General features: G+C 49.3%; 5 protein-coding genes and 1 pseudogene across 11 annotated transcripts in view; 2 read left to right on the top strand and 4 right to left on the bottom strand.

Annotated features, from left to right (window-relative positions):
- Window positions 1-1,080, top strand: part of LOC136456903 (tubby-like F-box protein 3) — a 3,555-nt gene extending 2,475 nt beyond the window's left edge. For all 3 annotated transcript variants that reach the window (XM_066456904.1, XM_066456903.1, XM_066456905.1), the window contains one exon: window positions 1-1,080. This exon is cut by the window's left edge and continues 13 nt beyond it. In XM_066456904.1, the coding sequence (XP_066313001.1) occupies window positions 1-837 (837 nt within the window). In that variant the 3' untranslated portion in view covers window positions 838-1,080.
- A 2,035-nt stretch (window positions 1,081-3,115) lies between these two features.
- On the bottom strand, window positions 3,116-3,764 carry LOC136461198 (uncharacterized; annotated as a pseudogene).
- A 691-nt stretch (window positions 3,765-4,455) lies between these two features.
- On the bottom strand, window positions 4,456-8,003 carry LOC136459522 (omega-hydroxypalmitate O-feruloyl transferase-like). Its single transcript, XM_066459371.1, is given in 4 exon segments — window positions 4,456-5,551; window positions 7,325-7,435; window positions 7,437-7,820; window positions 7,923-8,003. Coding segments are annotated over 4 exon segments (1,365 nt in total). The 5' UTR covers window positions 7,926-8,003; the 3' UTR covers window positions 4,456-4,684.
- An 18,684-nt stretch (window positions 8,004-26,687) lies between these two features.
- Window positions 26,688-30,506, bottom strand: LOC136456905 (uncharacterized). The gene is made up of 2 exons (XM_066456908.1): window positions 30,128-30,506; window positions 26,688-27,732 (listed from the first exon to the last, which is right to left on the bottom strand). Exon 2 carries the CDS (start codon window positions 27,730-27,732, stop codon window positions 26,878-26,880), a length of 855 nt encoding a protein of 284 aa, XP_066313005.1. The 5' UTR covers window positions 30,128-30,506; the 3' UTR covers window positions 26,688-26,877.
- Window positions 30,507-30,868: 362 nt separating this feature from the next.
- On the top strand, window positions 30,869-35,182 carry LOC136456904 (uncharacterized). Of its 4 annotated transcripts, none has more exons than XM_066456906.1 (13): window positions 30,888-31,351; window positions 31,429-31,494; window positions 31,880-31,945; window positions 32,032-32,107; window positions 32,521-32,595; window positions 32,955-33,052; window positions 33,212-33,285; window positions 33,632-33,722; window positions 33,793-33,950; window positions 34,196-34,238; window positions 34,392-34,457; window positions 34,641-34,718; window positions 34,902-35,182. In XM_066456906.1, the coding sequence occupies exons 1-13, from the start codon at window positions 31,037-31,039 to the stop codon at window positions 34,974-34,976; spliced, it is 1,281 nt and encodes a 426-aa protein (XP_066313003.1). In that variant the 5' UTR covers window positions 30,888-31,036; the 3' UTR covers window positions 34,977-35,182. The 4 variants fall into 4 exon arrangements, 2 of the variants coding, with proteins under 2 accessions (XP_066313003.1, XP_066313004.1); XM_066456907.1 differs by having other exon boundaries at window positions 31,075-31,286; XR_010759603.1 differs by lacking the exons at window positions 33,793-33,950; window positions 34,902-35,182 and having other exon boundaries at window positions 30,869-31,351; window positions 34,641-34,712.
- Window positions 35,183-35,741: 559 nt separating this feature from the next.
- On the bottom strand, window positions 35,742-39,184 carry LOC136456906 (bZIP transcription factor 12-like). 2 transcript variants are annotated; one of them, XM_066456909.1, is made up of 4 exons: window positions 38,109-39,171; window positions 37,936-38,007; window positions 37,337-37,366; window positions 35,742-35,991 (listed from the first exon to the last, which is right to left on the bottom strand). In XM_066456909.1, exons 1-4 carry the CDS (start codon window positions 38,727-38,729, stop codon window positions 35,911-35,913), a joined length of 804 nt encoding a protein of 267 aa, XP_066313006.1. In that variant the 5' UTR covers window positions 38,730-39,171; the 3' UTR covers window positions 35,742-35,910. The 2 variants fall into 2 exon arrangements, with proteins under 2 accessions (XP_066313006.1, XP_066313007.1); XM_066456910.1 differs by lacking the exons at window positions 35,742-35,991; window positions 37,337-37,366 and adding an exon at window positions 37,402-37,473 and having other exon boundaries at window positions 38,109-39,184.
- Between the last annotated feature and the right edge of the window lie 31,159 nt (window positions 39,185-70,343).

The raw sequence follows: 70,343 nt of genomic DNA on the forward strand, positions 1-70,343 counted from the left end.
GGCACAAGGTTTTTAATTTATGATACACAACCCCCCTATAATGGAGCTGTAGTTCCTCCTGCCGGAAGGACCAGCAGGAGGTTCAACTCCACAAAAGTCTCTCCAAAGTTGCCTTCCGTTAGTTGCAACATCGCGCAGGTGTCATATGAGCTCAATGTTCTTGGCACAAGAGGTCCTAGGCGGATGCGTTGCGTCATGCACTCCATACCCGCCTCATCAGTGGAGCCAGGTGGCATAGTGCCTGGACAGCCAGAGCAGATTGTACCTCGAGCTCTGGAGGATTCATTCCGCAGCACGGCTTCCTTCTCGCAGTCGTTCCGTAGCACCACCTCATTGTCCAAGTCCATCATGGACTCATCCATGGATTTCAACAGCGCTCGCTTCTCTGACATTGCTGTCAGCAGTGCTCGCTTCACGGGCATTCCTGGTAGCAGTGCGCTCTTCACGGGCATTCCTGGCAGCAGTGCTCGTTTCTCCGACATTGCTGGCGGCAGATTGGACAACGAAGAGGAGAGTCAAACCAAGGAGAGGCCATTGGTGCTTCGTAATAAGCCGCCTAGGTGGCATGAACAGCTGCAGTGCTGGTGCCTCAACTTCCGTGGCCGTGTGACAATTGCCTCGGTGAAGAACTTCCAGCTGATTGCCGCGACAACCCCACCACCTGCAGGTGCTCCAACCCCCTCGCAGCCTGCTCCATCAGATCCTGACAAGGTGATTCTTCAGTTTGGAAAAGTGGCAAGGGATATGTTCACAATGGACTATCGGTACCCTCTCTCGGCTTTCCAGGCATTCGCCATTTGTCTGAGCAGCTTTGATACAAAATTGGCCTGTGAATAAATGGAGAACAAAGGTAAAAGACAGCAGGTTGCCGGCATTAGTGTACCTCTTTCCATTTGACTCTCGTGTTAGCTTGGTTGTAATTGTGCTTGCTGTAGCCATGAAGTGGTCATATATGGTGGACGCATGTGTTGTTGGCCCCTCTCTTAAAGTGATTACAAGTTGCATTTGGACCACATGCTACCCGATCTGTAATATACTTGCAGTGGCATTGCCGCGTGATAAAGTTCCTATTGGTGATTAGACTCGTATGATTTAAGAAAAGGGCAGCAAATAAAGCTTGGTACGGTGTGCATTATTTGCTCGTCTCTGGATTGGTTACTGTTTAAAGTTCACTGCATCTTGTCTTTCGTCCTTGTGTGCTGCAGCGGCAGCCGTCGTGCCTTGAGAAGTGAGCGAGAGGGCTTTACGGCTTTGTCTCGCCTCAAAAGGGATCGCCAAGTGCCAAACCCCATCCATCCATCCTTTATCAGTGGTTATGAGCACGCCTATGCATAATCATCATTGTTTGCATTACCTACAATGCATATCCCTCAGCGGTGCGCGACGGGGGAGCAGTAGCTGTGTGTGACACGGGAGCACGAGCATCATCTCACATGAACCTGCCTGCCTGCCTGCCTTTTCGGCCCGAATAAAGCCGGGTTCTCTCGGTGTGGCCCTGTCTTTTGTTTGGAGTTGTTTCGGGGGGAAGACGCTGGAACAGCTGAGCTAGCTGAAGCATGGCAAGAAAAAAGAAGAGACCGAAAGCGAAAGGTCACCTGGACCCATGAGCGCGACACCGGCGAGCGGAATATTTGCTCCGACCTGGAACGCACCACAGAAACGCGAGATCCGCGTTGCGCAGCGCGCGCGCACAAACATAATTGTGAATCGCTGCCTAATCTACGAGCAGCTAGCTAGCTAGCTACACCTCTCGCTCGTAGTGCTGGGTGCTCCACGCCTCCACCACGGGTGAGATGGACGGCGTCAGCCATGGCGTCGTCTCGCGCCGCACGAGCCGCCACCATCGTCTACATCGCAACGACGACAGCGTGCGCGCGCGGCACGAGCTGATGTCCCGTTCCACTCTCGTTCGATGTGCGCTAGGTAGCTGGTGTGGCAGGCACGGCGAGCGAGCGGTCGGTCTTCCACTCGTCGGCAACGTGTGCCGTCGCGGTCGGGCGCGACCCGTTCACGGATGATGCATCAATGCGTGATATATCTGGCGCCTGGGTTGCGCATTGCGTGCGGTCTAGTGCGGACGTGGAGCTGTGGTTTTCAGCCGTGCTCGCTTCGCTGGCGTGGCGCGTGAGACGTGGACAGTGCAGTAGGATATTTCGTGTATGTTCAGGTTCAGATAAGCATCATAAGCATCGATGGGATGGGAGTCTCACCAAACAGGCCGCTACGTGTTGTTTGTTGCCCTGCTAGGTGTTAGCTAAAGCCGGCAAGGTACATGGCTATACCTTGGAATAGTGAGTGTCGGAGGGAGATCGGCAGCGGAATTTTGGCTGTAACAAGTGGACAGAGCCTAATGGATTGCGGCGGTGTCGTCCCGTCCCGACTCGTTTACAGAAGCGATTGGAAGAGTTTGAGACGTTCTTGTACTGAACACAAACTGCATGCAACCATGACCATCGAGTCATGTGCGGATGGTCCAGATTGACCAGTGAAACTATAACCCGAACGTGGCCTTTGCGTACAACGAACGTTTTAACTGTACCCTTCACCTGTTTTCGTTTTCAGACTGAATTCTTGCATCGTGCTGGATGTCTCCAGGGTCTACTTACCAAATACAGTAGTACCTCCCATAAATAAAAAAAAGGGTACAGTACTACTATGTTGCTTATTGGGCCACATCTGAAATGGCCATGGCGTGATGTGTTCACGCCCAGCGTGGGCTATTTTGCCAGGACTTTTGGGCTGCTGGCGGTAGAGACGCACTTTCATTTTTTTGCTTAGTATGTGCACGAGATGTATGCACAGAAGTCATGTGTAAAAGAGAACATGTCCTTGGCTAGCTAGAACAATTGATTCTTAAGCTAACTCTAAGCATTTTTCTCATATTTTAATAGAAGAGAGGAAAAAAAACTAACACATTATCAAGAGCCAAACTCTTGCACAAATTTTAAGGTTACATGAGAGTGTCATGTGAACTATCCATGTTAAAAGCTACGTGCATGTTAAAAGCTACGTGCTAAAAGTGAGTACTATTGAAAAAGTTGTCTTAGAGCTAGTAAGAGCATCTCCAAGAGTGCCCAAAAAAACATACTCCTAAAAATTGGTTTTCCAAACTTCCCTAAACATATTGGGAGACAAAAAATATATATTGCAACTCCAACAGTTTCCCAAAATTAGATTCCAAAACTTCATCTTCTCCTCCAGAACACCCCTGCCTCCTCGTCGCCACCTCAGGCCAGCCGCCGCAGTCAGACACCGTGCTCACGCTCAACGACGAGTAGTCTCTGTTCATGTTAGCCGCGCTGGCGGACCGAACGATGTCGTGGAAGAGGCCCGGTCCGATCATGCCGCCGCCGCCGCGGCGCTGCTGCGAGGCCACCAGCGTGCCGTGCGCCGCGCAGAGCCCGCTCTGGCCGCGCGCGAACTTCTCGCAGCCGTCGCCGAAGTTGCACCGCTTCCCGCCGCCGTGGGCCTTGCAGTACTCGGTGCTCCCTTGCGGCCTTGCGCGCTCTTGCCGCACCCGTCCACCCTGCACCGCTTGCCACCACCGTGCTTCACGCAGCGGTCCGTGCGCCCGCGCGCGCTCTTGCTGCACCCCCGGGCACCGCGCACCGCTTCCCGCCGCTGTGCGCGCCGCCGTGGACTCTCTTGGAGCACATGGCGCCGCCCTCGTACATGCACCGCTTCCCGCCGCCGTGCGCCTTTGCGGCAGTCACTGATCGACTGAACACCCTGTGCGTAGACACTGATCGATCAAGCACGCGCATCCTCCGGGCATGATGCCGCCATGGCAACAAACGCGCTAGGCATACAGGCATTGATAGGACGTGCACATGCACATGTATGGAGCCCGGCCAGATGGGCCGGGGTGCACGCATCACGTGGCCGTGCCAGCCACCGTGAGAGATGCACAGCCGGACCCTTCCCTCGGCGCTCCTGATGCAGCCCTCTACGGAGCACCTGTTCCTGCCGTCGTGCTTGATGCACCGCCCAGACTTGCCCCGCGCGGCTTTAGGGCAGTCCGGGTAGCCGCACCGTCGGCCGCCGCCATGGGCGATGCAGTGATCTGTCTTCCCATCCACACGGTGCAGCCGCGTCAAGAGCTTGCGAGTCGCGACCCCGTGGAGGATCCGCGCGATTGGGAGGAGCGAGCCTGCGCGCAATTTACCGAGTCCTAAAAGATCAGGAGGTAGTATTGGAAACTGTTGGAAACATGTTTTTTCAATTTTGATAAAAATCGAAGGATTGGGAGAGTGTTTTGAGAAATCTTGGAGATGCTCACTAGCTTTAACTATTGCGGCATCTCCAATAATTTAGTACTAAATTTACTCTTAGTTTAGTACAAATATACTCTTAATTTTAATAATTTAGTACTAAATTTTCTCAAAATTTAGTGCTAAATTTACTCTCCAATAATATAAAAAGGAAAAGGGAACATGTCGTCAACTACAATAAAAGGAACAACCATTATTATTTTCCATTAAGCGTGAACCATCTTAGAACCGTTGCAACCGAGATAGCAAATTATCATATAGCCATTAAACTTAAAACACCAACATAGAACGAATATTAACACGGTCTTACTATAAACCCTAGCAGTTCAAGAATGAAAGCACCCTACGCATCATATATGTATGTATAGCAACCCATCCATGTCCGTCATTGCTTCTCATCACCGACAAATCAATCATATCTCGTCCATGAGCTCTTGGAAGGCGTCCATCGCGGTGGCTGGCAGGCCGAGCAGCACGTTGATGCTCTTCCTCTCTTTGCCGTGCGCGAGGAAGAGGATGACCTCCTTCTCGGGCAGCGTGACTGGGCCCGACATGACGGGCTCGCCCCACCCGAAGTCGGCGCCGTGGAACTCGAGCCGCGACCACGTGGTGATGAGCAGCGTGGACGCCAGCGACGGCCGGGCCCGCGTCGCCTCGAAGTAGTCCACCGCCGACCGCATGTACTCGTCGGTCACCATCCGCACGGCCTCCTGCACCAGTCCGGCCGCGCGCGACACGGGCGCGGACAGCAGCTCGCCGGCCGTGGCCAGGGCGTTGGTCAGCACGATGCCGTTGCCGAAGTAGCCATGCGGGAGCGGCGGCGAGAACCGGCGCCGCCCGTCCACGGCGAACAGCAGCTTGGTGTGCTGCTCGGGTGCCAGCCCGAGCGCCTTGGTGCGCGCGCGCCACACGAGGCCCGACAGCGCCTCGAAGGTGGTGCAGCGGCCCAGGGCGCCGTTGGCAAGCGCCAGCGCGCGGACGCGCTCCAGCCGGTCCGGGTCGAAGCAGAAGGAGCGGTACAACAGCTCCTGCGCGCCGTAGAGCGCCGCCGTGTCGGAGACGTCGGGGATCTCGGCGAACTCGTGGTGCGGGAAGGTGTGCACGGGCGGGTCGCGCGCCTTCAGGACGCTGCGGTCCAGGAACGGCGGCACGGTTAGCTCAGCGACGCCGCGGGCCGTCTCGGCCCACGAGTTGACAAACTCCATGGCGCCGATGCCGTCGAACATGCAGTGGTTCATGGCCAGGCCAAGCGCGAAGCCCCCACACTTGAACCTCGTCACCTGCACATCAATTAACCCATGGTAAAAAAAAAATTGCTTCTATGAGTAATTCCACATCGCTGGTTACCGACAAATCTGAGGATAAAATTGGAAAGGAAAAGATGTCTTCTGACTTTGAATAGCTCTATGCTTGATTTGAACCAAGTAATTTAGTGGTTTGTCACTTGAGTTGGTGAAGAACTTGTCACGTGTGAATTTTCTTTTCATCTTGGGACCCCACATGTCGGAAAATCACAATTGTTGTGTTCATTCATGGGTATAGAAGACAAAAGATGGAAGGTGGTGTAATTTGGTTTGATTTATAGGTAGAGGTTGGTGATCTAACGACACTACCAGAAAAACAATTACAAGTCATCGCAGGCAACCAGCCGAGTGCTTGAGTTGTCTCGGTCTAACTGGAAAAACTAGACAGAGTATATGTGTCGACTATAACCACCCCCACCTTCAAATCGACAGATTTTTTTTTTTTTTTGAACAAACACTAAGACAGAGAGAAAGGTTGCAGTTGCTGGATCAGGTGAACACTAGTGCTATTTCACTATAGTCAAGACTCAAGAGAACACTGTGGGGCCAGTAACAGGCCGCTAACCATGCTTGATGTTTCTGGGGTTTTACCAATGCGAGTGACGGTTGACTACCAAACAAATTTACATAACCGAACCAAATTATGGACCAAATTTAATCTGTTTTAAAAAAATGAATGAAAAACCTAACAGAGTTTTCATTTGAAGCAAACAAAGAGATACTAAGCATGCTTCTAGCCGTTCCAATTTATCGTTTTTTTCTAGTGACCACCCGGTTATTTTATTTATGGAAACCAACAGTACTAAGCATGCTTCTAGCCGTTCCAATTTCTCGCAAGACGATGATGCCCTATCACTAGTTTGGAGCGCAGTAATTCCACGAAACAAATCGAGGAGCTTGCCCGTGTTCCAAACGAGGCCAGTTCCCAAGGTGGACCAGTAAATTTTCCATTTCTGTTCTTCAATTTCCTATGCTAGCTAGGCCATGTTTAGATCCCACCAAAATCCAAAATTTTTTCAAGATTCCCCGTCACATCAAATCTTGCGGCACATGCATGGAGCATTAAATGTAGGTAAACAGAATAACTAATTGCACAGTTTATCCGTAATTGGCGAGACGAATCTTTTAAGTCTAAATAGTCCATAATTGAATAATTTTTATCAAATACAAATGAAAGTGCTACAATAGTCAAAAGCCAAAAAATTTCACATCTAAGCGGGGCCTAAGACCAAAGCGGCATCTCATTGAATCCATCTTTCAACTCCCCCGTCAACTTCCAACCAATAACTCTACAGTTCCTTTGCTGCTGCTGCACGCGGCGGCAGTAAAAGTAGGACGGGTGCATGCATTCATGCGTGCACGAGCGAGCTTTTCACCAAAACGGGGGATGGGCGCAGCCTGCGCCTGTACGCCACTCCGCTCAGTGCTGGACACGTGGCACAGAAAACAATCAAACGCTCAACAGCTTGGCTTAGGTTGTAAAAAATCTCCACGCATGTCTCAGCACCGGTAGCGGTCAGTTGCTCTAGCTCTGATCCTAAAAATTAGGAGTGTTTGATCCCTTCCTCTGCCACGTGTTCAGCATCGAGTGGAGGGGGGCACAGGCGATGGGGTGTGCCCAGCGCTCCCCAAAACGGTGCACGGAGCCAGGCCGACATTAACGGCACGGTTCGTTGGTGGCAAACCGGGCCGGTCACCTCGGCCGCCGGACACCCAACCGGAAACGTGCAAGAGAAGCAGTTAATGTACCTGCGCGGTCATGGGGGGCATCTCGAGGATGTGCTTGGCGCCGGGGACGGAGTAGACGAGCTGGCCGAGCGCGGCGGGGTCGGGCTTGGTGAGGTCGCCGACGGCGGCGAGGGTCGCAGGCGGCGTCGGCCTCCACGAACACGACGCCCTCGCTGGTCAGCTCCACGGTCAGCTTCATCTCCGGGCTGATGCCCAGCCGCCCCGCCAGCGGGTGGTAGTGCACCAGCACGCGCGCCAGCGCGTCGCGGAGCGCGGCCGCCACGTCGACGTCCTTGCCGCCGCCGCCGCCGGGCGACGGCGGCGAGGGCTTGTAGCAGTACACCGTCTGCACGATCACCGCGATGTTCTGGTCCAGGTTGGACAGGTAGTACTGCTCGCCCGTCGGCGTCGCCTCCGCCGGCGGCACCAGCGTCGGCTCGCCGCGCTTCACGCCCAGCTGCGGCGCCTTCTCGCCCGCCGCCAACGCCACGCTGCCGTTCTCCTTCATCTCAACAACCTGCATCACGCAAAGAAAATGGTGACAGGAATGGTGTCATAGATATGCCTGTTATCGACATATGCTTGGTTAGCAGTTAAACTGATGTGGCACGTCACTCACCATGGTTGACGATGCGGGTCTGAGAGAGACTGAGAGAGTGTATGATGCTTTTGTGTTGAGTAAAGAGAGAGTGGGGTTTGTGACTTGAGTAGAGAGGCCTGGGGGCAGTGTTTATATAGCAGTGGAGCCGAGTAGTCAAGGTCGCAGAGGCTGATGCAAAACAGTTGGGGTTGGAGGGGTTGCATAGCTACCAATGTTGCTCTGTCTGGGAATTTTTTTTAACAGATGGATCTGCAGAGAGGGAGTGTCCACCGCCCATTCGGGTGCTTTGTGACGACCGGACACGCCCGGTTGTTCAACAGCCTCCAAACAACCGAAGAAGCAGATAACGAAAAGATCGCGTGTGTGTCTTGTGTGTACCTGGCACACGAAACCCAGACACCAATCAGTATATATGCGTTGACATAATTGATATGGATGATGTAATTCGAATCAGTACGTACATTACTATTAAGAGTACGCAGCCGTATTTACGAATTTTAAAAGGTACTTGGACTGCTAGGGTAGTAAGGTTTGGGTGTGTAAGAATTTCATATCCTCCACTTTTAGTGCTTGTGTCGTACTGCTACGACAATTGTGTACCGGATTATTGCTTTTGTTGTATTATTATTAATAACAAGTGGAAATGCACGTGCGACACACACGTGCCTATGAAAAATTCATATATAAATAAAAAATAGCAATATTAGACTTAGATCTTATAATAAATACATGGACTAATAAAAGTTATCAAACCATAAATTTATTAATAGCCTAATGTATATCAAATCGTGGTACGACGAACGGTCAATTTCACATAAAATTTTCAAGATGTGTTACCTATAATTGTGAACAATTTTTTATTTATTAATATAATGCAAACTATTGATACAACACAACATTAAGCATTTTTCTCTCCTACATAGCCTTGCATGTTCAACAAAGTCCAAATTATCATTTCTTCGAATAGCCGCTGGTCTTGCATAAATCAAAGACTAAAAAAATATATAAACCACTGGTCAAAAACATATAGATTACAGGTAGTATTGTTGCTTTTGCTAAATCACAATCTTTACTTGGTAGCCTCATGAACGATAACTCACATATGAAGAAACCACGTGGTTGCAGAGATTCAATGAAATCAGATCCGCATAATTAATATCCTGAACCTGTTAGCATATAGTTACAAATAATAGAAGCAATGACGAGCCCTACGTCATCCTCCTGGTGATAGCCATTAATGCAGAAATTAAACAAGAGAAGAAAGGAAGCAACAGACCTAATATTATGTCATGATGGTGGTGCTTTGCTGGGGATCAAAACTCGGTCAGCTGCCTCTTGCCCCTTGTTTAACCGGCAATCTGATGTCCCATTCCATCCATAATGTAGCAAGCATATGATGGCGGCTCGTCTGCAAACCATTGCAAATTAGCTAGCATTTATTTAATATAGAAATCAATCAAACATTATTTTTTTGAAATCATACCATGCGTCAAAAACATATAGATTGCCGATGGTATAGTTGCTTTTGCCAAATCACAATATTCACTGGGTAGCCTCATAAACGACAACTCACATCTGATGCAACCACCTGGTTGCAGAGATTCAACGAAATCAGCTCCGAATAATCAATATGCCCAATCAATTAGAATTTAGTTACAAATAATTGAAGCAATGGTGAGCCCTACGTCATGGTCCTTGTCGACAGAATATCGTCGGCAGTCCTCCGAGGGGTATCCCACGAAGATAGATTGATCGGCAGAGGAGCGTGAGATCAAGAACAAGAAGGCAACAAAGACACATAAGTTAGACAGGTTCAGGCCGTCACTATGACGAAATACCCTACTCCTGTGGTATGTTGGTTTGTATTAGCTATCGTCTGATATTGCGTGTCTTTGGAGGGGGTCCCTGTCCGCCTTATATAGTCCGGGGAGCAGGGTTACAAGTCGGTTAGATCTGAAAGACAACCGGAAAGTAATAACTGATTACAAGAATCTTGGGATCATACATATCATCTTTGGGGTATCTTCTAGATGTCTTGCGGAAGGCGCCGACCAGAGTCGTGCCCCGCAAGGCTTCGTCTTGTGGGCTGGGCCGCCCCTGAAGGCGTAGCCCATGTGGTCTACCGTGGGTATCCGGGGTCATACACCCCACAGCTAGTCCCCGAGCGCCTTGTACCCGTTGTGCGACGTCGTCTTGAGCTTGTCCGAGCAGGTGCGAACAAAGCCGAGCAGTCGAACTCATGGTCCGACCACCATGATGAGTTACCGAGCAGTTGTGAGCGGTTGCCAAGCAGCGGTACTATTTCCGAGCAGCGCGAACCGTAGGCGAGCAGCATAACCCAAGCATGGCTTGCCATAAGGGTTTAAGGAGCTCAAGTTCATAATCAAAAATTTCTTCGTAGTGGGTGAAGTGTGCCCACGTAGAGTCCGTCCATGAGAAAAGGAGATAATCTTCCTCAGCTTCGAGAGGCGTGGAGTCTTCTAGAATAAAGCAAGCACATTCACCGCGAGGTGAAGTGTGCCCACTTAGTCCCCGAGACTGACAGTAGATGACGTAGTCATATGGTGCCAGGGTCCAAAGTAGAAGAATAGCAAAAGACCAGCCGAGCAGACAGTCAGTCCTCGAGCGTAGCCCTAAAATGAGAGAGAGCACATTCATCGCAAGGTGAAGTGTGCCCACTTAGTCCCCGAGCCTGACAGTAGGTGATGCAGTCACGTGGTGCCAGGGTCAGAAACATAAAAATATTAAAAAGACCGACCGAGCAGGTAGCCAGTCCCCGAGTCGTGTACGGAGATATCTAAAAAACTCCACCATGGAGAAAAAACCAGAGTAATGGCTGTACAGTAACCGTTACTAAGCCTCAATAAATGGCGGAGAAGGCGGCAACTATTCGGCGAGTAATAACAAACAACGGCAATAAATGAGCTACATGGGTTGTAGTTACGCGAATTCAGAGGGGCGTAAATTGCGGGCACGGTTTCCCAAAAACCCTCGAATGCGAGAGGGTGGGGAAAGTGCTTTATAACTACGCCACCGCATCCCGCGTTCATACCTTTGCCACTCTGCCATTCCGTCTTCATCCCCAATCCTCGCGTTGCCAGATTCGCTTCCACATTTGCTTCCGCCGCCAAACCCCAATCACATCGGAGAGATGACGCCAAAAAAGGAGTTGCCAAATCAAAGAAAACAAGCCCCAAGAAGGCGAGCGCCGGCGCCCGACAGGACGAAGAGTGGGTGTCGTCGCGAACGGGAGAGGCAGAGCTTAACAGATTGGTGGAGGCTGGCGTTCTTTCTGACCGTGCCACCATCGGATGGCGGCCAGCCCTTGGTGAGTCCTTCCCAACACCTCATACCGATAAAGTGGTGGTATTCGAGGATTATTTCTGGCGCGGGTTGGGATTTCCTGTTCATCCGTTCCTGAGGGATCTGTTGGAGCTTTGGGTAGTTAGTCTGTGCAACCTCCATCCCAATACCATTCTGCACATTTCAATCTTCATCCATTTTTGTGAGGCATATCTCAGAATCCTCCCCCATTTCAACCTCTTTTGTTACCTGCTCTGGTTGAAAAAGAGAGGCGGCAGTGGTTCCAAAGTGGTCGGCGGGGTGTACCTTCAGCTGCACGATGGGATGGCTGGTGAGTACCTTACTGTGCTGCTGAACACTTCATTGAAGGGGTGGAACGCCAGGTGGTTCTACATAAAATAGAGCCACCCAGCCATCCGCTACGATGCCGACCACATCCCGGAGAGTCGGAGGAGCTGGTTGGAGACGCCGAACAACGCTGACATGGAGTAAGTGAGGGAGCTTCTTGCCTTAATAAAGGGCGTGAGAACCAATAGCGGATTGGTAGCGGCAAGCTTCATAGTATGCCGTGTGCAGCCCTATAAAGAGAGAGCGCATCCGGCCTTCGAGTTCAAGGGGGAAACCGATGGAACCCGAGAGAGGCTGGAGATGCTATCGAGAAATGTTTGTGAAGAGCGGGCTACAGAGCTATTCGCTCTGTTTTCCTCTTTCAACATGTCAGGGTATACGAGGCCCTTCAACTACAAAAATCTGCCTCCTTAGGTAAATATCTCAGTTGTGTATTCTTGATGCATTTTATCCTTCTTCATTGCCGAGCAGCAGACTGATTTACCTATGCGAAGATCCATTCACAGGATAGGGTGGTGTATTTTTCAAGTGTGTCGAAGGGCAATTGGCCACCAACTATGGATGCACGACCACCAACTCAACCGGAAGGAAGTGCCATCGGTGTCTCGTCGAACTCCAGAGGCACGAATGTTGGTCGGACGGAGAGTTCTCCCCCGGTGGCAGAGAAAGTCTGAGGGAAGAGGGCAGCGGCAGATGAGCCGGCCTAGAAGAGGAGGAAGACGGTGGGTTCGGCTTCCATCAAACTGGGCGGCATCTCGCTTGGCGATGATCAGACCAGTCGAACGTGAAGGACCGCTGTGTTCGACTGGTCAGATGACAACGAAGTTCCGACGGATCCTCCACAGAGCACGAAAAAGCCTCCGCGCAGCACTCCCACGAGGAATCAATCAAGGGGAGGCGAAGAAGTCCCTGAGCCACAGACAACGGATGTCCCCGAGCAGCAGGCAAGGGAAGTTCTCGCACAGCAGACGACGAGAGTCCCTGTGGGGCAAACAACTAGAGTCCCTGAGCAACAAGCGAAGGGAAAACCAGAGCAGTAGGCGGAGAGGGCCCCAGGGCATCAGGCAGAACAAAGGTCGACTGTGGAGGAGCCAAGACCTCCTCCATAGAGTACAGGAGTCGATCCCACAGCTGCGCCTGGGGGCTCGAGCAGGCACCGTCGGTTCAAGAAATTGAACCGGCAGACCAAACCATAAGTATCCTTACCTTGGAGTTAATTTGCTGTAGGTTCTTAACTTTTGTGATGACTGACAAGCTGACTTGATGCTGAGCAAGGCGTACGACGGATCTAGTCCCGCCCATCCATACTGACGAGTAGCCAAAGGCTAGCTCCAGGATGGAGGGAATGCTGGTGGACCCCATCCTGGAGTCCCCGGGTGCTCGTCAGCACGCAGTGGATCCAATTACCGCCGTTGGCGGACTTGGCGGCGATGAATAGCTGCCGTCGATGACGAACGAGTCAGCGACTGTACCCTCAATGACGAGAGGTGCCGCTGCGTCCTCTGGAGTAGAAACTGTAGCTACTAGCAACATGTCAGAATCTGGAGCGGAGAATCTTGCAGTGCCAAAGGGGCAGACAGCGCTCCCCGAGTCGTTGGAAGGCATAGTCGGACCCGCTATCCGGCCACCGAGCCCCCAGGTGGTGTCTCCGGCTACAGCAGAGGAGGACGAGGTGGAGGAGATCGAGCGTAAGGAACCTCAACCCCAAGCTATCCGAATCCTCTAAAAGCATGGCGATGACATAGTAATTGTCGAAGAGGACACCACCAGGGAGTTTAGGAGACTGGAAACCGCCCTTACCGAGGTGACAAAGCAAATCAAGGTTAGTACTGCGTCTGAAATGCTCCTCTTTGACTTTTGTAATCGGATTTTGACATTGTCATTATGCATTTGCAGGAGATAACGCGAACTGTCGAGCAGCGCCGCTAGTTGATAAAGAGGATGGAGCCCCTCGCCGAGGAAAACGAAAAACTCAAAGAGGCGGTGAACGTCTCGGAGAGAAACATCCAGAGGGCTCGGCATGAATGAGACCTTGCAGAGTCCAACGCGCGGGACCTGGAATACCAGAAGGGGGTCCTATCCGAGCGGCTGGCGGCTTTGTTCGAGCAGCTGCGGAGCCAGTCTGAGCAGCTGCAGAGCTAGTCCAAGCAGCTGGCTGCTGTCTCTGGACAACTGAGGAGTGTCTCCGAGCAGTTGGAACAGAAATCCGAGGAACTCAGAAGTGTATTCGAGTAGAAAGCAGGTAGAGTATATCGGCGAATGCACTTGGTGTTGCTGAACAACCATATTTCTGGTGCTAACCGTTGCGCTTGTAGAGCAAGATACAGAGCTCGACCAACTGTGCCAGGCCATCGAACAACTTCGCCAGGAGAAGGTGAAGGAGTCTGAGCGAGCAAACAAACTGGCCGAGGAGCTGAAAGGTGAATACCTCCTGGTCGGAATTACTGTCGAAGTAGTTTCCTTGTATGATGGAACATTGTAACGCTTGCAGGCTACCGTCATAAAGCCAAGGCACAATTTGATGTGTTGGTGCAGGAGGCCAGGACCCAAAGGGACAACTTCGGCACTGTAGTCGCCGCAATTAAACCGGTGCTTGACTGCGTCGACCTAGAACCGGGTATTCAGCTCGATGACAGGCTACAACGTTCGGACACCATCATCCAGAGGTGCAAAGCAGCATGGGAGAACTTCAAGAGCTTCAACCGTGATGCCATTGTGTCCGTCGCTACTCATGTCCTTGCGATGGTTCGATCCCATTACCCAACCGTTGACCTTCAGGCGATAGGGGGTGCGTTCGCTGAAGGACTTAGCGATGCGGAGACCCAGCAGTTGGAGGATTAGGTGGAGGACACATCGAAAAAGTTGGCCAGTGATATAGACCTGTTCAGTGAGACAGATGATGATGGTGGAGCTCGGTGATCTGTGCAGAGATTGTCATATGTAATATCTTGACAGTGTGGTTAGAATGCTCGAAAGCGCAAAAAATAATTATGTATGTGAGGAATGTTACAAGGTGCATGTGTATGCAGTTTGATTGTAGTTTCGGCGAAAGAAAATCCTCATAGTGTTGACCATGATGTATTTATATGGAGTATAAGTATAGTCCGAGCAGTTAGTTCAATACTGACCCCTATGGCATCAGCTAGCCCATAGTCCATAACGTCGAGCGTGGAGCCCGTGCACGTGTAGGAGGAACAGGCGTGACCAAGGAACCACAGCCGACTACCCATAACACAGAGCGCGGAGCCCGTAGCACATGTAGGGAGAGATCGTAGACTGGGTCTTCTCCATAGAGAACAGAGCGAAACATGTGCTGCTCGGCGATTGTTGAAATAACTTGGAGATATAGGTATTATAAGCGACGTCTGAGCAATTAGTTCTATGCTGAACTCTCGGCCTTGGCTAGCCCAAAGTCCATAACGTCGAGCACGGAGCCCGTGAACGTGTAGGATGAACAGGCGTGACCAAGGAACCACAGCTGACCACCCATAACACAGAGCGCGGAGCCCATGGCACGTGTAGAGAGAGATCAGAAACTAGGTCTTCTCCGAAGAGAACAGAAAAGAAAGTTTGATGCTCGCTATTCGGCGAAACATCTTGAAGATTTGGAGCAAAGTGTTCGGTGATTTGGAGAAGACTTATTTGGCGATTTTTGGCGAAAAAGTGTCGGCATTTTGGAGAAATCGTTCGGTGACATTGGAGAGAACTGTTCGGCGATATTGGAAAGAACCGTTCGACAATAACATTGGAGGTTTGGAGAAACGTGGTCGGCGCAGTTATGTCTATTTCGCATTGAAGATCATTATGGAGTAGCATAGAGCTCGGCGACCGTAAGTGCGGGTTAAACCGCAATCCAGAAAAAGTGGAGACAGGTTATGGAGACCAAAACTTTATTCAACATAAAGTGGAGAGTACATATCTGGAGCGTTTCAAGGATAAAAACGTATAAGGTGCTCGATGTGCCATGAGTTGGGAACATCAATTCCGTCTAAGTTGCACAGGCGATAAGACCCTGGTCGGGTGACCTCTTTGATGACGTAAGGCCCTTCCCAAGGGGAAGAGGGCTTGTGCATCCCTTCGGTTTTTTGTTTTCTGCGGAGAACAAGGTCGCCGACAGCAAATGAACGACCTTTGATGCTGCGGTTGTAGTACCTCCGCAAGCCTTCTAGATATTTGGCTGTGTGGACGCAGGTGATTAGGCATTCCTCCTCAGCCCTGTCGACGTCCTCTGTCCGAATAGCCGCGACCTGCTCTTCATCAAAGTTCTCCACCCTAGGTGCTCGGGAGGCAATGTCTGTTGGTAGGATGGCTTATGAGCCGTAGACCAAGAAGTATGGAGACACACCAATGCTGCGACTAGCTTGAGTGCGTAGTCCCCAGACTACAGCTGGTAGCTCCTTGAGCCATCTGTCCGGGTGCTTTTCTTCTTTCTTATATAGTCTCTTTTTGAGGTCATCAAGGATCATGTCGTTCGACCTGTCCGTTGGCTCTAGGATGAGCAATGGAGACGTATTTGATGGAGATGCAACAGTCTTCGCAGAAGTCCCAAAAGTGATGGCCAGTAAATGTAGTTCTAAGGTCGGTGATGATGCTATTTGGGAGACCAAATCTGTGGATGATGTCTTCGAAGAGCTCGACTGTTTCTTTGCAGTAGCCAAAACGAGCGATTTATACTCAATCCACTTGGAGAACTTATCCATGGCGACATATATGTCCGGAAGCCACCTGGCGCTGGCTTGAAAGGCCTAATCATATCCAGTCCCCAGCATGCGAAGGGCCAGGAAGTTGGAATGGTTTGCAGCTCTTGTGCCAGCACGTGTATTTGCTTGGCAAAAAATTGACATCCTTCACAATGACGTACAAGGTCTTCGGCATCGGAGATGGCTGTGGGTCAGTAGAAACCCACTTGGAAAGTCTTGCTAACCAGTGTTCTTGAGGCCATGTGATTGTCGTAGGAACCAGAGTGAATTTCGAGAAGTAGCTTCACTCCCTCTTCTTGGGTGATGCATTTCTACAGAATCCCTTCCTTGGCACTTTTCCTCATCAAGTTGCTGTCTACCAGCACGTAATGCTTGCTTCGTCGAATTAGGCATTCGGTTTCAGTCTTGTTGGTGGGTACTTTGATGCTGGTGAGGTGCTTGATGAATTGTTCCCTCCAATCGATGGCCGGCGAAGGTACCGATAGTACCAACTGCTCGATGGGGGGAACTTCCTGTACTTCCTTATCTTCCTTAATGGACGGCGCTAGGAGATCTTGAACAAAGACCCCCAGCGGACTCGCGCACGTGAGAAGAGCCCAACTTGGATAAATGGTCGGCGAGTTAATTTTGGTCGGCGAGCCCAAGATGGATGTATATTGCGCCGTAGAATTTTCCTTCAAGCTTCCTGACTTCGGCGCAATATACATCCATCTTCTCGCTAGAGCAAGACCAGTCTTTGTTAAGCTAGTTGATGACCAGCACGGAGTCCCCATATACCATGAGGCATTTGACGCCGAGCTCAACGGCTATATGGAGTCCATGGAGACATGCTTCATATTTGGCGGTGTTGTTGGAGGCCGGAAAGTGTATTCGGAGAATGTATTAGAGCTTATCCTTTGTGGGTGTAATGAACAGAATGCCTGCACCAGCACCGTTGATGTTAAGGGCGCCGTTGAAGTACATCACCCAGTGCTCGGGGCAAGTGGCGGCGATAGGCTCTTGAATCTCGGTCCACTCAGCGATGAAATCAGCAAGCGCTTGAGACTTGATCATAGGCCCGCTTCTGAATTCAATGGAGTAAGTGCCAAGCTCAACAGCCCACTTGATGATATGGCCGTTGGCCTCTTTGTTACAGAGGATGTCCCCCAGGGGTAACTCAGAGACCACGACGACCTTGTAATACTCAAAGTAGTGGCGGAGCTTACGCGATGTAATCAAGATGGCGTATAGCAGCTTTTGGACCTGAGAATAACAAGTTTTGGGCTCATTAAGGACCTCGCTGATGAAGTATACCAGACATTGCACCTTATAGGCGTGCCCGGCCTCCTCGCGTTCGACCACGATGGCTGTGCTGACGACGCGGGAAGTAGCGGCGATGTAGATCAGGAGAGTTTCGTCTAGCCGTGGCGCCATCATGATCGAAGGCTTTGTTAGGAACACCTTGAGCTGCTCGAAAGTTGTATCTGCCTCTTCCGACCAGTAAAAGCGCTCAGAGGCCTTGAGGAGTTTGAAGAACGATAGCCCTTTTTCGCTGAGGCGCGATATGAAGCGGCTTAAAGCAGCCATGCAGCCTATAAGTTTCTGTATATCCTTGACGCATGTTGGTCGTTTCATGTTGGTGATGGCGGAGACCTTGTCAGGGTTGGGTTCGATGCCACGAGCGCTGACAATGTAGCCCGGCAGTATACCGGATGGAACTCCAAAGATGCACTTTGAAGGGTTCAACTTCCATCAGTACTTTTTTAGATTGGCGAACATTTCTTCAAGGTCGGCAATAAGATTGTCGACGGTCCTGGACTTGATGACCACATCGTTGATGTAAGCCTCGACGTTGTGGCCGATCTATTGATCGAGGCACATTTGAATGGCCCTTTGATAGGTCACCCCGGCGTTCTTAAGTCCGAAGGACATGGTGGTGTAGCAGTATGCACCAAAGGACGTGATGAACGATGTCTTGATCTGGTCTTCTTCCTTGAGGGAGATCTGGTGATAGCCAGAGTAATAGTCAAGGAAGGAGAGCAGTTCGTAGCAGGCGGTGGAGTCTACAACCTTATCTATCTGAGGCAAACCGAAGGAGTCTTTAGGGCAGTGTTTGTTAAGATCAGTGTAATCAATGCACATTCTCCATTCCTTATTCTTTTTTTGAACGAGAACAGGGTTTGCTAACCACTCAGGATGATACACTTCTTTTATAAACCCGGCAGCTAAGAGCCGTTTTATTTCTACCCTAATAGCCTCCTTCTTGTCTAGCGCGAATCGGTGGAGTTTTTGCTTGATCAGTTTGGTGGTCGGCGAGACATTTAAGGAGTGCTCGATCTTCTCCCGTGGTAGCCCTGACATGTCTACAGGTTTCCAAACAAACACGTCGATGTTGGCACGTAGGAAGGAGACGAGCGTGCCTTCCTATTTGGGGTCAAGGTGAGCCCCAATCTTCATGGTCTTGGAAGGGTCGTCGAGGCTGAGGCTGACCTCCTTTATTTCCTTGGACTTGGCGGAGGCACGTGGAGGCTCTAGCTCTGGGATCTCCATGTCGTCGGTGGGCAACGTCTTGGCTTCGATGACCACGCTGGCCATCTAGATGGAGAGGTTAGTGGCTTCGGTGAGAGCGAGTCTCTCTATCTCGCAGGCGATGGAGAGGTTGGCCCGCAGGGCCAGAACTCCTATGGGCGAAGGCATCTTCAACACTAGATAAGCGTAGTGCAGTATAGCCATGAACTTGGCTAGAGCTGGCCGACCAAGTATGGCGTGGTAGGCGGTGTTGAAGTCGACGACGTAGAAGTTGATGTGTTCGATGCGGTAGTTGCTTGATGTGCCAAACTGTACTAGTAGGGTGATCTCCCCCAGCGGTTTGGAGGCCTTGCCAGGTACCACGCCCTAAAAGAAGGAGTCGGAGGGTGTGAGATCTGATAACCCAAGACCCAGCTCCTTTAGGGCTCCGACAAAGAGGAGATTCAGGGTGCTCCCACCGTCCACGAGCACCTTTCTGAAAAGCACCTTCTAGACGGTTGCATCAAGGATGAGGGGGAAACGCCCTGTGTAGGGATGTCCGCCCACTGGTCGGCCCTGTTGAAGGTGATGGATACCTCGGACCATGGGCGATAGCTAGGGTTGGCGGTGTCATCTTCCATAGTGACAGAGAGCACCTGCCGTGCGGCGAGCTTCTGTTCTCTCCTGCTTTCGGTGGTGGCGAGGCCCCCAAAGATGGTGGCGACCACCTTGTCGTGGTCCTGGAAGACATTGTTGTTACCCCTAGGTGGTCAGTGGTCTCCGGCTCCGTCGTTGGCGTCGTCTTCCAGCTTTTTGTCCTAAAATTCCTTAGCCAAGCCGAGACAGTTCTCCATCTTGTGTTTGGCGTTCTTGTGAAGAGGCCATGGGCCATCGAGGATCTTTTGGTACTGCTCGTCGTAGTTGCGCTTAGCGCGAGGTTGATTGATGGCGGCGACAATGTGGTCTGGCCGACGGCGACAATTTTGGCCAGGCTTGGGTCCTTCTGTTCGATCACGGCCGCTGTCACGATGGTAACTACGGTCGTCGAAGCGGCGGTTGTTGTGGCGTCGGTCATCGGGGCTGTCGTCGTAGCGGCAAGGTTGGCGATAGGTGCCCGCATCCTCGTTGAAACGCACCTTGGCTTCCTCGGCGTCGGCGTACTGGTTGGCAGTAGTGATCATCTCACCAATGCCTGTGGGTGGCTTGTGATTGAACTTGGAGCGAAGCTCACGATGGTGGAGTCCTCGGGTGAAGGCGGTGATGATCTCAGCTTCCGTGATGTTGGGAATAGAATTCCTCATCTCGGAAAAGCATCGAATGTAGCTGCGAAGGAGCTCGGATGACTTCTGGTTGATGCGGTTGAGACCATGCTTGGTGCCTGGCCGAGTACACGTAGCCATATAATTGTCGGTGAAGACTTTTTTAGCTCTTCCTAGGACCCGATGGAGTCCAGGGCAAGGCTAGTAAACTAGCTCATGACGAGTGGCGGGAGCATGACGGGGAGATAGTTCACCATGACACTAGTGTCTCCTCCGGCGACGCGGACAGCGGTGGCGTAAGCATGTAGCCACTGTGTTGGATTCATCCTTCCCTCATAGGGCTCGACCACAGTGATTTTGAAACCACGGGGCCATTGGAGTGTTCGGAGCGCCCTCGTAAACGCTGGAGGCCCTTCGGGGTTGTGGTCGGTGTCAGCTGCAGCGTTGCCGGCATCGATCTGCTCGAGAGCTGAGTCTGGGTTTCCGTACTCCTGCTCATACTCCTGGCGGCGGCGCACTTCGTCTTCATGGCGACCGAAGCGACGTTGCTTGATACACCGTCGTGCATGCTGGAGATTGTTGAGGTGCACTCGAGCGTCCTGTTCGATCTTCTGGTCGTGTTGGTGATGGTGTTCGGCGCGATGGCCCTCGGCTCCCCCCTATAGAGGCAGTGACTGGTCGGTAAAACGGCTTTGACTGGGGCGACGGTTGGATCTCAGCGTAACTGATCGGCGAATCATGCTCGTGGAGCACGAAGGTCTCTCATCCTCGCGAATCTCATTAACCTGATAGTGTGCCGCTTTAAGCATGGCGGCGACCTTGGCGAGTTTGGGTGTCTGTGGGAGGCGGGCGAGCTCGTTGGCGGCCACTGCTAGATTGGCGCTTGGAGCCTTGAAGACGTCGTGGCCGTCAACGCGGAGAAACTCTTCGTCGAGGTCGCGGTGGAGTGGAAGTGGCCTTCCTTGTGAGTCGAGCCGATTATTTCGAGCAGCCTCGGCCCGCGCAATAGCTGCCTCATTTTCTCGACGTTGCGTGCGGTTGACGTTCCGGTTCTCATGAGCGACGTGTTCCTCCTCGGTTTTGCCATTTCGAGGAGGGCTATCGACGCTGACGTCGAAGATTGCGCCACCCCGGAAGGGTGGGAAAAGGAGCTGCTTGATGAAGGTTTCGACGAGGGTCTCCATAGAGCCCTGAGACTCGGAGCCTAGATTTTCCTCCGGGATGGTCTGGAGGGACGCTCCGGGGCACCGGCCTATGTGTAGCGCCTATGTGTAGCATGTTGATGGCTGACGGAGGCTAAACGGCGAGCTGGTCGGCGAGTGGATAGACATCTCCCACCTGGTCGGCGAATTTCCCCCTCAGGGCGTCTTGGCAAGTAACGGCGACGTTGGTGAGCCTGAAGGGCAGAGCCGCAACTCCTGGAGTTTTCCGAGCAGCCTCCGATAGATCTGGATCGGAGGGTGGTCGGTGCTGAACCAAAGTATCTAGGGCCGATTCGGCGACGGAGAGGCAATCGGCGAGCTTCAGACCGACCTGATCGATGGATTCTATCATATCGTCATTGTTGATCTGCCTCCTCTGGTAGCGAGGAAGCGAACGACGAGTCGTTGATGAAGGCGACCTCAAAAGTGGTTCTAAGATCGGATCTGTAGTTGCAGGCGTGGGGGTGGTCGGCGCAGAAACGGTCTGCACCGGCTCGAGGAGCTCTCCGACTCTGTCAGCGTTGATGACCCACGAGATGGATCCGACCTTGAAGATATGGCCGGGCTACGGAAGAAACGAAGAGCCCGCGATAAAAGCCATCTTGTTCAACAAGGAAACAGCATGCACAACCCCTACCTGACGCGCCAACTGTCGACAGAATATCGTCGACAGTCCTTCGAGGGGTATCCCACGAAGGTAGATTGATCGGCAGAGGAGCGTGAGATCAAGAACAAGAAGGCAATAGAGACACACGAGTTAGACAGGTTCAGGCCGTCAGTATGACGTAATACCCTACTCCTGTGGTCTGTTGGTTTGTATTAGCTATCGTCTGATATTGCGTGTCTTTGGAGGGGGTCTTTGCCCGCCTTATATAGTCCGGGGAGCAGGGTTACAAGTCGGTTAGATCTGAGAGACAACCGGAAAGTAATAACTGATTATAGGAATCCTGGGATCATACATATCCTAACAGATCTCGTAGTATCTTTGGGATATCTTCCAGATGTCTTGCGGAAGGCGCCGACCAGAGTCGTGCCCCGCAAAGTTTCGTCTTGTAGGCTGGGCCGCCCCTGAAGGCGCAGCACATGTGGTCTGCCGTGGGTATTTGGGGTCATACCCCCACAGGCGACAGACAATAATGTAGAAATTAAACAAGAGAAGCAAGGAAGCAACCAACCCAATATTATGTCATGTTGGCGATGCTTTGTTGGGATCAAAACTTAGTCCATGCCTCTTGCCCCTTGTTTAACCGGTGATCTGATGTCCTGTTCCATCCACAATGTAGCAAGCATACGATGGCGGCTCGTCTGTAAATCATTTACAAATTAGTTAGCATTTATTCAATATAGAAATCGATCAAGCATTATTTTTTAATCATTATATAGATATTTATCAAGCTAAACCAAGATCACGAAGATTAAATTATTTTCCCAAATACTTTACTCGTTCAGAAAATTCCATGCCTCGATGCTTTTCTCGTGTCAAACCAGTTCAAAGCTCAGTATCACCGCAGCATGAGAGATTAGTCACGATATGACCACGTAAGAACAGACTGAAACGTTACTAATAAAAGGATGAACATTACTAATAAAAAGGATAAAACATTTAATCAAAGATGTATGTTAGGACTATAGGAGGATAGCATCTATTATTCTAATCAAGGGTTATTAGATAGAACATGGCATGGCATTGAGTCAGTGACACAGACTGTAGAGAATTAACAAAACAGGGTTGATTAACTGAAAGCAATATGCATGGAAGATAGAAAGCAACATGCATGGAAGATAGAAGGGACCTGCCCTGGAGCACGTCTTGCAGCTTCGTAGTTCGTACGTTCCTGGTAGGCAACATCTTTTCCCAGTGGCAGATGAGCAGAAAACAAACATGAGGCGCGAGTCAGAGAGACAAAGGGAAGATGCAGGGAGGCTCACCGACGACCGGACAACGGCAGGGGCGGCAGATGGACCTTGAGGTCGGTTGGGTCTTCACGTGCGATGGCGCTCTCTGGCTATGGCGGACGACGTGATCTCGCTGGGACCGTGTTCTCCACGTAACGTTGATACTCCTAGTGGCGTCGGCTTCCATCGGCAGCGTCATGGTGCGGCGAAACTTTCTGGCCGTGAAGCGTGCGGCGGCGCGTTGTTGCTTGCAGGTTGTGACGGCGCAGCTACGCGCACACGGCGAGGCAGCCGGCCATGCCGATCGCGCGTGGTGTGCGAGTGGGTACGTGCCCATGGAGTACTTGTCACGTCGGGCAAAAGCAGGGCCAGTGCGCCGTGGCAGCCTCCTCGACGAGCCCGCTCCAACCGGAGCGCAAGTGGTACTCGACTGCGAATGTTTCAGTACCCATATGGGCAGGCCTTGTGGAAGCCACGGAGAGTTTGTTCGTGTCGACGAGGTGGAATGGTATGCCGGCCGGCGTCAGAGAGGTGTGTTTAGTGCTAGCGCTGCATGTTTGCACCTTCAGCGATCAAAGAAGCTTACTTGTGGACTTCTATAATACGCACCTTCGACTTGGAGGAAGGAGAGAAAAAAAATACCATATTCACCCTGTTCGTTGCAATGGGTTATTATCCGTTTGTAATTTCTAAGTTAGCATCCGGTTGTTCATAGTTGTCTCGCCACTAAGCTTTACCATCCATTGGTTTGCTCGGCTGTCTATAGACACATTGCTTAGCGTCTTTAATTTGTTGACGCCAGCTAGGTCTCTATGTCACCAGTCACCGTGCACAAAGTGTGGATTCCGTTCCTTAGAAAAACTCTTAGGGCTTGTCTGGCTGCACACAAATCCACCACTGATTTGTGTGCAGCCAAACAACATGCGTTATGGTGATCGGCTTGGGTTCTTCATTTTGTTGTTTGATATTGCATATGGTTTCGGCCTGTACACTGAACAAATCAAGGAAGCCAAACAACATCATATGCTCCCTGCATGTAGAAATGACGATGGTAATAACCGAACTTGATGGGTTCCAAAGACGTAAAACTGAAGTACCTTAAATCAAGTTCGTTGTCTAACCTGGCATCCGGAATCGCTGCTTGTTTTTGTTTTACACACTTCATGAGCGATTTGTACAGGTCCACACTTCTCGAGCGATTCATACAGGTCAGGCTGTCAGGCTCTTTCTCCTGTTAATAACGTGCAATGGTGTCATGAGTATTGCCCCCAGATTATTATTATCTGGTGTCATGAGTATTGCCCCCAGATTATTATTATCTGATCTTCCATGAGACTCGGCCCTCACTTCAAATTCATGTCTATCGATCAATTGTTACGGTGAAACTCCACCACACCCTGCCAGAAAAATGCACATTTGATTATCCGATTATAGTCAACCTTTTAGAAATTCAATGCCCCAACGCTACATTAAGGCCACGTTCAATTTACCCAGAAATCAATTTTTTAGCTTATTTTTTTTAATCAAAACAATATTTTTCTTTTACAATAATTCAGCCACCGAACCGGCCTAAAACGACAGGTGGGAAGGGATGTTGTAGATCTGATATAGTATAATCACCTTAACGTGACTGATCATGTGTCGGAGCATGTGGACGTAGGGTGACATGACCTTCGCGCCTGAGGCCCTGAAGCCTGAACTGCTCGTGGGTCTCCTGCGGCTCATCTCCACCGGCGCGGGAGCAGCGTCACGTCACCATGGATGCAAGTACCTCATCGCGGATGACAGGAGGGGTGAGTCAGCGAGACAACTACTGGAGCGAACCGAGCATACCGAAAGGCAGATAACGGGGGGATTTCCTTTTTTTATCAATAATAAAGGAACGCGAGGGAGCGAGTCACGTAAATTAGGATACGGCATCACCGGGGCTTCTAGTTTCTGAAATAGACACGTGGAATCGCACGTATATAGAACATGTAGAATCCAAAAGAAACACACACAATTGCATGTATATATATGGAATATATAGTAGATAGAAAATGTGACGCTTAGAAAAAATCACGTACACAAAGGGAACAAGGGTTTCCATCTGACGGAGGAAAACAGAAAGAAAAAAAAAGAACCAGAAAAGAATACTTGGACGGAAACGTATTCCACGGAAACAGAAGGTTCGATGGCTGAAGCCGAAACACCACGGTGGCTGAAGCCGAAACACTTTAGGATTATTAGTTTGGTGAGAAATTTTATCTCTTTAGTATTAGGTATAGATATGGATAAATATATATTGAAATTATGGACTGAGATAAACAAGCAACAAGAATAGCACGGGACAAAGAAAGGAAAAACAAGGGCAACAAGATCATTTTACATGAGCCGTCCACAAGTTACAACCAATGTGTCATGCCAGCTCCGTGCAAATATAATTAAAAATTATGACTTGTTATCTTTTCAGCTACAAAAACTTTCAAGAAGATTCGTTTGTGAAGAGTTGTCATCCGAAAAGATGGCAACAAGATCCATTTAGATGAGTTAGAGCTAGTTAGTAGTTAAAGCTAAAAATTATACTAAATCACTTAGAGTTTGTTGCCTTATAACAAGTCGAAGACTTTAAAGTCCTCTTAAAAACTTAGTCTGCCTATTCGGATGTGTTAGAATGTCACACCCAATTTTAAGGATAAAATTGAATGCACTAAACTCATGTGTGCTCAGGGATCAGTCACACACATAAATTGACAAATTATAAAAAGTATCATCATGGTGTATCTTACATCATGTTTAACAACAACACATAGTCTTACACAACACAGCGAAAGATAAAATGATAACTCTCTCGTGAAACTCCATCACAGGGAAGGTCAACTGGTTGACCATATGCCTAATAATCCTCAGGAAACTCCTCATACCCATTGCCATCTGTTACCCATCCGAGATTTTTATCTAAATATAGAAAGTAAACAAGCATAAATACTTTCCGTACTTAACAAGATAACATGGGGTTATGTAGCTCAAAAAGGATGACACTAGTTTACTGCAGTTAGCACTTTTAGTAAGTCAAGATTTTATTATCAAGTTTAATCAAGTTATGCTTAAGCTCCCATTTATACCCACATAATCAGATATCAGAATCATTTGCATCATATTATTATCGTATACCATCATAAATGAACCACAGTGAGTAACCAATTATTCTGTGAGTTCAGTAAATCTATACCAAGAAATCTGTCATAACTCGAGTTTCAGAGATCCAACAGAGGTGTATCAAGAATGGTTAGAAAGCTTAGGAGATCAGCTACAACTTTTATTTGATCACTTTTACAGATTCTGACATACACATGGTCATAAATAGGGCTAAACCGAATCTGTTCTGGGTTCCAGTCTGCGCAGGAACATCAACTTGTGACAGCTAGATCTCACAAACCTGAACAACATTTGATGTGATTCCAGAGACATTTGAAAGATACAGAAGTGTAGATATCTCCACAAAAATTTCAGAATTTTTGACCGCTCAGATTTCGAGATACAAAATAAAGATCACAGGCTGCTCCAGAAAACAACACAGCAGAGATAAGATAAAACAAACCATCTGTATTAAGATTTCATCTAAACTTAAGGTTCCAACCTAAGGAAGTTGTGGACATGCCCACAAACTTCCAGCAAACAACCAAACTCCAAATCAATCAAGTTCACAATTAAAAACATCTAATCATCAAAGCTCACAAGACCAACAAGTCTAAACATGACTCACGAACTAACAACGTTGTAATCTTAAACAAGGCACCTAACACCTATGGGCGGTGTCAATCATGGTGAACGACCGACGCTTCTTCTTGTAGATCGGTGGCTGCCCAAGTTGAGCATGTAGTTCATCAACTTGCTTCTGGAGGTGTCTCTCGGCCCTCTGTGATGCACGCAGCTCTCCTTTGACTTCTTCATCCACCCCCTGCATGGCATGGACATGCTGCACTGTTGCTTCTAGAGTTGGGTCACTCTCTGGTGGAGCCAGGACCTGCCAAACACCCTCATGATCATTGCGAGGAAGGAACCTGAAACGATTCTCCCTCATGGCCTCAAAACGACGGCCATGGTAGTAGATGTAGGCGTCCTGCGCTGTATCTTCCATGCCATCCAATGCATGGGCCCTTCTGGCAGTGGCACGGTGGACAGTCTCCACCTCATGTCCATTCTTTATAGCATTCCATGCGGTGACAACCAGCTCTACCTTCCAAAAGGCTGCCTCCAAAGGATGCTGGTACTCTGCACAATGATAGCTGATGGAGGCGTGCAGATCGGGGTAATAGTCATCCAGCACATGGGTGAGGAGGGTGTGGTAGTAGGCCGTCTCAAGGGTTGGCTTGAAGTAATACTTGCACTTCCAGCCTATCTCCTCATCCACCACAGGGACAGCTGGGGATGGCACAGGTGTAGGTGAAGTAGCTAATGATTCCTCGGGTGTAGCTATAGTAGGATAGACTGATGCAACAGCTAGAGTAGGAGAAGGTGCAGGTGTCGGGGTAGCCATCTCCTCATCATCGGAGATGATCACAATCTTCTTCTCCGCCTGTAGAGCACGTGGGGTGAACAAGGCACGGTAGCCTGCAGTGCTGAGGCGGGCGGTCTTCGGGTTATGAGACATCTATAGATTTAAAGTGAGATAGAATTAGAATCAATAATTTTATATAATAGATTAATGTATGAAAAGCATAAATATTTTAATAAAATAACAAGAATAAGACAGTAAGCAAGAAACCAGAGGAGCAAAGATGCTAAAACGACCGTTTCTAACTAGGCTTGCATCCTACAGTCAACACGGCTCTGATACCAATTTGTCACACCCAATTTTAAGGATAAAATTGAATGCACTAAACTCATGTGTGCCCAGAGATCAGTCACACACACAAGTTGACAAATTATAAAAAGTATCATCATGGTGTATCTTACATCACGTTTAACAACAACACATAGTCTTACACAATACAGCGGAAGATAAAATGATACCTCTCTCGTGGAACTCTATCATAGGAAAGGTCAACTGATTGACCACAAGCCTAATAATCCTCAGGAAACTCCTCATACCCGTTGTCATCTGTTACCCATCCGGGATATTTATCCAAATATAGAAAGTAAACAGGCGTAAGTACTTTCCATACTTAACAAGATAACATGGGGTTATGTAGCTCAAAAAGGATGACACTAGTTTACTATAGTTAGCACTTTTAGTAAGTCAAGATTTTATTATCAAGTTTAATCAAGTTATGCTTAAGCTCCCATTTATACCCACATAATCAGATATTAGAATCATTTGCATCATATTATCATCGTATACCATCATAAATGAACCACAATGAGTAACCAATTATTCTGTGAGTTTTTCGGACCGCTCGTGACCGTGAGCACGGCTGTTATAACAGTTTGTAACCCTCTGCAGAGGTGGTGCACATTCACCGCGAGTCGTGATTCCCATATGCACATGTTAATTACTCCCATGTCACTGCCAAGGTGAGCGGGCAGGGTACACTATGAAGCCATTTCATAGGTTTCTCTAACAAGTTGGGGCCGCTAGGTTTCCTCGGCAGGCAGATGTAGGAACCCCCCTTTCGTATGACACATATCCATTGCGGCTATACACATAGGAACAGAGACAGCCCTATACCCAACGTGGCAAGCCCCTTTTGCGCCATAAAGGTAACCTCTAACAAGCTAGAAAAGGTTCTATTACTGAGCTAAAGTCAGAGCCATATGACTCTCGCGGTTGCACTGTCAGTCCTAGCTTTTGCCGACAGATAAGTCCTTATGGAGGGCCGAGAGCAACATGATCGAAAGTCATTTGCTCCTTCGCCCTATGGATCAGTTGTTATAAAGCATGTTTTACCTTTAGTTCCATAGAACCATTAACCATTGTATAGATCACATTCAGTTAGAGCACTAGCAATCTACCCATATGCAATTAACCCAAAGGAGTCAAGGGAAACATGTCATCAAATGACTAGGATGTCCTTATGGTTATCAAAGTTAGACACATGCACATGAGTAAATGATTAAAGTGAATAGGACATCAAGGTAGGCCCATGCTATACTTGCCTTGGCTAGCAAACTTCTGCTGATCCTGCTGGTCGTCGAAGAACTTTTGGTCTCCAACGTTCTCCTCACCGTCTGAACACGACCAACACGGCAACACACAACATTCCAGGAACATTCATGCAAAGCAACAATCCTACGATTAGAACAGTACACCAGCAGTATAGAAAACAAGATAAAATGTTTATGAAAAGAATCTACGTCTCGCTATGATCACGTCAACGCGAAGTTCACGAAATTCGGAGATAAAACGCGAAAGTTATGAATTAAACGGGATTTTCTATAACACTTTATTGAATTAAACCTAACCATGAAATTTAAAAGTTACAAACTTGATTAGCAGTGGTACTAACACATAGATTACGAAATTACGAAGCTAACGCAATTTGAACGGGTTAATTCGGAGCTAAAACGGAGTTTTTATGAGCAAAACAAATCTAGTGGTATTTCTGTAAATACTGAAAACATATTTTGGACTAAAACAATGTACTTTATGTTTTCAAAACGAGAAAGCGTACTCTGAAAACTGCGCTAGGGACGACGGGTTCAATTTGTCTGAACCCGAGGGACTCTTTAGCAAATTTACACGCGAAAGGGTATCTTGTAATCATGGCCGCAGATCTGGAGATGGACGGCTGTGGTGCCTTGGAGGAAAGTTGGCCGTCCGGAACAGTGCATCCGCGGCGGCACAGCCATTGCCGGCGGCGAGAAGATCACCGGCGCGCGCGGGATTCGGCCTACGGGCCACGGTTCGAAGAACCGAGGACACCGGGAGAAAGAGAGGGAGCAGGGGAACTCAGCCAGGCTGACACGACGGCCGGAGGACGCGGATGAGGCGACGGTCGCCATGGCCGACGGCGAGAGCACACAGGCACACGCGGCAAAGGCTCTAGAAACCTCAAAACTTGAAATAAATGGCATGGGGAGATAGAGGGGAACAAGGGGGTTCTCACCGCGGGGAAAACGAGCGGAGACGGCGGCTCGGGGACGGCTGACCACGCGGAGGGCGGACGGCGGATTCCGGCAAGCGCTGCGGCGGTTGCTGTGGCTTCCTCGACGCCTGGCGAACGCGAAGAAGAGAGCGGGGAGGCAGTAGGGGTGCGCGCGGGGGTCTCGGCACCCTTTTGTAGAGGCCGGGCGCGGGGCGACGCGCCCACATCACGAGGAGCGGGCGTGGGGCGATTGCGGCATGGACTCGCGCGGCGGTTGCGGGAGGTGGGGGACGGCGCCGACAGGTGGGGCCGGGTTGGCAGTGGCTGAGGCGCGGAGAAAGGAGCGGCAGCGGTCGCCTGGCCGAGCTGGGCCGACCCAGGAAGGGAAGAAGGGAGGGCGAGCGGGCCGTGGGAAAAGAAAAATGGAGCCAGACCGAAAGTGAAGAAAGGAAAGGGGAGAGAAAAGAATTCCTTTTCTTTTTTTTTCCAAATACATTTTCCAATCTCATTTTCAAGTTGAATTTGAATTCAATTCAAATTCTAGTCAAAGCCAATCATTACAAAAACAAATGTGCAGCAGCATGAATGCATCAACATGTTACCAACCTTATATTTGATTTTATTTTCACAAAAAATATTTCTTTCCTATATTTCAATACCCACATAATAACATAATTAAATCGAATTTTCTTATTTCAAAAGACTGAAATTTTTTGGTGTGATATAGAAGTATGTCGGCTAATTCTTAGATAACCTTTTTTAGTAATAAATAGCATTTGCAAGAGTTTTTTTTATATAATTCTCTAAATCATCGTATAAAGAGTCATTTCTCCAATAGTTTGAGTTTCTTCATAACCAGCGAAAAATCCAAAATAAAAAATAATCATATTTGGTGATCTAATTAAAAAGTTGTTGGATTTTTTAATCCTTATGAATCAATGTAAAGTGATTTTGCTTTACTTAATATCCCTCGTTCAACTCGGCAACTCCGACCTTGGGGAGGGAGACGGGAGAAGTGGGAAACGGGGAACGGCGAGAACACGCGGATTTCTGCGGGAGAAGAAAAAGCATGCGGTCGACGGTGCTGGTGCCGCGGAGCCTGCGGAAGGCGTCCGTCCCGCCGGCCCTGCTCTCAGACCCGACGCCCGGCAGCCTCCAGCCCACCCGCCTCGCCGCCCATGTAAGTATGCACGCGAGCGGCCGTCCCTGCCCACCGGCACCGCGCAATCTCAGCACGGGCACCTCGTAAACCCTAAACCCTGCAGCTCGAGTAGTCGAGTTCTTCTGATTTACCTCTTATCATCGGTTTCCCCGCTTGTCAGGTCAACGGTGCCGGCTCCTCGTGCTCTGTCTACCTCGCCTCTGGCTGCCGCGTCTACAGGATCGAGGTTTGCGTCCGCTGCTATTGCTCCTCATTTCGTACAACTGAACTATTTTGCAAATCATGCTCGCCTGTAAACAAGCTAGTTAGAGTGTTCGGCAGTGATTTGTAACATCACCCCTTTGGATATAATTTTTTTTTTGACAACAACCCCTTTGGATATCATTGTGGTAGATGTTAGGTCCTCAATGCATTGGGCTTGGAAATTGTGGGTACTGAAATTGTTGTGTGATTGTCCAATTGCCGATTTCCTGTTGATGTTAGAGATTACAGTGGTGAGGGTCTGAGTGAGGTATGTTAGTAGCAGAACGAGAATGTGTAGCCCATTTCACTGTTTTTACAGTGACATTTTTGTGAAGTTGATTTTTCCTCTCTTTCCTTGGATATGAAAGATAAGCCTTGATGGTGCGATGCTGTCCAAAGGAAAGGAGAGCCTTTTGATTCCTGATAATGCACAGGTATGATTCCATCATTCTCAGGTGTTCTGTTTCTCTCCCTCTGTCTTTCAGTTACGCTTATTGAAAAAAACAATTCTCTATGGAAGGTCATAAGTTCGTCTGTTGTGGATCGCTGCCCACATCGTTCTGAGATCCAGAGTGTAGCTCTCGCAGAGGGCGAAGGTGCAGTCTTCAGCATTTAATGATAACATGGTGCAGAATCTTATTTCTCAAGTTAAAATTATAAAATACGGTAGTTGCAATAGTCCTTTGGGAAACGTTATAATATGCATCCAAGTAGCCACCAAAATCTATGCTGAATGCATCGACATCTTATTGTACTGCTTTTGAGTTCTTATCCACCTTTACCAGCTGAAACTATTATTGATATTAGAGAGCCTGCATGAGTAGCATGCCATACATACATTATATTATAGCTAGAGGAAATGATATTAGATCAGCATTTGCTTCAATTTTTTCTAGCAAGCATTGCCTACCATATCTAAAGTTTTCTGATGATGTGGTTTGTTGGATCTTCAAAAGGAATTTTGGCTATTTAGCTGGTTTCAATCCTTTTGTGTTTTGTGGCATTCCAGATGACTGTTTGGTTCTTGGAACGGTTGACTCATATGGTCACCTTATTGTATCTTGTTTGGACATCGTGGCTGATGGTAACTTCACTATCTTGTCTTAAACATGGTGTGAATAAATATGAAAAATATGTAAACCATTGATTATGTTTTTGCTTCTGCCAATAAGAGAGCTTGTTGTGTAGTAATGGATCCACTGTTTTAGCCTCTTTTTTCCATTTTGGTCATGGTAGATACCATATGCTCTAATCAAACCTAGTTTCAATGTTGACAAATAAGTTTCAATGTATGTTTTTACCATCGTTTGGAAGTCAAACCTAGTAATTTATCACAAAGTTGATCACATTCTCGAATGGTAATATGATTTTTTCTTTCAAACAAGTACGTGCTAGTTTCGATTTTGAAGGAAGATACAGCATATCAGTACTAAACTTGCTCAGACATTGACAGGACGTCCTATTCAGTACCACCTCGTGATTGTGGTGTTGGGGAAGGCAGTTGGGCTGGGATATGCTTTAGCCCGATGCAGCAATCCATGGTATATTTGTATTTTTTATTACATATTTAGTTCAATTTCCCTTGTTGACTTGTAGTTTGTAAAAACTTGTGATACGTTTTCTAGTGACCTTTGTATGGTTTAGCATAAGAACCAGCATGTTCACTGAGTACATAAAATTCATGCTATTGATCTTTTCAGGTAGCTGTTGCTCGTGAGTTGTGCAAGACCATTGATATCTATGATCAAGACATTCATGTTCGCAGTTTACGCACGTATGTTTACTCATGCAAGAATTCTGGCATTGTGCCAACTCGTCCAACTGCCTTCTTTTTCTATGTCAGATTCTGCTGATAAATGACACCCTTCAGATAAAATAAATGCTGACCCATTACATTGTTGGCTACAGCTAGTGCCTACACTACAGGCTACAACCTACCCAAAATGACTCTAGCTTACTCAATTGTTAACTCTCTTATATGATCTTTGCATGCCCAAACTTTATATTCAGAGGCTGCTGTGAATTCAACACGTAGACCCATGGGTCCTCTAGTAGCATCCATAATCTCACAATTATAGCCTGTAATTTGCATGATTTAGCGGGTAAAACTTAAATTGCAGGTTATGGTATCCATCTTCATTTAGCTTTGTTCAATGCTTGCCACAAGTGAATGGAAGTAGTTCTCTCTTGGCAATTGCGGAAGGTTCTCAGGTTAGACTCTAGCTCAGCCTTTGTTAAATTTGCTTTTTCTGTTGTCTTTCCTCATGGTAAATAGTTGCAGCTGAGCATCTGGGACTTAAGAATGAATAACAATGGGGGATGCGTACAACGCATTTCTGGATCAGTTGGAGACATTATATACTCCACATGTAGTTCGCCCTCAGGACTGATTGGTAGTGGCGGAACTGATTGTGCTGTCACCATCTATGATCCTCGCAGGTTGTTTCGATTGCTTTCGTTGAATTTTTAAGGAATTGATAAGCAACTGCAGATAATCACTCTGTCTGCATTTGTCATCCCAGTATCTTTTGTCCATTTTCCTTATTGTACCTGATACAGAGAATGGACAGAAAGACTGCAATAGAGCTTCTGGCCAAGGCTGCAAGCCTGCAATAGAGCTTTTGGCCAGTTGTCTGAATCAGTCCGGTTTGATTGATCAGTTTGGTGTCCATTTTTGTATGTAGGTGGTCTGCTCTGTCAAGATGGGTGGGCTGCTCCAAGTATGAGGTTTGATTTAATTCCTTCTGATTTTACTTGATGTATATGTAATGTTGTAATTTATTGCTGGAAGAATCTTGAAGTGCATAAATAGGAACAAGATGTTCATGCAGAAAATCACACGAAGAAGTTTTCAGCAAGTCTATTTGCTCTCCTGTGCAGATTACAGGCCTTTCGTTCTCATCAGTTGACCAATCTTTTATCTACGTCCAAGGTGTTGATTATGAGGTATACATCTGATTTGTATTCTGTGGACCTTGATCACATACAGCTTCAGCTATTAGCAGTCTGTTACTCTGTCATACTGTGTGAGATTGAAATTGGGATGCCTAATTGTATTGCAAAACCTCCATCGTGATAGTGTCATTTATGTTGAATTCTAATATAGGCTCTGTGACATACATACTGCAGATTACCTGTGGACATTGGAAACAAAGTGAGCGAGCATTCTCATTTCGAGGGGATTCCAACTGGTTGGGATTTTCAAAGGTATTCCCGTCTCCAGGCCCCATTTTTAAAGCCCAAACATAATATAAATACAGAATATAGGCTTGTCAGCAAATGTGTGCATAAAAATGCACAACTACCTGAATACAAATGCAGTCAGATGATTCTTGCGGCAAGGGACATTTTATGTTTTTGACAACCTTTGTTGTTTTCAAATTGCTGCAGTGTGCCAACAATGATGTGATAGCAGGGTGGTGCGAATCTGGAAGTATCTTCATTGCTGATGCTAGGCAGCTATAGGATCAATATCCCCTTCATCTGAGCTATAGGATCTATATTTGTATGTGTTGTGTTTTTTCATTTCTGTAAGAACGCGATGTTTACAGGACTTTAACTCTCCAGTACCCATTAGCATGCGAACTCATGCTCATCGGCCATTATGGTTCTTGAAAAACGTGATTATTCCAGATTTCATCCAGCAAATTGAATTGAATTGAATTCAGTCATTAGAAGGGGTATTGGGTTGTACAGTATCAGTACCACCAATCATTGCTATCTTTTATTAAAGGAGTATCAGCAGTCATCAAATCACGTCAACTTCGCACTTTATATTGAGTATTTTGATAATTCATGCACCAACAAACTTCAAATTTCGGAAGAGAAGCGCCAAGTTTTATCAGAGAAAAAACAGAATTGAACTGTGATATGCTGTCCTACACAAAGTACACGCCCCTGGAAGCTCCGTAGCATTAGGATGTTTCAATTTACTTTTTTTTAACATGTTTCAATTTACTTAGTAAGCTTGCTTAATTTTATCCAAGATAAGAAAAAAACAGATTTCAATTGTGATAAGGTGGCCTACAAACAGGTAGGTAGGCGACCCTGGACACTACGTAGCATTATGATGTTTCAGTTTGATTTCAAGGAAGCCTGCTTATTGGAGGAAGACTGTCCACTTCCTTGCTAAACCTACCTGCTAGGTTGACAAGAAAATCTAGAAAATAATCCAGGAAGAATGAAACACGACCAGACAGGAACAACCACCTTTCTTGGCCATGACTCGTGAGCACTCCTACATAATATGATTTCATTTAAGCTTTGTGTCGGCTAATTGCCCATGCTATTTCAGCTAAGGTACTACAACTAAGTTGGCGCATATAAATAGAAAAATGACATACAGGGGCAAATTCTATGTTATAACAGTAAGGAGACGGCGACTGAGCTTGGCTCAAATCTACCACTGCATTGAGTTCGTTCTTCTAAGATCTCGTGATGGTTTTTTCCTCAGAATGACGGGCGTCACTCGTTCCAAGAGCTGCATCAACCAAATGTATTCTTTAGAGAAACATAAAAAACAGCTTCCCCAAGAAAAGCGAATGAACATTGCTCAAGTCAGTAAATCCAAAGCCCAACTGAAGAGCCATAAAAGAGTGTGCTTAGTTAGAAGGCAAGGTTGGATGGAATCATTCTATTTATGTTTCTGGGGATATGACCATCCAAGTTGTATGTTTAGTTGAGTTCGTATGGTAGTCAATTTTTTTGGTAGGAGTGAAGGTGAATAGAATGAGAATAGTTAACTAAATCATGTCTTATAAATCTGATATGCAAATATTTAACCTTACACTTATAAATATTTTTAATGTTAACACTGTCACAATAATTACTAGTTAACAATAAACATATTAATTATCACTAATAATCCTCTGATCGACCCACTAGTTGTACACTAATCAGCACAACACTTGCCAATCATAATTTCATGATAATAAATACTAACTATTACAATATATATACTAACCATCATTAATCATTTAACTAATTATAAGTGGATGGTAAAAAAAAGATGGGATCCCCTCCTGAAAAAAAATCAAATGGAGGTGGATCGTTGTGATATGCTTCTTTCATAGTTCCATATTTGACCATGTGCCTAAACGGTGTGAGAAAAACATCATCGTCCCAACTCCTATTGATAGTGACAAAACTATACGATATTTAATTGCATTCGGCTTTAACTTGACAAATGGGGCTGCAACAGAGAAGTACTTTCACGATTGCAGGCTCAAGCCTTTTTTAAAACACAGGCGTATGCAGTTCACCATCTTGAGAAGCAAATGGCCCCAAGAGAAAGTAAAAGATGAAAAGGACAATCTCACACTTGTCATGTGTTGCTGCAATGCAATTGCAAGCTATCAATATCAAATGTTATCTATTTGCCAAACCACTTTGGCCAGCTACAAAGGAGCCTTAGGCACGTTAGCTCATTGGAGTGTCAAATAGGCAAAGGATACCAAACTTCCAGATTCGATAAATCATAGGAAGCTGCTTATTTTAAGAATGAACAGTGTCTGTTAACCATGATTATGGTCCTTACGTATGTTCTTGTTGAAGACAAAGTCTTCGCATATTTAGGAACCTGGGTGCTAAACTAAGATGAAAGGCTGCTTTATGCTTTCTGTAGTGATGGTTCAGCCATTCCAGATGTATATTATTTGACTAAATACTCCCAAGTATTGTATCCTAGACTGGTTTCAAACGTTATCCAACCAAATTTCAATGATCTTTGAATTTAATGGGCCATATAAACTAACATAATACATATATGCACTTCAAACCCATTTTATTGCAATATAGTCAAATTAACACGAACCAAAGAAAGTTACCTCTTTAAGTCGCTTCTGGTGCCGCTCTTCCTGAAATACATGAACATCAAAAGCTTATGATAAGGGAATGATAACATCATTTAGAAGGTAAGATGTTTGCATATAGATATAGATGAACATTCATGAAGCACTGGTCTCTGAAAAAAATGGTTTCACACACATTAAGATCATGCATAGCAGAGAAATGAACTGAATTGGGGAAAATAACATAAGGTGAGCACAACGGGGTTTTTTTCCTCAAAAAATTCAACCCAGTTACATCACAGGTAGAACTATGTAACGGCCCCCCCTATGTAACTATTACTATACATTTATACTACATGCATTGGGACTTACCATGTAGGTTTACATGATTTTTGTAAGATTTTGTATTGCGAGCTTGTTTTGGTGCTGTGCTATCCACTAGTCTAGAAGTCCTAAAAGGTTACTGAAAATAAGTGTCACCACGATACATTTTGGCTGCAGAACCCATCGCCAAGTGCTGTAAGAATGACATTTTGTGTTTGAACTCACCTAGTCATGAATACTTTTTTTTTTTTAAATCCTAGAAATACAGTTTCCCATACAAACCCCATGAATGTGTCAGAGTCGAGTGTAACCTGTTCTCTCAACAAGTCCGCATTCTCCTCCTCGAGCTGCGTTACCAGCGATTCTAGCTCGGCGATATAGGCCTTCAGCAACCGAGCAAAAGACAATCAAATTCTCCACTTACATTCGCAGAATTCGAAGCTTAATCACGTTAAACTGCAACATCTGTGCAGGGTGCACCCACCTGCTTCCTCTCCCGTGACCGGGCAGCAGACTCGCGGTTTTTGATCATTCGTTTCTGTCGCTGCATCGCAGCGCGATCCACTGGATCCATGAGCTGCCGCTTCCTTCCCCTCCCGCCTCCGCCGCCGGCCACACCCACGCCCTCAGTTCCGGCCAGGAACCCCATGACCGGCGCAGAGGGGCCCGAAATCCTAACCCCATCCTCCTTCACCGCGCCCTCCCTGGCCAGGAAGTCCTCCAGCGTCATCTCCGGGCCGCCCGTGCCGGCGCCGGCGCCTCCGGCGCCACCAGCGGGGACGACAGCCTGAGCTGCCACGGGAGCCACGGCCTCCCCGCTGCCACCTCCGCCAGTGATCTCCTTCCACACCTCCTCCGCCGTCTTCCGCGTGGCGATCTCCGGCGCCGGGGCCGGCGACATCGGGCGTTCGGGCTCCGACGCGGGCGGCGCCGGGGTGGGCATGTCGCCGTAGATGCCGCGGAGCAGCTCCTCCACGTTCATGGAGCCCAGCCCGCTGCCCCCGCCGCCGCCGCCGCCGGGCCTGCTGGCGGCCTGCGCTAGGCGCGCGAGATCCGAGGCCGTGTGCGACGGCGAGGACGACGGCATCACCCTCGACGACGCCATGCGCTTGGCGCCCCCGCGCCCAGGGCCTCCCCGTCCCCGCCCTCGCCGCGCCCTTGTCGTTTCCGTCGGATTATTTTATTCTCTCTCGCAGCTTCTGCTCTCGGAGGCTCGGTGAGACGAGGGGAAGGAAGGAAGGAGAAGGACTGAAGGAGCTGTGGTTGGTTCAGTTGGTTGGCCGGCTGGAACTCGGAATGCGAGCTAGGAGGACGGGAAGGCGCTCGGAACGTGGGGAAGCGCTGGAGTCGTGCCGCGTGCTCTCTCGTCTTTGGCCCCGAGAAGGATCAGAGGTTTGGTGGCGTTTACGGAAGTCCGGTCGGTGAGTGACACATGATTTGTGCGTGCGCGCCGGGACGGGGGAGTTTATAGCCGCGGTCACTCGCCACTTGCGCTACAGATGGCAGCTGGGCGGGCATGCACCGTGGTCCGTGGACATGGCTTGGTTGAGTCTGCAGTGCTTCACCGTCTTCCCGGCGTCCGACTCGGCAGAGCGGGCCGGCCGGCCCGCCGGATTGTTTATTGCGGATAGGTTCCGTGTCAGAGTAATAGCAAGGACATAAGACGAGGGATCCCCTGCGGGCGGATTCCTCTCGCTGAGCCGTGTCGGTGAGTTCGAGGCCTCATATTTCAGCATAGCGAAGCACGGTGGTCCGGTGCTAGTGCGCCGTGGTCGTGGCTTGCTGCCACAGGAGATCCCGGGTCCCCGCTCCGTAGCGGACGACTCGGTGAGTTGTCATGTCATGCCGAGTCCACACCTGGACGGCCGCTAGAAGCATCTCCACGCGGCGCGCGCCAGCGTCCGAACGATGGCCCGTTCGCTTGTATGAGCCGTATTTTTTCATCTTATAATAAAAAATCAGCGAACAGTGCCGATGACTGGCGGCTAGACACAGGCGGCCTTTTTCATCGCTCGTCTGCTGGCAGCGGCGGTTGCTATCAGGTCTTTCCTCCGTTTGAGTTTACTTTTTAGCAATTTTTTATTATAGTAAATTTGATCATCTATTTTTTCTTCTAACAAAATCTTAGATACTTCAATGTATATAACACTAATGAAGTATGTTTATTAAAAAATTATATATATAAAAACTTGATGTATCTAAAAATCTTTTACAGAAAAAAACATACGATTAAAATTGGTACAGTAAAAATTTAGTGAGAAGTAAACGAAAACGGAGGTAACAGTATCCACCTCGAACGAGGTGCGTCGAGGAAAACACCGGCGACAGCAACTCCTCTTGGCAAGTTGCAATGACCATCTTCTCTGGTATTTCTTTTTCATAAAATCATCCTGTTTGCTTGATGGTTTGAGCTAGGTTTATTCAATCAGTTAATAGTATTTTTCTTTCACAACAAACCAGCACCAGCCAGTCCAAACCAGCCCAGAAATCAACCAGCGAACACGCCAAATATAAAGAGTAACAAAAGAGTAAAAACCAGATGTAAATATTTGGAACCCATATCCCTAAAAATACATTCTTGTAGCCCCGAGCTACGACGACACAATCTAAAAAACCTGATCATTCTTTCGAGAGAACAGATTCTGTTAAATTGAGAGTATAATTATATTTTTGTTTACATTTAAGTCTTTAGATAATTATATTTCTATTTATGTTTATATTTGTGTAAGAAATATGATCTGCCAATGGATCAACGAAGATGACATCCTCTAGTAGCTCACTGGAAAAAAACCTTACTATGACTAGACTGGATGATGGAGGGTCCCCGCTCCTCCATGCTAATGTTGAGGCTTGTGTGCAGCCAAGGCAACCTAGAAACCTGGACCCTTTGGCTGGAACATAAATGATAACTAGGATAGGTTATAGTTATCGAAATCATGAGATGAAGCCACACGACACAACGAGAGGATGGGTTAGGGGGTGTTGGGTTTTAGTCGTTTCTAAAATTTATGTCACATCAAATGTTTAGAGGCTAATAAGGAGCATTAAATATAAATTAATTACAAAACTAATTACATAGATGGAGGCTAATTTTCGAGACGAATTTTTTAAGCCTAATTAATCTATCATTAGCACAGGTTTACTGTAGCAACACGTTGTCAAATCATGGACAAATTAGGCTTAAAAGATTCGTCTCGTAAATTAGTCGCAAGTTATGCAATTAGTTTCGTAATTAGTCTATATTTAATACTCCATACATGTGTCCAAATATTCGATGTGACATGAATTTTAGGAGGAGAGGAAGGAACCAAACGGGCCCTTAGTTCGTGTCAATATCAAACATGTCTCAGGAGTTTGGCACAATGGTTCGAACATCCTCGTCAGGCTCTAGCTTTTCACGCACATGCAGTCAGGGACATATCTAGATTCAGGAACTATTGATGTCACTAACATAGTTACGTACACATGTTGTGTCAGGTTCATAAACTTGGGGTCTCTAATGGACCCACTTTTCTGCAAAAACTCGATCCAGCAGACGGCGCAGCGACAACACGCGTCTCTCGGTCCGGCCTAGATACATAATGACAGGCCGGGAGAATGATCCGGTCCCCAACCGGAAGGCCTGGCCAAGGTGAGGACACAGTCCGACTCCGACCTCCTTTTCCGACCGGAGATACGTCGGACCTCTGCTCGTGGCTCTTCCCGACCGATACGGTCGGGGCCGATTAGGAACGACTGACCGAAGACGCTCGTTTGGTGAGGGCCCGAGGATCAGGCGGAGCAGATAAGGTAAGGCACTCAAGTCAAACCATAATGTCGAGAACCGTACCCTGCCATACCCTACGCACCTGCAGGACGGTGCCACCAGGCCATGCCAGATGAGCACTATGCAACATTCTAGGCGTGTTAGAACACAAATAGTATTGTAGGCGTCGACGTTTGTCATACCAGACAAACACGGTAGAGCCTACCACATGCATCTGGACATAAACAATATTGTGGGCACCGACGACCGTCTCATACCCGACGGCGTGGGCAACAAGACTAGGTAGCACACGTATATATTCTCTCTCTTTCTCTGACTTGTAAGGCCATCCCCTTTGACTATAAAAGGGGATGAGCTCTCTCCAAAAAAGAGGACTCTCTGGCTCTTTGGCTCTCTGGCTCTCCTAAAAAAAGAGAAGGTAGACGATTCGAGCGCTCGAGGACCTGAGAACTCGAATAGCTCAATAGCTCTAGAACTCTAAAGCTATACAAAGCATACGCTCCAATACTTAGCGCACGTTAGAGCCCCCGTCACTCTCGGCCCTTCAGTTCAGAGTCCGACCGGGCCTTTGACACCCCCTTCTTATTCCTACTCGTTTGTAACTCCACAGCAAACTTTGAGCACCTAGGCTCAGGAATAAAGTCTCTGACCGACTGAAACTGGATGTAGAGCACGTTGCCTGAACCAGTATAAATTATGTGTCATTGAGTGCTTGGCCACATCCGATCACAACGCACGGTAAAACTACAAATATTTACTTGTTGGTCATTTTTCGCACCGACAGTTGGCGCTATCCGTGGGGAGGACGCCATGCGTTCATGCTTTTGGTCATCGAATGGCCCATCTTTCCACCATCTTCATCATGGCGGGCTCAAGCGATACGATTCGCTTTGGCTCGCTGGAGTTTCCCACGCTCCCGCCTATTGGGATGTGGGTTCCTCCCGTCTTCGAGCTGCTCTAGACCTTTCTCTTAAGAAGTCTGGACTTCATCGCTGACCAGCTCGGCGTACTCTGCCTCCATGAGGAGGCACTTGTCTCGGCGCCCACTGGAGGAGGAGCGCCCTCCGCTGGCCCCGGGCCACTTGACGACCTAAACATCGACACACCGGTGCTTCGCCTCGAGCCCATGCTGGGCTAAAACTCCACGGTGAGTAACGTACATATTGTTCTTTATTCACTATTTAACACCTTCCGCCGACTCTCTAGAGGGACCCTGTTATCCTCACCATGACTGTCGTACGACCGGTTCCCCTATGGCTTCGCGTCCCCCGTGGACGTGTGCGCGTGGGGGCTCCGAAGGATGCTGACGCCGCCCCTCTCACATCCAAATGTGAGATGACGAGGTCAAATGTGATGGCTCCAGCATCGGTGATGTTGTGGCACCTAGCCACCCTCTGTCCTAGGAGTACGCTATGGCGGACGCCCCGGGACAGCCACCGGTGGTAGCGAAATCTCTGTAGACTCACACCCCTCCGGACCCTCATGCGAAGGCCCTCGCGCGTGCGTAGGAGCACGGTGAGGAGTTATGACAAAGGCAGCAGAGTTAGCCGCCACCTGCGCTGGCACGCTCAGCGCAGCACGCTGCCCCACGTGCATGTAACCTAGCAGCAGTGCTCGGGGTCGCACCCACCAGGTCTAGCATAACATCCTAGACGGAGGGAACGACCCCCCCATAGTTTGCTCGGGCTAGCCAGAATATCACTGTTGCGGTGATGCTTCTATGCGACCTTCCTGAACCTAACGACCCCCAGGAACAGGTAATCAACCGGAACCTCCAGGGGTTGGTGGAAACTATCGCCGTTCAATAGGCAGAGCGTCATGACATCGGCTCGTGGTCTCTTGCCCCACCGGGGGAATGGGGCCACACCAGTCGAATCGCTCCATCCACTCACCACTATAGTTGTTGGGCGTGGGGCAGCAGGCTGTGGCTGCTCCACAGCCTGACCCGACGCCCGCTCCACACCAACCACCTTGCACGGATGGCTCGGGCCAAACCATGACGCTCGCAGCGTCATCAACAATCGATGCTATGCCCAGCATGATGATGATGTCCATCAAGTGGCAGTGAGAGTAGGCGGCACGAGCCCCGGTCTGACCATCGAGGAGTGCAGGGACATGCATCACAGGCATGGTGGCTGACCAAATGATCGGAGCCCTACTGAGCTAGAGGAGTGGATGATGACCACTTCATCATTCAGTATCTCCCAACAGCGTTTTCGATCGTCCACCAACATTGCCAGATATACCGAGGAAACAAACTTCGGTATATGGCTTGAAGACTTTCGGCTCGCCTGTTGAGCCAGAGGAGTGGATGATGACCACTTCATCATTCAGTATCTCCCCATCTGCATGGGGGAGCATGGCTCGAATTCCTCCTGCACGACAGCATCCGCGACTGGGCGGATCTCAAGAGGGTCTTCGTAAAAAAATTTCAGGGGACATATGTCCGTCCTGAGAATTCCTAGGACCTCAAGAGCTGTCAGTAGGAGCCTAACGAGTCCCTATAGGACTACATCCGTATGTTCTCAAAGCGGTGCAACTCCCTTCCTAATGTCGTCGATGCGAACGTCATCAGCATGTTCCTCTCTGGGACAACCTATGAGTCCTTGATCCATAAGCTTAGCTATATAAAGCCCCATACCACCCGTGACCCGCTCGACATCGCCATGAACCATGCCTCCAGCGAGGAGGTGATTAGGGTGGTCTTCAGCGGCGGTTGGGATAGGGGCAAGGCCTAGCGCGAGGACCAAGGTGAGGGCCCCTCCACGCAAAAGGGCAAGAAGAACAAGAAGGATCAGCACCGACCGGCCAACCCAGCTTTGGTTGCCACAACTGATCATGCGAGCAAGTAGCCCCAGTAGGACCAGCCTGACCACTTCGACAAGCTCATGGAGAGTCCATGCACCAACCACACCTACCCCGTCAAGCACCTCTACAAGGTCTGTGAGCTCCTCAAGCGCTTTCTACAACAGGCCGGCAAGCCGAAGGAAGGGAAGGGCAAGGAGAAGGCGGCCAAGAAAGGAGACATGGCAGGCAAGGATGATGACGGCTTCCCCAACCCCGAGGAATGTCTCATGATCTTTGGGGTATCTAACGCTATCCACTCCAAGCGCCAACACAAGGTATGCTATAGAGAGGCATGTGTCGTCGAGATGGCCGTCCCCTTTTTCCTTAGCTGGTCGGACTCCCCGATCACTTTTGATCAGAGAGACCACCCTTCCCACATCGCTCGACCAGGGTGCTACCCGCTCGTCGTCGACCCCATCATCCGCAAGAAGCACCTCACCAAATTTACCCAGACCCATCACCCGCGTGGGTAACAGGTACCCATCGGGTGACCCATCCCTATTTAACAATAACACAAGATCACAATTCACAAAGCTAACATCATAAAAAATTCAGAATGATCATGCAAGTATGCGGCGCAGGAAGCGGATGCGAACAGACGCGGAGACGCCTGGGTTGCGGCGCTGCTGAATGAGGAGGATTAATTGGAACGCTAGGGTTTTCTTCTCTATATACTATTTAATGACTGGATGGACCTATGTGTCATACACAAATGGGGGACCCATTGGGTAATGGGTTTGGGGTATACAAGAACGCACCCATACCCGCTTCACCCGATGGGTGAGGTAATCACCCAGGAACGTACCCGTGGGGGGCAAAATCCCCCAAACCCGTACCCTAATAGGGTTTTTACCCACGGGTAAATGGGTCGCGAGTACCTATTGCCATCCCTACTCAAAGCCCGCCAAGCAACGCTTGCGTCGCTTTGACGACGAGAGGCGTAGGGCCATAGGCGAGGAGATCGCCAAACTCCTAGCAGCTGGGTTCATCAAAGAGGTATACCACTCTGACTGGCTAGCTAATCCTATTCTTGTGAAAAAGAAGACTGGGAAATGGAGAATGTGTGTTGATTATATTGGCCTCAACAAGGCATGTCCAAAGGACCATTTTCCTTTGCCACGCATAGACCAGATAGTCAACTCCACCTCAGGATGCGAAATCCTCTCCTTTCTGAATGCCTACTCAGGCTGCCACTAGATCACGATGAAAGAGTTCGCCCAGGTCGTGACTTCATTCATCACCCCGTATGGTTCGTACTGCTACGTAACCATGCCTTTTGGTCTAAAGAATGCCAGCGCCACCTATCAACGGTGTATGCAGCGATGCTTCGCCGACCAAATCAACCCACCTGACCAGCCTAACCAAGTCAAGCAGCCAAAACCAACAATCATCGTCTATGTAGATGACATAGTGGTGAAAATGGCTCCGGCTAGCGACCTGATCGCAAATTTGGCCGCAACATTTGCAAACCTCTAAAGGTTCAATATCAAATTGAACCCCGAAAAATGTGTTTTTGGAGTTTCAAAAGGGAAGCTCCTTGGATACATCGTGTCTGAGCGCGGCATCGAAGCCAACCCTGAAAACTCACGGCCATCTCCAACATGGGCCTCATACGCAACGTCAAGGGCATACAGAGGCTCACCAATTGTTTGGCCGCCCTAAGCTGGTTCTTCTCCCAACTAGGGGAATGGGGAATGCCTCTCTATAAACTTCTCTAGAAGATAGACGCATTCATCTAGACAGAAGAGGCACAATAGGCCTTAGAAAGTCTCAAAGCAACACTGACATCGGCCCTAGTCCTCATCGCTCCTAAACGGGGAGAACTCCTCCTCCTCTACATCATGGCAAACAACCATGTTGTGAGCGCCGCCCTCGTCATCAAAAGGGAGGAGCCAAGACGCCCTTGTAGGTGCAATGACCAATGTACTTCATCAGTGAGGTACTCTCGATGCCAAGGCTTGATACCCCTAGGTGTAGAAGCTTCTGTACGCTGTTCTGATGGTGACCTAGAAGCTCCTACACTACTTCATCGACCATGAGGTCATGGTCGTCACCTCGTACCCGCTGGTAGACATCATCCGCAACCGTGATGCTGCGGGACGAATCTCCAAGTGGGCTCTCAAGCTCATGGGTCACGACAATAGGTATGTCCCTCGCACCACTATCAAGTCTCATGCTCTCACCGACTTCATCGCTGAATGGATGGAAGTCTAGCTCCTGACCCCGGACGTCACCCACGAGTACTAGATAATGTACTTCAATGGGTCGGTTATGGCGCCTGGCTTAGGAGCTAGAGTGGTTCTAATCTCCCCAGATGGAAGCAGGCTCCGCTATGCGATCCGTCTTCATTTTTCAGCCTCAAACAATGCCATGGAGTATGAGGCCCTCATCAACGGACTGTGTGTCACCGTCGAGCTCGACGCTACATGGCTGTACGTCCGTGGCGACTCGGAGTTGGTCATAGACCAAGTCATGAAGGAGTCCTCCCGCAAGAGCCCTCTCATGATAGCATACTGCCAAGAGGTGTGCAAGCTTAAGGACAAGTTCTGAGGTATCGAACTACATCATGTCCCCCAAAAGGACAATGATGCCACCGATTTCCTCGCAAAATTGGCTGCCAGGCGGGTTCCGTCTCTAGATGGGGTCTTGATCAATGATCTCCATGAGCCGTCTGCCCGCATTCTGGAGGATCCGATCTAGAGACACTCTGACACCAATCTGGCACTCGGGGGTTTCGACCTCCCAATGTGCCCCGACCTCAACCAAGTGCTCGGGGGCTCCGACCTTGGCGCCTCCATGACAACGTTGCCCGCCACGTCGCTGTGGTTGCACTCGATCAGGCTGACTGGCACTACTCACCTGCCTCCTCGAGGAGGCTCTCCCACTGGAAAGGACTGAAGTGTGATGAATCACTCGACGTGTCAATACGTTCATCGCCATCGGTGATAAACTTTACAAGCAAAGTTCGTCAGGAGTACTCATGAAGTGCATCCCGACCGACCAAGGGAAACAACTCCTCCTTAAGGTCCATGCCAGAATATGTGGACATCATGTGGCCCTGAGGTTGCTGGTTGGGAAAGCCTTTCGCTAAGGTTTTTACTAGCCCACTGTGCTGCGAGATGTAGAGGAGGTTGTCCGCAGGTGTAAAGGATGCCAGTTCTATGCTCAGGAAACTCATCTGCCGGCACAAGAGCTTCAGACCATCTCAATCACCTGGCCATTCATGGTCTTGGGCCTCGACATGGTCGAACCCCTCAAAAAGGCCTTAGGCGGCTTCACTCACCTGCTTGTAGCAGTGGACAAATTCACCAAGTGGATAGAGGCGAAGGCCATCACCAATATCTGCTCAGAAGAGGCGATCAAGTTCTTCCTCGACATCATCTATCGGTTTGGTGTTCCAAACTACATCATCACCAACCATAGAACAAACTTCACTAGGAAGAAGTTCCAAGACTTCTGTGATGGATACGACATCAGAATCGATTGGGCCTCGGTTGGGCACCCACATACCAACGGTCAGGTCGAGCGGGCCAATGGCCTGGTCCTCTAAGGACTCAAGCCCCGCATCTTCGAATGACTCAAGAAGTATGCCAAGTGATGGGTTGCAGAGGTTCCAGCGATCCTCTAGAGCCTAAGAACAATGCCAAACTGGTCCATAGGGTTCACCCCTTTCTTCCTCGCATATGGAGCCAAAGTAGTGTTGCCCTCCGACCTCAATCACGGTGCCCCAAGAGTAAAGGCCTTCGACCAAGACCAAGCCACGGAGGCTCAGTAGGATGCGGTCGACCTGCTTGAGAAGGCTCATGAGATGATCGTCATTCACTCCGCTCGTTACCAACAAACTCTCCGTAAGTACCATTAAAGAAAAATCAAGGGGAGGATCCTCGAGATCGGTGACCTTGTACTCTGAAGGACCCAGTCAACCAAAAAGATACATAAACTCTCTCCACCATGGGAAGGACCCTACATGGTTGAAAGCTCTAGTTTGGTTTTGGTAAATTGATGAAACCCTAAGTGCTAACCTAGTTTATCAAGTGATCATGAGATAGGTAGCACATTCCAAGTGGTGAAGCAAATGAAGATCATGACATGATGATAGTGATGCCATGGTGATGATCATGTGCTTGAACTTGAAAAGAAGAAAGAGAAAAACAAAAGGCTCAAGGCAAAGGTATAAATGGTAGGAGTTATTTTGTTTTGGTGATCAAGACACTTAGAGAGTGTGGTCACATTTAGGTTTGATACCGTACTATTAAGAGGGGTGAAACTCGTATCTAAATGCGGCTATCAAAGTGCCACTAGATGCTCTAACTCATTGCCTATGCATTTAGGATCTAGTGGAGTGCTAACACCCTTGAAAATATTTGTGAAAATATGCTAACACATGTGCACAAGGTGATACACTTGGTGGTTGGCATATTTGAGCAAGGGTTAGGAACTTCACCGATGGAGTGTCCGCTCATAGAGTGCGGACAGTCTGACGGTGCCACCGGCACCCTAGATTGAAAAGACAGAGGTCACTATAAGTGACCACTGGTCTCGATTGGACCGACGTGTCCGGTCAGTAGTAGCAGAGGGCGCGCAGCATCGGTCTCTGACCAGACGCTAGGTCACTCAGTGACCAGACGCTGACTGGGTGTGTCCGGTCGAGCATGATTGGACACGTCCGGTCGTGAAAAGTCATCTCTGGATGCTTACTAGAAACGACCAGATGCTGGGGTTCAGTGTTTGGTCACTTTGAGCTGCTGCGTCCGGTCGTCACTTGACCATTGAGATCAGGCGATCAACATTGGAAGAGAGGGGACACGTGGCACGCATCGCGTGACCAAACACTGAGGTCCAGCGTTCGGTCGATATGACTAGAGCGTTCGATCACCTCGTGTTGTGCCCAGTGAAGGGGTACAATGGCTCTATTTCATGGGGGGCTTCTATTTAAGCCCTATAGCCGGCTCAAGCTCACTCTCTTCGCCATTTACATTGACATAACAACCTTGTGAGCTTAGCCAAAGCCCTCCCACTCATTTCCATCATAGATTCAACATCTTTGTGAGATTGGGAGAGAATCCAAGTGCATTGCTTGAGTGTCTGCATCTAGAGACACTTGGTGTTCATGTTTTGCTGTGGGATTCGCTTGTTACTCTTGGTGGTTGCCGCTACCTAGATGGCTTGGAGCAGCGAGGATCGTCGAGCGGAGGGTGGTGATTGTCTTCGGCTCCGATTGTGGTGATTGTGAGGGGTTCTTGACCTTTCCCTGGCGGAGAGCCAAAAGGTACTCTAGTGGATTTGTCGACGAAATATGGTCGGCAGTCTACCTAGGGGTATGCCCAAGGTAGTAGATTATCAGCAGACAGATGCGCAAGCCCCAAACAAGACGGTGACGCAAGACAGACACGAGGTTTTATCCAGGTTCGGCCGCCAAGAAGGCGTAATACCTACGTCCTGCGTCTGATTTGTATTGCTGTATGTCAATGAGAGATGTTTTTTAGAGGGGTCCCCTGCTCGCCTTATATAGTCCGGGGGGCAGGGTTACAGATCTGGAAACTAATCCTAGTCAGTTACAATTGCCATATGTGGCCGGATAAGGATTCCTATTCTAACCGACCAAGATCCTGCTTAGTCACCAAATTCATCTTGATTCCTTGTGCGGGACTCCAATCAGGTTAACTGGGCTGCACGTCTTTCGGGTGGACCGAACCCATCGATCTGGGCCAGCCCAAACTTAGCCGTGAGGGTATAGGGGTTAATACCCCCACAGCTAGTCCCCGAGCATCATATATTATGCTGCGACATGCCATTTTAACCTTCTCCGACAAGTGAGGCTTGAGCCCTTGATGCCTCTGACCACCGTCATCACTGGAGAAGTAGGTTGTCCGAAGAATGTATGGTTCTCTTAAGAAAAAAGAAAAAGATTTCTTGTCCTGAGAAGTGTGCCCACTTGTATTTCTGAAAAGAAATGTAAGTGGTCCTGAAGCATAGTGTCCTTGAACATCAGAAGCATAGGGGTCGAAAAACAAACACATTCACTGCAAGGTGAAGTGTGCCCACTTAGTCCCCGAGCCTGGCAGTAGGTGGGGTAGGCACGTGGTGCCAGGGTCTAAAAAGAAATTCCGCTGAAGTTAATAATCCGATTGCCGTACAGGCAAAACAAGATGCACCGGCAGGTGCATCGTACCGACGTAGTCCCCGAGCTTGCTGGAAGGTGAAGTATGAGCCTTGTAGCAAGGTCTAAAGAAATGTCCCTCAACTATATGTGAGTACAAATCACATGTTGTCAAGGAGAGCAAAACTCCGAGTAGTGGTCGGGAGAGTCCCCGAGCACAACAGTAGTCGTAAAAAGTCATCGTGTTCGGAGCAATCCCCGAGTATAGTAGTGGTCTAGGCAGGCCCCGAACACAGTAATGGACTAGGCAATCCACGATCACGTGCGCCGCTTTGTACTATTATTTGGTGTATTTATTTGTCGCCTTATTCTGCCAAACCCAATCTGACACGTCTGGTCAAAAAAACAAACAGGTATAGCACGGCGTTCTGCCCTCTTACTCTTCCTGGCAAACTGTCACTTGTCACCTGTATGGTGGTGCGTCAGAGTGGGCCCTCTCACTTTATCATCGAAGAGGCGCGTACACTGTAAACGAAGGGGAAAGCTTCCCCGATCCACAACCAGGTGAGATTGTGGTTTTTGAAGATTTCTTCAAGCGGGGTTTTGGGATTCCAGTGCACACTTTCCTTTAGGGTCTCTGTTTGTATTACGAGATTGGGATTTGCAATCTGCATCCCAACTCGATTCTTCTTGTCTCCGTCTTCATCCATCTCTGCGAGGCTTATGGTGGCTTCTAGCCCCATTTCGACCTCTTTCGCCACCTGTTCTGTCTTCGGAAGAAAGGGAGCGGTGGCTCAAAGATTGCCGGAGGCGTCTACCTGAATCTGCGCGACGGCATGAAGGCTCAATACTTGCACTGCCCCTGGAACACCTCACTAGACGAGTGGTACAAGAAGTGGTTCTACATCCATGAAGAGCCAAACACCATCACCCTGTGCGACGTGGGGCTGATTCCAGAGAAGAGGAATAGTTGGTCGGAGAAGCCCGCGAACTTGGAGCAGATCGCCGAACTGCTCGGGATGATCCCGTGGGAAAGGCTTGATGGCCCAAGCGTGGTCGGCAACTTCATCAGCCGAAGAATCCAGCCCTGCCAGAAGAGGATTCATCCTGGCTTCGAGTACCAAGGAGGCGCTGATCCAACGAGGACCAGGAAGGAGCCGCTTGACAAGATGGAAATCAAGGCTAGGATTGGAGAGCTGTTCAACCTAGCCGATCCCAATTACGTCGGGCTGAACACCATCGAGCACGCCTTCAAGCAGGTGAGATTGTGGTTTTCGAAGATTTCTTCAAGCGGGGTTTTGGGATTCCAGTGCATACTTTCCTTCAGGGTCTCTGTTTGTATTACGAGATTGGGATTTGCAATCTGCATCCCAACTCGATTCTTCTTGTCTCCACCTTCATCCATCTCTGTGAGGCTTATGGTGGCTTCCAGCCCCATTTCGACCTCTTTCGCCACCTGTTCTGTCTTCGGAAGAAAGGGAGCGGTGGCTCAAAGATCGCCGGAGGCGTCTACCTGAACCTGCGCGCGCCGGAAGGGGAAAGCTTCCCCGATCCACAACCAGGTGAGATTGTGGTTTTTGAAGATTTCTTCAAGCGGGGTTTTGGGATTCTAGTGCACACTTTCCTTCAGGGTCTCTATTTGTATTACGAGATTGGGATTTGCAATCTGCATCCCAACTCGATTCTTCTTGTCTCCACCTTCATCCATCTCTACGAGGCTTATGGTGGCTTCCAGCCCCATTTCGACCTCTTTCGCCACCTGTTCTGTATTCAGAAGAAAGGGAGCGGTGGCTCAAAGATCGCCGGAGGCGTCTACCTGAACCTGCGCGACGGCATGAAGGCTCAATACTTGCACTGCCCCTGGAACACCTCACTGGACGAGTGGTATAAGAAGTGGTTCTACATCCGTGAAGAGCCAAACACCATCACCCTGTGCGACGTGGGGCTGATTCCAGAGAAGAGGAATAGCTGGTCAGAGAAGCCCGCGAACTTGGAGCAGATCGCCGAACTGCTCAGGATGATCCCGTGGGAAAGGCTTGATGGCCCAAGCGTGGTCAGCAACTTCATCAGCCGAAGAATCTAGCCCTGCTAGAAGAGGATTCATCCTGGCTTCGAGTACTAAGGAGGCACTGATCCAACGAGGACCAGGAAGGAGCCGCTTGACAAGATGGAAATCAAGGCCAGGATTGGAGAGCTGTTCAACCTGGCCGATCCCAATTACGTCGGGCTGAACACCATCGAGCACGCCTTCAAGCTGGCTCGACCTCCCCCAAAGGTAAATGATGCCACCTTTCAACTGTAGAGTCATGCTGTGGCAAGAAAAATAACTGTTTGTCCCTGTTTTGTGTCTCAGTGTAATGGTCATGACTGGGCAGCAGTGTTCGTGTCACCTCCCCCCGGTGTAGAGTGGCCGCAAGCTACCGGCCCAGCCGCCCAGACCAGCGCCAGGACCGACGACGTCCACTAGGCGGTACTCGAGACTGTAGAGGACGCATCGACCAGAGCCGCTGGCAAGCATCCGGCTGCCAGCCAACGACGCCAAGCCATCTTCCCCCTGTCGGACGACGAAGCAGAGGACGCAGACATCTGCCGGCTTGTCCCTCGAAAGAAGAGAAGGCAAATGGGACCGACAGAGCAGGGTGGCTCCTCTGGGCCAGCAGTGGTCACATCACCGACCACTGCAACACAGAGGACAACCGAAGGAAACGTCAAGCATCATACCCCGACGCCTGTACCGGAGGTGGAAAGGGTCCCGATGGAAACTGTCGAGCAAGCAGAGCAGGGACGGTCGAGGAGACGTTCCTTCGCCACATCATTCCGCAAGTCGAAGCTGTAAGTATTTATATTTTTGATGTAAGCTTGCAATTGGCATTGGATACTATTATCTTCTGAATTTGTCTCTGATGCATTAGATCGGCATCCATCGAGAGCCCCGACCAGCTAGCCGGGTGCGGCGCAACGTCGTCAGTAACGGCAGGACAAACTACCCAGCAGCCAGCCGTGGAGGAGCCCGTAGTAGGAACTCCGCCTGGACCTCAGCAGGCAGACGACCAGACGCCAGTCCCTGAGTGGCTGGTTGAGAAGACGACCGAGCAGTGTACAAGTGCTCCGAGCACGAACCTTGCTGAGGCGGATAACATGGCGCCAAGGGAACCGGATCTAGTCGAGGAGCAGCAGCCAGAAGTGGCCCAGAGCGTTCTTGCCGATGCAACGGCTCGTGGAAAAGCCCTGGTGGTCGTGGAGTCTGCAGACACCAGACCAGTGCCGCCTCCCGAGCAGGAGGCTGAAGAAGAAGAAATAGAAGAGGTCCTGGGCCGCCCCCAAGATAGGCGACAACATGTATATGTGTCACGCTATCGGAACGACGAATGGGTTATGCACGAGGAAATCCCAGAGGTCGAAGAGACCCTAAGAGTCGAACGGGCGGCCAAGCGTCTGGTGACAGAAGTCTAGGTATGTTTGGCTTGAATTCTTGACCCTGTTATGTAGTCGAACTGTCTGACTTAGCTTGTCTGTATGCAGGACTTGATGAAAACCACAAAATACCGAAAAAGGTGCTTCGACCAGATTGAAGGAATCACGGCGACCAATAAGGAACTGGCGGCCGAAGTGGAATGCTTGCGGCGCCAACTTGAAGCCGCTGACCAGGAGAGGACAGAGCGAGAAGCACAGAATCAAAACCTGGTCGGCCAGCTCAATAACAAAGAGCTAGAGAAAACAAGTAAGTTTTCACCTTATCATAGCAAGTGCAAGACTTGTGTTATTGTGTTCTTGGCAGTAACAGCTGTAATGCAGGTTTAGAAGCTGAAGTGACCCGCCTCCAGGGGGAAAATAGCCGTGTGACCGCAGAATGTGGTCGCCTGAAGGAGGACAACAAAAAACTGGCACGCAGCCAGTCTGAACTCCAAGACCACACTACCAAAATGAAGGATGACCTGAAAAGTAAGCATTCCAGATCACCTTTCTCACTCTGTCGCCCACCTTGCCTTATCGTGTCATCACATTTGATGTCTTGTACTGCGTTCAGTTTTGAAAGTCAATGCCAAGAGGCACCTAGAGGCCGTGATCAAGGAGCGTGATGACTGGAAAGCACGATGCCTCAAGGCCACCGAGGAGCGGGACACGTGGAACAAGCGGTGCCAAGAAATGGCAACTGGCATTGTGCCCGTCCTCGACCTTATCGACCCGGCGCTCACAGAGGAAGAGCTAAGGACGCCCTAGCTCGGACTGGTCGAGAGATGCAAACAAGTATGGGGATGGTTCCAAGAATTCGTGAAGGAGGCGGGTGAGTACACGGGTGCCCATGTGCTAAGCATGGTGCGCGCTCACTACCCCCCTGATCGATCTCAAACGCCTGGAGGCTGGGTACCCGAAGGAGATAAACCCAGACAAGGCAGAAGAGCTTCGGACGGCCCAGCTGGACTTGTCGTCAAAGATAATTGGCGATATTAACCTGTGTGGAGGTGGGACAGCACCTGTACAGGGTATGCCATCGACAAGCCAGCTAGAAATGCCATCAGCTGCAAGCCAACCGACAAAACCTGCGGTCTCGACCAGCCAGGCACTGGCGGGGCCATCCCCTTCTGCTCGACTACCGCAAGAGTCCTCGAGACTCGAGTAGGGTATCAGAGGCGGCGAGCAGTAAATGCCATGCGCCCCGACCAGCTAATGTAATAGGCTTAGAGCTGTAGAAGGAGGACATAGTTGTGTTATTGTAAACTAGAGCCTCTTTAGGCAAGCTTGTAATAACGTAACTGTATATCATTATAAGCTTGTTTGCTTTATACAAAACATATTTAAGCTTGAAATTTTTTGTTGGTGTAACTAAGTGGGAACGTGTTAACGTTCTGTTTAGTTGTACCATTTTGCTCGACACATCATCCCGAAGAGTTTGTGTGGCCCTAGTTTGGCATGTGGTCGGAGTGTGAGGTACTATGACCTGTGCACACGTGGACGTGGACAAGTCAAACCAGGGAGGACCTGCCGATCACCCGCAACGTAGAGAGCGGATCCTGTGCACGTGTTGGGAGGAACTGGAGACAGGGCCTGCTCCGAAAACCGTAGAAGGAGTTGTGGTCGGCTGGTACTGGCTAAGTTAGAATAACCATAAAATTTGGAGTGACACTTTAGGGTGGTCGGAGAAATCATAATTGACAGATTAAAGTAAATCGAAAAATACAAGTAGAGTACATATCTCAGTAGTTAAGCATAGAAACGTCTAAGCTTGTCAATGTGCCATGAGTTTGGTACGTCCGTGCCGTCCAGGTGAGCTAACCTGTAAGACATTGGACGTGTGACTTCCTTGATCATGAAGGGTCCCTCCCATGGGGTTGCGAGTTTGTGAACACCAGCCTGGTTCGTCTTCCACCTCAGGACTAAGTCCCCGACCACGAAGGAACGCTCTTTAACGTTCTTGTTGTAGTACCTGCGCAAAACAGCAAGGTATTTGGCTGTGCGTACACAAGAATCGAGCCTTGTCTCCTCTGCGCTGTTGACTTCTAGCTCCCATACTTCATTGACCTTGCCCTCGTTGAAGTTCTCTACCCGTGCTGATCTGAAAGCTATATCTGGTGGGAGGACTGCCTCAGCGCCGTAAACCATAAAGTATGGTGAGACGCCGGTGTTACGACTAGGCTGAGTTCGGAGGCCCTAGACCACAGCTGGTAACTCCTTGAGCCATCTTCTGGGAGCTTTGTCGTTTTCTCTGTACATCCTCTTCTTTAGTGCGTCCAAGATCATGCCATTTGCCCGCTCGACTTGTCCATTAGCCCTAGGGTGCGCCACCGAGACGTATTTTACTACTATGCTCCTTTCATCGCAGAAGTCCTAAAAAGCGTTCCCGGTGAACTGAGTACCCAGATCAGTAATGATGCTGTTGGGTATGCCGAAACAGTGGATGACCTGGTCGAGGAACGTGACAGCCTTCTCTGAGGATGCCTATACCAGAGGCATGTATTCTATCCACTTAGAGAATTTGTCAATTAGCACAAAGACGCATGTAAATTTTCCAGGAGCCGGTTGAAAGGCCCGATCATGTCCAGTCCCCAGCACGCGAAGGGCCAAGAGGCTGGAATCATCTGGATCTCATGTGCTGGTACATGGGTTCTCTTGGCGAAGAACTGACAACCCACACAGCGGTGGACTAACTTCTCTGCATCGGCTACTGCTGACGGCCAATAGAACCCTGCTCAGAAAGCCTTACCGACCAGTGTTCTTGAAGCCGTGTGGTTGCCGCAGGAGCCAGAGTGGATTTGGTCCAGGAGATGCTCACCTTCCTCCTGGGTTATACACTTCATCAAGATTTCCTCCTTTGCGTTTTTGCGCCATAACTTGCCATCGACGAGCAGATACTGCTTACTACGACGCATCAGTCACTCATTTTCTGTTCGATCAGTATAACCGCTACCATCTGTTAAGTACTTGATGAAAGGTGTCCTCCAGTCTGGCTTATGAGTGGTCGGAAGTGGCTCGGTTGTGCTTGTTGCCAGAACCGTAGCCACTAGTTGCTGGTCTGGAGCTTTGTCGACCGTAGAATCTTCGTTTTCGATGGAAGACGTGAGCAGATCTTGGACGAATATGCCATGTGGGATTTTGGCTCAGGATGATCCTAACTTTGACAATGCATCCGCTGCCTGGTTCTTGTCCCAGACCACATGTATGTACTCGATGCCATAGAACATGCCTTCCAGCTTTCTTATTGATTTGCAGTATGCGTCCATCTTTTCGCTGGTCGTGTCCCAGTCCTTGTTGAGTTGGTTGATGACCAGAGCCGAGTCTCCATAGACATTGAGACGTTTAACACCAAGCTTAACCGCAATGCGTAAACCATGCAGGCATGCTTCATACTCGGCGGCGTTATTAGATGCTGGGAAATAAATCCTGAGGATGTACCGGAGCTGCTCCTTGGATGGTGACACGAAAAGAACTCCTGCTCCCGCACCGTCAATGTTGAGAGAACCGTCGAAGTACATCGTCCAATATTTGTTGGATCCCGGAGAGGCAGGCGTGCTTAAGTCTGTCCACTCGACGATGAAATCGACGAGTGCCTGAGACTTAATTGTAGTACGGCTTGCAAATTCCAAGGAAAAGGGGCATAGCTCCATTGCCCATTTGACGATGCATCCGTTCACATCCTTATTGCGAATGATGTCCCCCAAAGGATACTCGGTCATGACCACCACACGATATCCGTCGAAGTAATGTCTCAACTTTCGGGATGTTATCAGTATGGCGTAGAGCAGTTTCTGAATCTATGGGTACCTGGTCTTGGATTCGTTGAGTACCTCACTAATGAAATAAATTGGCCGCTGTACCTTGTAGGCGTGGCCCGGCTCATCGCGCTCGACCACCATTGTAGTGGAAACCACCCGATCGGTTGCCGCAATGTAAAGTAGGAGAGTTTCATCTTCTTTGGGAGCAGTAAGTACCGGGGGTGATGTGAGGTATTTTTTTAGCTGCGTGAAAGCAGCGTCTGCTTCCTCCGACCACTCAAACTTCTCGGATGCTTTGAGCAGTTTGAAGAACGGTAGCCCTTTTTCTCCTAACCTTGATATGAAACGGCTTAGAGCGGCCATGCATCCGGTAAGCTTCTGGACGTCTTTCACCTTTTTTGGGGGCTTCATGTCTAAGACAGCTTTGACCTTCTCCGGGTTAGGGCGTATGCCGTCGTAACTGACGACGTTGCCGAGCAGTATGCCAGAAGGAACGCCAAAGATACACTTCTTTGGGTTTAATTTCCATTAGAACGTATTGAGGGCTGCAAAGGTGCGTTCCAAATTGTCAACAAGGGTACGTACTTCCTTGGTTTTGACAACTACATCGTCAACATAAGCCTCGATGAGGCCGTCTTTTATCTCGTCGTTGAGGCAGGCCTGTATAGCGCGCTGGTAGGTAGCTCCGGCGTTTTTGAGCCCGAACGACATAGTCATGTAGCAGTAGGCGCCGAAAGGCGTGATGAAAGATGTCTTAATCTGGTCATCCTTTTTGAGAGCGATCTAGTGATAACCAGAGTAGCAATCGAGAAAGGAGAGCAGCTCGCAACCGGCGGTTAGATCTACGACCTCGTCTATGCGAGGTAAACCGAAGGGGTCCTTAGGGCAGTGTTTGTTGAGATCAGTGTAATCAACGCACATTCTCCATTCATTATTCTTTTTGCGTACAAGAACCGGGTTGGCTAACCATTCCGGATGATACACTTCTTTGATAAATCCGGCTGCCAAAAGCCGTGTAACTTCTACCCTAATCGCCTCCTTCTTGTCGCGAGCGAACCGTCGTAGCTTCTGCTTTATTGGTTTGGCCTTGCTGTTGACATTTAAGGAGTGCTCGATCAAGTTTCGAGGTACACCGGGCATGTCGGAAGGTTTCCATGCAAACACCTCCACGTTGCTCCTCAAGAACCTGACGAGCGCGTCTTCCTATTTGGGATCCAGGTTGGCCCCAATGAGGGCCGTTTTGCTGGGATCGCCATCGACCAGCTAGATCGTCTTGTGCTCCTTGGACCTGATGTTCTTGCGCGGAGACTCGAGTTCTGGGATCTCTAGGTGGTCGGCCGAGGTCTTCTTAGCGTCGAGCATGGTCTCGGCCATGCGAATAGAGAGGTCATGGGCCTCTGGTATTTTGAAGCTGTCGTCCTCGCAGGTATAAGCTGCATATACGTTGCCCCTGAGGGTTAAAACTCCCTTCTCGGTAGGCATCTTGAGCACCAGATACCTATAATGAGGTATGGCCATAAACTTGGTGAGCAACGGTCGACCAAGGATAGCATGGTAGGTGCCATCGAAGTCAGCGACCACGAAGTTGACGTAGTCAGTGCGGAAGTGGTCTGGGGTCCCGAATTGCACAGGTAGCGTGATCTGCCCGAGAGGTGTAGAGCTCTATCCGGGGAGAACGCCCCAGAACTGTGCCTCGTATGGCTTCAGGTCCGCCTTGGATATTTTCAGGGCGGGCAGGCTGTTCTTGAATAGTATATCAATGGAGCTACCACCATCGATCAGTACCCTGTCGAACTGAACCTTGTTGATACAAGGATCGAGGACCAGGGGAAAACGCCCTGGCTCAGGTATGGCGGCCCATTGGTCCTTCCTGCTAAAGTAGATTTCGCGGTGAGACCACGAAGGAAGCCATGGATCGGTAAGAAGGTTGTCATTCTTTGCTACGTTCAGGCAAGCGCGGGCGAGCAACTTGCGTTCTTGTTTGGTCTCAATGGACACCTTGCCGCCGATGATGGTGTGCACGCGATCAGTCGGCTTGACGTATTTATGACGAGGGTCTACATCGTCGTCATCGTTGTCCTTGTTGCGCTGTTCCCCCACATCATTAGGCTTGTCGGACACATCCGGAGCCTGTTGATGCATGTAGATAGTCTTGAGGACGCGGCAATTCTCCATGGTGTGGTTCGACTTAGGATGGAGCTGGCAGGGCCCCTTCAATGCTTTGGCGTAGTCATCCTCGTAGTTACGACGTCCGCCGCCCTTTTTCACGGTATTGACCTCGCCATCGTCTTCCCGAGCATGCTTGCTCCTGTAATCGTCACGGCGGTTGCACCGCTGATTACGTTGGTCACGGTGGTCGTGGGAGTCATTGCGCTGGTTGCGACGGTCAAAATTATCGTTCCGACCACGGTTGCCGTGGTAATCGTCGCGGTGTGGAGGGTGGTCAGAGCGTGGAACCCTTGCTGCTTCTTCAACGATTATCTTTTTAGCATCGTCAGCGTCCGTGTATTTCTTAGCGGTGGCTAAGAGCGCTGTGACTGATTCAGGTCTTTTCCGGAGGAGCTTGTCTCTTAGGGCGTCGTGGAAGCAGAGGCCGGTGACGAAAGCCTCGATTGCTTCGTTGTCGGAGATCGATGGGACCTTGATGCGCATCTCCGAGAAACGCCGAACGTACTCGCGTAGTGGTTCATCTTTCCGATCTCGGATCCGTTGTAGATCGTACTTGTTGCCGGGTTGTTCACAAGTAGCGATGAAATTGTCGATGAAGGCCTGCTTGAGCTCCTGCCAAGAGTCAAAATAGTTCGCCAGCAAGCTGACCAGCCATTGGTGACCTGCGTGACCAACAGCAACTGGGAAGTAGTTAGACATGATGTGCTCGTCAGCCATGGCTGATCGGCACGCAGTTTCGTAGAGCATGACCCATAACTCGGGGTTTTCCTTGCCGTCGTACTTCTAAAGTTTCTCGAGCTTGAAATTCTTGGGCCATATGACTTGGCAAAGGTGTGGAGTGAACTGCTTCAGACCCGGCGGGCCGTGGGCGGTGTCATACTCCATACGGTGATAGCTTTCATGGGATGTACGATCGTTGGCTCTCTGGTTGATGCGAGCACGCAGATCACGTCCACCGAGGTGATGGCGGAGATCATTATTGCCGTCGCGGCGATCTTGATTGCCATCTGGATTAGCCCTGGGACCGTGGTTATCACGGTGATTGTCGTGGTTATCTCGGCGGTTGTCACCTCGAACGTCATGACGGTTATCCTCTCAGCGGCGGTTTTCGTCCCGACCACCATCATGACCACCGTTTCCACCTTGACGGTTGTCCGACGGGTCATAGTTGTGCGAGCCACGTCGGTTGAGCAGCTATGAGCGACTTGAGTATTGGCGGCTGTGGCTTGATTCCACTGAAACGGATGGGGCCCGGGCTTGATTCATCTCTACGGTCTGAGCCATAGCAGCCGTCAGGTAAGCTTGTATATCATCACAGACTGCTTGGGTTTCGGGAGTGTTGGGCAGCCGCTGCATTGTCGCCATGGCGACGGCTACGTTGGCGCTTGGGGTCTTGAAGACTTGTTTGTCCCCCACCCTGTCGAAAGCATTGTTGAGGTCACGTGGTTGGACCCTTATGCGTCATGCCTCCTGGTCTGCTTCAGCTTCGATTTGTCGGCGATTAAACTGGTCAATATTGCGTGCTTCGCGTGCAGTCTTTTCCTGTTCTGTTTTGCCAACTGTTGGCGGCTCATCATTGCTAACAATATGGATCAAATCCCCTCGTCTTGGCGGAAAAGACGGAAATTGGGGGAAACCCGGGGCGTGGTCTGGTAGATCTAGATCGTATTTGATGCCTTCATCTTCATGACCCTGAAGCTCGGTGTGGACAGATGCGTTGGATGCGATGCCGGATGAGGAGCTGGAGTCACCCTCTCGGACCGTGCGGACGGATCCTTCTTGATAATCTTCAATCCGGACCATGTTGACGATGTTGCATGGCTTCGGCTGAAATTGGTGTATAGGACACAGATTCGAGCGGCATCGTAGATTATACGCGTAGCTGGAGGCAACGTTTTGCAGGCTGTAGGGCTGGACCTGGTGGTTCTCCGTCGGGACTTCGTACTCGCAGAGTCGGAGACTCATCGCGAGGGTTGGCTGGCGACGAGCGAAGCGCCCCTCAGGAGTAGATACGACCACGAGATCTGTCCCAAGTCACGCAGGACGACTGGTCCGAGCTGGTCGGATAGATCTGTTGTGTGGAGCTATTACCCGCTCATTAGGTTGGCTTTGAATCGTACTTACCAGAGCTAGGGTTTCAGCGAGTTTGATGCCGACCCGATCGATGGAGTCGAGCAGGTCGGTGTTGTCGATCTGCTTTCCTCTATAGCGGGGAAGCGGATGACGGGTTGTCGGCATGGCTGTTGGCGTGGTCGGAGCCAGATGTACCATGGTCGGAGCCAGATCCATCGTGGTCGGAGCTGTATTCGTCGTGGTCGGAGCCGTGTTCTCCGTGGTCGGAGCCATGTTCACCGTGGTCGGAGCCGTAGCCGATGTAGGTGAAGTAGTCGTCGGTGTAGGTTGAATCCACGTCTCCTCCGTGGTCATGGCGATGGAGTCGTCGGAGCTGGTGGTCCAGGTGATCTGGCCGACGGTGAACGTGAGGCCGTTGGGCGTAGCCATGGAGCCAGAGATGATGACCATCTTGTTTGCTCGGAGAGCAGTACGCACACCCCCTACCTGGCGCACCACTGTCGACGAAATATGGTCGGCAGTCTACTTAGGTGTATGCCCAAGGTAGTAGATTATCGGCAGATAGATGCGCAAGCCCCAAACAAGATGGTGACGCAAGATAGACACAAGGTTTTATCTAGGTTTGGCCGCCAAGAAGGCGTAATACCTACGTCCTGCGTCTGATTTGTATTGCTGTATGTCAATGAGAGATGTTTTTTAGAGGGGTCCCCTGCTCGCCTTATATAGTCCGGGGGGCAGGGTTACAGATCTGGAAACTAATCCTAGTCAGTTACAATTGCCATATGTGGCTAGATAAGGATTCCTATTCTAACCGACCAAGATCCTGCTTAGTCACCAAATCCGTCTTGATTCCTTGTGCGGGACTCCGATCAGGTTAACTGGGCTGCACATCGTCTTTCGGGTGGACCGAACCCATCGATCCGGGCTAGCCCAAACTTAGCCGTGAGGGTATAGGGGTTAATACCCCCACAGGATTGCTCATGGCTTGTGTGATCCTCATCTTGTATTGGTTGTGCGGCACCCTATTGAGGGTTTGGCGTGTGAAGCCAATTAGCGCGTGAACCTCCAAGTGAGTGAATCGCCACAACGAGGAGTAGCTTGCCGGCTAGCAAGTGAACCTTGGTAAAAAATCATTGTGTTCATCATTTGATTCTGAGGTGATTGGTCTTCATTGGTATTCATTCTTGTGATTGATTGACTCCTTCCTCGACACGGCGGTATAAACAAATTGCTCACTCTCTTTACTTTACCACAAACTAGTTGTCAAGCTCTTTAGTGTAGCTAGTTGTGAGAGCTTGTTAGTTTGGTTAGTGTGGCTCTTTAGTTAGCCTTTGAGAGCACATTAACTTAGTGTAGTGTCATAGCTTTTGTGTGGATAGAAACTATATAAACTAGAATTGTGGAAGGTGGCTTGCTATTTTAGTACGTTAGCGCAACACTTGCTTTGCCTCATAATTATCTAACCGGTTTGTCAAGTGTTGTTGTAGAAATTTTTAATAGGCTATTCACCCCCCTCTAGCCATTAGGACCTTTCAACGGTGACTGAGGTGATCCGACCAGGTGCCTACCGGCTAAAGGTCGACAACGGCAACGTTCTCACCAACACATGGAACATCGAACAGTTACGTCATTTCTTCTCTTAAAACTCAGTCTTACCATTCTCAATGTTTGCTTCTACTGCACCCCAACCCGAGCACTCTCGGTCTGGGTCGCTCGAGGGCTCCATGGGGGTGCGATACCATCCTCCTCTTTTACTATCATATAGTAATACTTTTCTCCCAAACAAAAGGGTGTCGCCCAAACAAAAGGGCATTCCATTCCTTTGATTACCCAATGTAACTTGTGTTTTAACCTCCCGACTGATCACACCCCACCACGACCTATGGTTACGAGCAGCTGAGCCTCACAGGCCATGCTAGGTTCTTAAGGTTGGAGCCTATGAGTCAACGAGCAGGTGTGAAAAAGAAAGGACAAAAAACAAAGCTACACTAGGGTAAAAACAAGGGCGGATGGGACAAGCTTTCCCTCACGAGTGATTTCATCACAAAACAAACTTAGAATATTCATGAATCTAAAGCTATTCACACAAGGGCTCCCCATGAACTCATCTTTTACATGAACTGACTATTTCTACTCTAAGCTCTATTATGGGCTCCTAGCGACATCGGCTATCGGCACGGTCGACGAGGACGAAGGCAACTCGCTTTCGGTCAGGATGACATTCGGCTCTGTTAGGGGCAGGACGATGCTCGCCTCTGACCCAATCTCCACTCCCACTACAAGCTAGATGACATCTTCCTGGTGCACATCTTTAGCCACGGACAAACGACGAGCCTCCATCACCCACTACGCGGTGACCTGCTCGGCAACCATCTGTGCATGTGGCACCAAACTCTCCTGCAGCGCATGGATTTTGTCTACGCTCCACCCATCGAGGTATCCTCGATAGATGGCCATGAAGTCCAGATCGGGGTGATGGGTCACCACTAAGGTCAGCACCCCCATCGTTCCATAGAACATGCCATCGAAGATGAGCGCCCGAACTTCATTCAGGACCTCCGCCAGCTGGATGATGGGCGTACTAGTGCTCGGTCCCAACCCGAACACCTCAGAGACGACCACCTGCGTGATGTTGCTAATCTAGTCGAGCTCCCCCTTGAGAGCGCATCGCTTCTCAAGGGACAGGGCTAGCGCCTCCACGCCCCGATCGACCGTTGCTTTGACCATCTCCAGCTCTTGCTCCAAAGAGTCAATCTTTCCACCCAGTTCTAGGAAAAGACAACAAATTTAGAAGCAAAGCAAAGGGAAAATCAAGGTATCAACCAAGGGTGGAATAGGTACGTACCAAGGCAGGCACTTTTGAGAATGGAGAGCCCTTCCTCTTGCTGGGTCACCCTCTCGAGCAGTTGAGCGTTTGACTCCTCTACCCCAAGCATCTACCCCTAGAGCGCAACCACTTCTTGTTCGACGTACGACTAGGCCTTCCGCTCTATCTCTAGAGCCTCCAAGGACTTCTGAAGCACTGCCTCAGTCTCTGCCAAGTGGACCTTCACCGCATCAAGTTCCCACTCGGCAGCAATTGCCCACTCAACCGCATGTAGCCCCGCCGCCCATGCTCCTATCGCCTTGGCCGCCCGGTCTTGGGACTTGTGGCGGACGGACTCTAGCTGGTGCCTAAGCTCATTAACCCGCTATGATGTTGTTGCTTCCTGCTCCATCCGACCGTGCTCCTTCCAAAGAAATCAAGACTTACGGATCGACATCATCTCCAGATCCTGTGAGACAAGAAGCAGGCATGCTAAGACAACTATTGGAAAGGCCAAGGAGTCAAGGACAACACCAAAAACATAAAGAACTTACCTCTACAATGCATGGTAGGTTGATTGTCATGGCCTGATGGATGAGCTCAACCCTCTCCAACTCCTCCTTAAGCCTCGCCTTGGTAAGGGTGAGATCGGACTCCATCGATAGTCCTATCTCCATGAGCAGGTGCCCAAGCTTCACCTCCTCCTTGCCACGAAGGACGAACCGGGCCTTTTGAGGCTCACCGGGGCAAGGCCACACCAGCTCATGGGTCGCCCCCGACCCGCTGGAAGATCTAGCCATCGTAGAGCCCTGAAGCCCCGGTTGGCTGCTGTCAAACAAGCACAGGTTAGTCACACTCAAAAACTCAATTGTGAGAACAAAAAGAAGCATGAATGCATACCTAGACAAAAGCGGTAGAGCCCTGAAGCCCCGACCGGCTGACGACGAGCCAACCGGATGAGGACCACTCATGGGTCATGACCCGCTCCACCTCGCATTGTCTGAGGGAGGGGTCAACCTGGTCGGTCCTTGATCGGCCCATGAATGGCCATGACTGCTAGCTCATGGCGAAACCACTGGAGCAACTAGCGGGGAATCCCCCCGTCAGGGTCGTGCACATGTGCTAACCCTGAAGATGCAGGGGAACGATCACATCCCCCCGACCAACCGGCGTGCTCCACCACACTTGGAGCTAGGGGCATGAAGCCTACAATGCCTCTAAAGGGCGCGGTGAACACTCCCGCTTCGCCTCTCATTCAAGGGTGGTGTCTTGACTTGCAGCGTGCTTCCTCAACTCTGGAACATCGCTGCATGTGTCCACATCACGCCCACTGCCGACGGACGTAGTCATGGGCTCATGGTGCTCCACCGAGGTCACAACAGCGCCCCTGACTTCTTCGTCCTCCGAGGCACTTGTGTCGTCACTCATCTCCATGGGCTCCTCTAACTCGACCTCTGCCTCCACATCACTTCGGCTCTTGTCCCCTAGACCCACTAGTTGATCTCCTTCTCCTTATTGAACCTCCTCTGGGCCTTTTCAGCTTTCTTCTTCTTCTTGGCAAGCGCCGCCTCCCTCTGGGCAGCTTGCTGAGCCATGCCTTTTGGCCCTCTTAGAAGACGTGGTCGAGATTTATAGCCCACGAGTCCCTTCAAAATGGGCAACTCGAAATCAATCAAAACATCAAAATAAGAAGGAAAAGGTCACAAAAGGGGGGGCATACCAAATTGGATAGCTTCACAACAAGAAGGGGACCAGGCGTCCCTTCGAGGGAGTCTTTATCCCTCAACTGCAGCACCCGATTGAGATAACTCCAGACTTCATCCTTTGGCAACCTATGGCAGAACCGCCCAAAATAACACACCTTCGACGGCGCTCGTCTTCCACCAGATACCCCAAAAGCAAGCTACATCGGACGGATTCCGTCGAGCACACCCCAAGGGAGAACTCGAATAATCCACGTTTTCCTCTAGGATCCAATAATGAGAACGAGTTTACAATACTTAGTCCATTTCATACAACCAGAGTTCTTAGAAATATATTATTACAGTACTAGGTTCAGAGTGTGGAATTTAAACAGCAGAATTATAATAAACATCTAACGATAGAATATAAGGATCCGTCTATGCCCACTAGAAGAATCCTCCACGCAACAGCTACTCTTCAAGCTACACCTGCAACATGGTAAATAAACCCTGAGTACACAATGTACTCGCAAGACTTACCCGACTAGTGGGAATAATTTCCCTACTCCAAAGGATATGATAAGCTTTTTGGGTTGTTGGGTTTCCTTTTTTGCAAAAAGTAATACTAGTAGTGAATCCTTATGTATGTTTCTTATTAGCAGTCATGATTAGTTCATTATCTAACCATTCTAGGTAAGAACATGTTCTACTTTCAAGCAAGAGTTGAGCAAACAGATCCATTTTACCATATTTCATCTTTTAGTTCTTACTATGGTGCTAGATTGTAGACAAGTCGTACCGGATTATCTGACGATTTGCGAATCAATGTGCCCAGCTGGGTACCCTGAAACACACACCCCGCTTGTACCCCAGGCATAAGCAGGACAAACCCATCACTCTCCTATCAAGGGGTCTAGGTCCCCGTCCAAACTTAGACTCTAAGCCCCCACACCTTAGTCCTAGACTCAGTGTGGTGCTTAGACCTCCACCATCCCCAACTCCAATCAGTCAGTCTGGAAAGAGCCGGAACCCATGACAAGAGAGCAACGAGCTTTCCCTGCTCCCATAAATAAGTATGTGCTTAGAATAATAAGTCTGTGACCTGACTAGAATCCAATGCAACGACCGGTCCTTAACCGACACGGACAGGGAAAACAGTGTAACCAAGCTATGCCCCATTGGCCGTGGGACACAACCCCTTACACCCACCAATACCTATACCATATCTCTGCCCGGTCTCTATTTCCTTTCACCATTTTATCATGAGAGTGATAATAATAATCACCTATTGTGAGTAACGACAGGTTACTCACGCTACCAAAAAAACCTAAGCATAGCAGCTACTCGACCTAAGCTAGTAGGACTCATAGGTAGGTATATCTATGCATGTAGTTTCAATATAAATCCTGTAACATAGTGCACATCTTATATATATATTTCCAGTGATTATTCAAAATAAGGGTTATGCACCGGGGCTTGCCTTGGACAGGCACGATGTTAGCTAAGTCAATTCATGGTGGCTCCGGGACCTCCTCCTTGTACTCTTTAATCACCTCCTCATACTCCTGCTCACCCTCGATCATGAACTCCACCAACTCGTTCTCTACATGCATGCAATGACGATGCAACACCCAATATTAAGGCAACAGTAGTTCTTAAAATAAGAATACATCAACTAAACCAATAAGCTACCTCTAATGACTAAGATACCGAGTTAATCATCATTCCCATCAAACCTGCAGGGTTTCACCTACAAGTGCTACTTAGAAACTAAAATATATTCTTACTCTTATTAATGATTTCCTATATACTACAACAAGAAGTACTTAGCTACCCTATTTATCAACCTATTCTAAGGCTACCAAAATTACAATGAGCACATAATAATACAAAGAACCTACTATAAAAATTTCATGGGCAAAACTATTACCCATTTGCCACAAAAATTCCTACAATTACTAATCTAAATAATACTAAACACTTGCAATTGATTTAATAGGCCTCAACATCAACTCAGACATGCATAAACTAACTATGCCATCAGATAGACAACATTTTTAGGAAGTACACAAAATTTATTTCACAATTTTTGGACATCTATGCGAATTGATATTGATTTTCAAAGTTTAGCTCAGAAATTAAAATATAAAGCTATTTCTAATTCTGTAAGAAAAGGAAAAATGAATTCCACTCTGTGGCCCAACTTGGCCCACGCAAAGTGCAATGCGCGCGCGCATGAGCGCACGGTGGCCCACAGGCGAGGCACGGCCCACGCGCGGAGGCGGCCCACGGCGGGGAACCCGTGCACGCTGGCACATATGCAAAAATAGCCTTGAGCTACTGATAATTCAATCCAAGGTCCACAACACTATTCCTATAGATTGTTCCTATGCAAATAAGCCTTTCCCCTTTCTCTCCTTTATAATAGTCCGGTCCTCCAGCCACCCCCACGCGCGCTGGCGCGGCGGCGATGGCATTGGACGGCCACACCGACCAGCTAGGACCCGCACTCGCTCCACTAACAGGCTGACCCCCATCTACAGCCCTAGCGCCTACACTAGCCTAGGTTACTAGAGCGGCAGAGCTCGCAGAAGTGGTGACCACGGCATGCGGCCATGCGCGATAGTGGCGTAGCCATGTCGGCCACCCTAAGCCACTGCGGGGTGAACTAGCTAGCGCTATAGCATCAATATCTTACCCTCGTTGTGACTACGGTGGTGGTTTGGACAAAGGTTCCCCAAATAGAGCTGGCCACATGAGGGTGGTGGGATGCGACAGCACTCCAAGATGGCATGGCTACATTAGTGGTTTCGACGAGGTGGTAGAGGTGCAAATGAGGTGCATATGGTGAAGTGGAGGTGGAGACAAAGTTCGTGGTGTAGATGGATTGGCCTAGAAAGGTGAGCTGGAGGCTGCCCCTGGCCGCGGCCTTACACAGCCTAAAATGGCATGGTGGAGAGGGATCTCCCAAATTGGGGCTTGTCGCGATGCAATTCAAAGCGGTGAGGTGGTGGTTGAGACGCTGGCGACCGGGCACACCCACGAGCATGAAGAATTGATGGCTGGTGCTCGCGCTCAGGCCCCCAGTAGCTGCGATGTGACTACGGCGGGTAGAGGTCCAGCAGGGGACAAATACGATGGCGGCAGTGGCATGGCTATGCGCCCTGGTGGGATGCGCAAGTAGCGACCGAGTGCTCCCGTCCAAGGTGCAAACGACAAGCGTGCCCTCCACAACTGACCATGCACGCACGCGAGACGACGGGCATGGCATGGCCCATGTGGCCATAGTGCCATTAAGGTGAGGCGACAATGCGAGCACAATGAGAGCACCCCACGTGCACGAAGACAAGATGGGCAGCGGTGCAGAGGCACAGGCGGATGCGACGACATGATGGCACATGGCTGGGAGCTAGCGGCGAGATAGTAGCACGGCAGTGAGGTGGGGCAGCTGCGTGCTAGTGCTGTCGGCCATAGCGGCCAGCCGAGCACAGCAGGCATGTGCGTGGGTGGCCGGCGCGTTGACACCATGGCTCAAGGGCGCGGTGACCGTGCCTACACGAGGAAACCGACAGACAACGTGCCATGCACGCTTTCTAAAGCATCCAAAACAACAAATCGGTTGGCCAAACACCCAAACCATCTTCACCATACTTTAGAGGGTACATTAGGCTACTAAAACAGGCTAGGACACTACTCTACTTCTTAACTAATTTTTTCTACAAAAATTGATGAACAAAGCAATGTCTACCCTTTCAAAAGTTTAAGAAAATTTCTAAGTTTTAATTGGATTTCTATTTCTATTTGCATTTTGAAGATGTTGAAATTTGTACTAAACCCAATTATTTCTCTACACCAAGTATTTCACTATCAACTACAATTCTAAGAGTTCGAACTTTATTTAGGCCTCTCATGCATGTTCTATAGTGTTTTCTTTCAATAAAAATTCACGAATATCCTTACTTGATAATTTCATAAGTCATGAACAACCTTTCTGTCGGGTTCATAAACCTAGGGTCCTCGATGGGCCCGCTTCTCAGCAAAAGCTCGGCTTAGCAGATAGCATTA

Source organism: Miscanthus floridulus, chromosome 6 (assembly GCF_019320115.1).
Source record: "Miscanthus floridulus cultivar M001 chromosome 6, ASM1932011v1, whole genome shotgun sequence".
NCBI lineage: Eukaryota > Viridiplantae > Streptophyta > Magnoliopsida > Poales > Poaceae > Miscanthus > Miscanthus floridulus.

Bases quoted from the DNA above. Each gene is read 5' to 3' on its own strand.
- LOC136456905 (XM_066456908.1), bottom strand. From the start codon at position 27,732: ATGTCTCATAACCCGAAGACCGCCCGCCTCAGCACTGCAGGCTACCGT.
- LOC136456904 (XM_066456906.1), top strand. From the start codon at position 31,037: ATGAATCAATGTAAAGTGATTTTGCTTTACTTAATATCCCTCGTTCAA. The intron at 31,495-31,879 runs GTTTGCGTCCGC...TGGATATGAAAG, and splicing joins GCCGCGTCTACAGGATCGAG to ATAAGCCTTGATGGTGCGAT. The intron at 34,719-34,901 runs GTATTCCCGTCT...AAATTGCTGCAG, and splicing joins ACTGGTTGGGATTTTCAAAG to TGTGCCAACAATGATGTGAT.
- LOC136456906 (XM_066456909.1), bottom strand. From the start codon at position 38,729: ATGGCGTCGTCGAGGGTGATGCCGTCGTCCTCGCCGTCGCACACGGCC. The intron at 37,367-37,935 runs GTTACACTCGAC...CATGTATTTCAG, and splicing joins CGGACTTGTTGAGAGAACAG to GAAGAGCGGCACCAGAAGCG. The intron at 35,992-37,336 runs GTAACTTTCTTT...TGGTTGATGCAG, and splicing joins ACCAGAAGCGACTTAAAGAG to CTCTTGGAACGAGTGACGCC.